Raw genomic sequence first — 60,948 nt, 5'->3', positions numbered from 1 at the left:
CTCTATCGTGAGGCCAGTTTCTTTAGCTTGCCTTTCTAGATCTGCATGGGTAGGAATGACAGGAGTAGCTTGTGGTGGCTTTTGCAATCCTCATTCGTCTTATGATGATTTTCCACAATAGCTTTCTCTACTGTGCGATCATAGTCTCATAGCATTTTTTTCTTGCCACCTGTGCTCATTTTAACAAAGAAGGCTTTCGTAGCCGGATCTATCGGAGTTTTTTTGCTCTGGAATTCTCTTCTTGAATATTTACTGATAGACATCCTCTTTTACAATAGCATCCAACTCCTCTTTAGTTAACTCATAAGCACGCTTCTTTGGCTGTGTCGTCTTAACTGAGAAGCTGCTTGTTTGCTGTGACTTGCTCCCACTCTTTTGTTGACCCACCGGTTTAGGTGGTGCACCTGAGGGGCCCATCTTTGGGGCATTCTTGCTAGTGCATGAACGTGGTGATGGGCTCCTACGTGGACGTGGTGATGGTGGTGGTGATGGGCTATCCTTTTCATGAGGTGAGGGGCTTCCATGTGGAGAGTCTGGTGGTGGAGGAGCCCCACCTGCAGCCATTATTGTCTTTGGTTCACCTATAATTTTAATTAACTGTTTCTTCCATAGTATCTCTGGTTCGTGGAGAGCCTATGACAGACTCCTTTCTCCATCACCGCTTGGGATTGTGAGCTCTAAGTCTCCATACCCTTCGCACACTTCATCCACGATGACAACCGAGTACCCTTCTGGAATCTCTTCATCATGGTATCTATAATCTGGCAGAGGAGGTGAGCCCATACCATAAGCCACCCTAGTGGACAGGTTCATCGTTGGTATATGAAGCTCACAGCATGTTCAATGTTGGATCTCATCCATGGGGTATCGCTGATCAGCAGGGAGCTCCGTGGAAGCACAGCTACTTCCGATTACTCTTGTTGTATGATCCGGGTGCTGGGGGCTAAGCATGTCAGTAGGTTGAGGAGGCAGTAACCCTTGCGTCCACATAACATCTATTGCAGCTGCCACTTGATGTGTGACCTCTTCGGGAATAGATGATTTGGTTTCAGCTAGCTTATTTTGCAAGCTACGGTACTTTGCATCTCCCGCGGCCTTGCTTCTACGTCGGCTTCTGTATGAATCTGCATCCGCAGCAAAGGCATACTTTCATGGCACACTTCCATATCCTCTTGTACATCCTGGGTGCTCTGGGTTCTAAAGGACATGAGTTAGCTCGTCCTATTCCCTGTCGAGGGGGATTTCATCTCCCACCATCTTCTCAATGACTTCAACCAGTTTTTGTGTTACATCTTTTGACTTGTTGTTCTTGTAGAACAGGCTGCCATCGTCTGTGAGGGACCGTTGGTGGGCATAGTACCAGCGCTTTAAGCATTTGGCTAGCTGTGCATCACCGGGGTGATACCTTTTTGCTCGAGTTCTGCTTCTCTCCTGGCTCACTCCTCAACACGTGCTTTGTAACCACCCGGGCCGAGTGAGTGGTGATATTCTTTTTTTCAGCACTCGCCTTGTTTATGGACGAACGTGCAAGTGCGTCTTTTGATTGCCTGTAACATATGAGCTCATCCCAGTGGTCCCTGTACTTTGGGAAGTTGTCAAAGTTGGGCACCTTTCCATGCTTTTTGAAGGCATCATATATGTTCTTCTTATGTGTCCAAAATTGCTTCCCCATCTTCTTTATAGCCCAATGTTTAACCTTTTCCTCATGTTCTTCAGGGATGCTAAACTTCACAGTGTCCCATACCTGTCCTTTTCAGTTTTTGGAAGTGCGTGTGGATCATTAGTACAACTGGGCCTCCATGTCCTTAAGCTGATGGGCACATTATCCCTAACAACATAGTCACAGTAGTTCACAAACTTAGTTGCGGCTTCGGCCGGTTCGAGTGGTGACCCATCTGGTTCCACATCTTCGATAATGTACCTTCCCTCAAAGTTCTTCAAGCCAGTTGGACCTCTACCGCCCTTTGATCGCGTCTTCGAACCAGAGGCGGATTGCTAACAAACAAAAAAACAAAACAAAATTATTACTACACACGCATGTTGAGTTCACGAATAGGATCGGTAGATTTATTTACGTCGTTATGATCACCGGTGTCTTCGTTGACATTGTCCAAAGGGAGAATGTCACCGGCCCCAAGGTTGAGGTTTACATCAGTGTCGTGGCTATCCTCTTCCGTGCCTTGTCTAATCATCTGATGAATAATATCCTCTTCATCACGACCATCCATTTTTCTACTTTTCATATGCATAAATAATACTATTACACTAAATTACACAAATAGATTGCATAAATAATTAAAAACACATAACAAAGTACATAACACCGGTGTCTTCGTTTGCAATAGATGTCATTACAGTTTTAGTACATAAATAGTCATGTTAGGCCTTCATCATGCTAATGAGGAGAAAAACTATTACAAATAACTGAATAATAATTAGTACATCCTTCCAATACATGGATACAATCTCTTTAGAACGTTTTTGATCATTTTCTGGAATGATCATGTGTTGTGAAGGCCCCTGGTCTTCACCTATCATGGTAGACTCAAATGCTAGGATAGCTTCTTTCTCAGTTTTGAACTTCTTGTATGATGTCTTTTTAAAACCAATCACTTGATCATGGCACTTAGACCATTCAGCATACACCCCTGGCTTGAGGCCAAAACTACATACCAAGCCATGACCTAATTACATAAAAGTCTTTAAATCAGGATAAATTTTTATAATGTTCTCTAACAAAACTAGTAACTTTACCATTGACAATAATTTAACATGCATGATGTAGTTTTCTAATGAATCAAGATGATAATAACAACAAAAAATGAACATAGCTAATTAAAGAGCCAAAACTGCATCATGCATAACTATAACATGTACTATAAAATGGATTTCAGATATGACATTTTCAGTTATAGCCCAAAACTGATTTCAGATATAACTAATAATCACTAATTAAGGTCAAGAAAACAACCACAAAAAGCTGAGCACATCCTAGGCAACAGCAGATTAACATAGCTAATTAAGCCTTGCAATAGCAGTTATCATAGCTAATTAACAAGCAAAGCCTTCTGTCCAACCTTGCCTACCGGTGTGGACGGGGGGACAGGGCACCGGCGGCGGTGACAGTGTGGACAGCGCGACGGCAAGGCCGGGATGGGGAGGCTGCGGACGGGGCACCGATAGGGGCGACGGCGACGGCGTGACGGCGGGACCGAGACGGGGAGGCCGGGGACGGGGGGCCGGCGTCGGCGATGGCATGACGGCGACAGCGCGACGGCGGGTTTGGGACGGGGAGGCCAGGGACGGGGCGCCGGCGACGGTGACGGCGTGACGGTGACGGCAGGACCGAGACGGGGAGGCCGGGGACGGGGCGCCGATGGCAGGGTGGTGATTGCGTGACGGCGACGGCGCGACGGCTGGACCAGGACGGGGAGGACGGGGACGGGGTGCCAGTGGCGCGGCGGGGATGGTGTGACAGTGACGGCGGGACCGTGACCGGGTGGCCAGGGACGGGGCGACGGCGGCCCGACGGTGTGGACGGGAACGGGGCGGCGGAGGCGACGAGCGGTGAGCGGTGGGGGTGAAGGGACGAAATGAGCGAAATGTGCGCGCGAAAACTCAAGTCCCCGAAATGTAACTGGTGGGAGGGGCCTTTAGTCTTGGTTATTGGCTAAAACTGGGACTGAAACACTTTTAGTCCCAGTTGATGCTGCAAACCAGGACTAAAGATGACCTTTAGTCCCGATTTGTACTACCAATCGGGACTAAAGGCCAAACACCACCGCGCGCGGAGAGATTCAGTCCCCGCGACCAGGGGCTGGATATTTAGTCCCTGTTGGAAATACAAACCGGGACTAAAGATGTTATGTCCCGGTTGTGGTTACCAGTCGTGACTAAACTAGCGCATGGGCCACGCCCGTTAGTAGCTGTGGGGAGGAGAAGAAAAACAAAATAATCCCTCCCTTCTGACCAGATTTCAACCCTCAGTTTGAATTCGATTATTGACCAATTTAGAAGCTGATTTAGACAAAGTCGTAATTGATAAAGTTGTAGTGAATTTCAATATCTACAGGTTTCATAACTACACCTTCCCCTGGTTCTGTTCAATATCACTTATAATTCAACTTTATGGACTGATAAATATGTTAGACTCAATAATGCATTGCGCTGTTGGCTTTTACCGTCGCTATAGATTCTCGTCTCCCATGAGTGCATGTGCATGTGCACTTTTAGTCTCGGTTGTTCTATACAATCGGGACTAAAGGTGCATGTGTCGGTACCTCTTTGGCTATAAATAGCACCTCAAACTCTAAGCCCATCGCACTGAGAGTCCATAGAACGAACTTCTGAGAGGCACATTGATGGGAAGCTGCTGCACCACCTCCTGTGGATCGTGCCGTAAGAGGTGGTATAGCAGCTTCCCGGCAACACGCGTCTCTACTCGGGGTCCCCCTAGCTGTGAGAGGTGCTTTGCTTTATTTTTGTCTTCTAAGCCCCAAAAATACGTGTTATTGTAAAAATAATTATTTTATTTTCATGTTAAGCATTCTATTTTTTGTCATGCTTTAGGTTATTGTAAGAATATTTATGTTATTTTCATGTTAAGGCCCAGAAATTCGTCATGAAAGTTCTGAGAGGCACGTTGACGGGAAGCTGCTGGACAACCTCCTGCAGATCGTGCCATAGGAGGTTGTTTAGCAGCTTCCCGGCAACGCGCGTCTATACTTGGAGCCCCCCAGCCGTGAGAGGTGATTTGCTTTATTTTTGTCTTCTAAGCCCTAGAAATTCGTCATGAAAATTCTGAGAGGCACTTTGACGGGAAGTTGCTGGACCACCTCCTGTGGATCGTGCCGTAGGAGGTGGTTCAGCAGCTTCCCGGCAATACGCGTCTCAACTCGGAGCCCCCCAGCTGTAAGAGGTGATTTGCTTTATTTTTTCTTCTAAGCCCTAGAAATTTGTGTTATTCTAATTTTTTTATTTTCATGTTAAGCATGGCTATGTTAATTATATCAAGATGTTCATTTCTATTTTTTCATGCTTTAGGTTATTTTTGGAATATTTATGTATTTTTCATGTTAAGCATGGTTCTATGTTAATTATATCAGAATGTATAGTTCTAATTTTTTGGTCTAATAGATGTTTTCTATCTCTCCACATGTCATCCCATCAATCTCCTCTCTCTCTCTCTCTCTCTATGATCTCATAAATTGAAGAACATGTATATGATCTATTTCAAATAAGCCACAAAGTATATATAGAGAAAGTAAAATGCGAGAAGATTAATAAGTGTTTAACCTTGTAGAACTCCTGGATGCCTGAAATCTTGAGAAAATTAAAAAATTGGGCAGCACCTCCTTAGATTAAAAAATTGGATAGCTCCAAGAACAGGTAGCTCTGTTCATGGCTCAGGCTGGAGGAGGACACTACAAAAAATCTGTTGATCCATGACGATTGAATTTCGTCATAGATCACTGAAAACCGTCATAAAACAGTATCTATGACGATCTCAAATAACGTCATGTATTGAGCGTCACAGATCACACCTCGTGACGTTCCTTAAATTTTCGTCATAAATTGCTTGATCCATGACGTTTTAAAACCGTCATGGAATGTCCCCGGGCCCCCGAAGCCCAACCCAAGCCCGTTTTCTATGACGAAAATTAACGTCACGAACAGTATAAGTTTCGTCACAGATTTAATTGCCATGTCACACAATGGTGACATGAAGAATGACGTGGCTGTTGACTTGACGATGACGTGGATAGCAATGATGACATGGCTGCTGACATGGCAATGATGTGGACAGTGACGTGGCAATCGTACGTGATGTGGCTAGTGACATCAGCAGTACAGCCCACAAGTGGATGGGCCCAATTCAGAGTGGGACACCAAATTGGGCCTAATTTCAATCCTTCTATTAGAATAGTCATTACAACCCAGAATATATATACCAAAATTGTAAGACCATTTACCACAGCATCAAATCAAATACAATATCGTATGATTTACATTGAGAAGCACCTCAAAATTTACATGCAAGTTACATTCATCTTGCATCAAAAGCAACACTAGAAACAAAAACATCAAATATTCCAGCATTTGCCTTCAAATTTCCAATCTCTTCTCACTGTTTGTTCCTTCTACCATTTCATCCTAACATGAAAAGCGCACATTGTCAAATATTAATTAGAGGACAATATTTGTATTTGTGATGGTTACTACTGAAACTAGCAGAAATTCACATTGACAAATATTAATCAGAGGGATATTTGTGATGGAAATTACTGATACTAGCACGAACTGGTTCAATTATAACAATGGAATTAATGTTGTAGACTTAATTAAAATACTACGCTCGACAATTGACACTAGTGATAAAAAGTAATCAATTAGGACATGCAAACCAAATGTTCTAGCACCAAATGAGACCAGCTACACAGGGTACTGCTACATCTATAAATAATCAGAGCTGTGTTCAATCAAGCATGCATGACAGGATGAGCATCACAATTAAATTGACTGCAAACCAGTAGCAGTGTAGTCTTTTCTTTGTGTTAAAAGCTAAGTATGGCACTAGGAATTATGTGGCACTGAATTGAGCAATGAGCAATCAGACTACTCAAATTGATAGAGGCGTTTCAAAGACATTGCAATCAAATTGTTGAACTACTGCTCACCTAAAAGTAGAGTCTGGGCTTTTTCCTGGGCTTCTGCACCACGCCAAAACAATTACCTGTATCCAAGAGAAGAGAAGAAGTTGCAGGCACTGACAGCTAGTTGAAAGCGAACTGAGCTGCTAAAAAATCAAGCAAAGTAACTTCGATTAGAGTTAAAGATTCCATATTAACCTGGCCACGGATCCCAGCAATATGGAGCTTTAGCCTATATATCCCTGCTGGTACCTGTAGACCACATTGCTTGCACTTGATCAGCATATCAAATTGCAGAGAGCACTAGCAGTAGCAGATCAAATAAATAGATGATACATATGGATTTACAATATCTCATGACTACACATTAAAAGATATCACATAGGTAAAGAGGCCCAAAAAGGATAAGACATTGGGCAAATCTTAGTGACAAGCAAACTGCAATATGACTCTTTACTTTAATTGGAGAATGTAAGCATGCTTGCCTAATAAATCATTTCTCCTCTCTTAGAAATCAGATGTCGATAGTAAATTGATCCAAGTTCAACAATCATGTGGACTGCATTTCATTTGCATACTAAACTTAGAAGATATGTGCAAACTGTAAACACTACATGTATGCAATTTCACGTGTAATACAAGCTCGAGCATATCATGTTAATACTGTTTGCATGATTGCTGACATACTATTGTACTTGAAAGCATAGAGCTGCATAAAAACAAGGAGCTCCCCAATTCATAGATGTAGCAATGCAAAGTTATATATTAAGGAGCAATTTCCTTATCATATATTAAGGATTTATACAACAAATTGCACATGAGTTCTTTGCATTGTACATCATAGCCAATTAGCTATATTGCAATCAGTTAACTAATCTGTACAAGGAGCAAATAGCCATAGCCATATACCATTCAGAGCTTAAAAGATGGAACTTGCAGCTCAATTTACATACTCATTTTAATGTAAGTTGAATTGTCCTAGTTACCATATCTGGGTGGACCATCATAGGCACAGAGCCGCAAACAAAAAGGAACGGTTAGAGGCTTCAAGGGACAGGGTCAACTCAAATTAGAATACCCACAGGGTAGTATCTTCTATCAATATGCATTGTGCATCATTTTGTTATAACAAAATTCAAATCATACATAATTCTGCTTTGCTCAAAGGCTTATTTAATTTCATATTTGACAGATAAAGTTTGGCATTAGAAACCTGTAAACCTATCTAAATTATTTGCAGAAACATGCACAAGATTCTTTGGGGGCAAAACATTCTAACCTCAAATGCTTTCACAAAAGCAAGATGGCATTCATCCAACACAAAACGTGCTGCAGGCTCCCACCTCCTCGACGGCCGCAACCTGCTTCCCCATGGGTGAGTCGCGCGCACCGTGGCCCCCCTGCCGCACGTCGAGCAGGCCGGCCGACATGCAGGCCCCGTGCGTGTCAAGAGCGGCACGCCCACAGACCGGGCCACCGCGCCGGCTACGCCGCGCGTCGAGGGCCACGCCGCGCCGGAGGAGGAAGGAGCTCACGCGGGGGGAGAGAGCCACCGGAGAGGGAGATCTCCCTATCCGCAGAGCTCGACCTCCACGCCCATACGGCCGGCCCGCGCAGAGCTCGCGCAGCGCTCGCCACGAGCAGATCTGAGGTGGGGAGGGGGAAAGGAAGGGAGAGAGGAGGGTCTGAGAGGGAGTGGAGGCGCCGCCGCTAGGGTTAGCGAACACATGAGAATTAGGGGCATTGGGGGATCTGAGGGGGTGGGGAGAGAGGCCGCGGTCGAGCGGCGGCTCCAGCACGGGAGGACGCCGGCTCACGCGCGGGAGCGGGCGCAGGCGCTCGCCATGAGCAGATCTGAGGTCGGGAGGGGGAAAGGAAGGGAGAGAGGAGGGTCTGAGAGGGAGTGGAGGTGCCGCCGCTAGGGTTAGCGAACACAGGAGAATTAGGGGCATTGGGGGATCTGAGGGGGTGGGGAGAGAGGCCGCGGTCGAGCGGCGGCTCCGGAGCGGGAGGACGCCGGCTCATGCGCGGGCGCGGACGCAGGCGCCGGCGCCGGCACGAGGAGGCCAGGGAGGAGGAGGCCACCAGAGGATCTGAGGGGGTGGGGAGGGACGAGAGAGAGAGAGGGGGGGTGTGGACTGCAGCAGCGCAGGAGAAAGGAGGCGGGCAGGCAGGGGTGCAGGGAATGGAGGAGCTAGGGTTTGTGTTGAGCGCAATTTTATATCCATGGAATCTGATTAGAGCCATCGGATCGGCGATGAACGGACTGAAATAGTTGGGCCATTTGGACTGAGATGGGCCTTCTTTCATGCATTCTCTGTTTAACTTTTTTTTCTTTTTTATTTTATTGTACCATTGTAAAGTAACATATAAAAATAATTATTTTATATATACCAATACATTTTTAATATGTAATAGACTACATATAAGATATCTTGTAAAAGTTTCAAAATTTTTTGAACTGGTTTACTATTTTAAGTACTTTAAATGAATATCTTTGTGGTTATTGAAAATGATCACAATTTGAATTACATGCATCTCAAATAGTATTTAAAAACTCCCAAAAAAATAATTCAAGGAAGTTTGATCCATTGTAGCTCATATACTAAAAAAAGATAAAAGTTTCTAATGTTTGCTAGGGATAATTCAAACTTCTACTTGCAATCGTAATATAAAATATTGATAATAATACATAAAACTTATTCGAAAATTCTGGAAATCTCCATAGAATCTTTTGATGAATGTATAATCCTGAAATAAAATTTTCATTGGAATTTAAGATATTTGAACTATACATTGTTCATAAAGGATACATCTCTCACATAGTTTCTTGTAATTCAAGTCAACACATTGAGATTTGAATACCTCATAACATGTTCGAACATGTATGCACCTCAAATTTGGACACCACCTTATGTTGACAATAACATTGAAACATATCAAGTTATATTAGCAATTGTTATGCTAAAACATGATTTTCAATTCTCTATGCGGTTGGAATAAAACATGTCATACAAAAACAATCAAGATATAGCAATTAACATATAAATAAAAGCCAAAAAACAACAGATCCTGATTTTATAAAAATTCAGAAAAATAAACCATCAAATTCGGAGTTCATATGAGGAATAAATAAACCATCAAAATAAACCAAAAAGAAAAAGATGAATCACACATCTGTTCTTCATTATAGGGCCACGTCACAAGAATAATATAAAAGTATTATTGCCCAACATAATCACAAACCTAGGTGCGGTGCATTGGTAAGGTACCCAGGTCTTATCGCCATGGCCCGGGTTCGAACCCTCGTTACTCTACGAACCTCTTTTTTATACAAATTATTAAAACATGAGATTTTAGTGTATAAATAAAGTGATACTAGCCATCATCTCAACAGAAGGTGTAGAGCAGTTGGTAGGGCTTGAGCTTCTTATCTTGAAGACCAGGGTTCTATGCGCTATAAGCGCATGTTACTTTTTATTTTTCCAAATTAAAGCACGAAGATTAGTATATAAAGGATAATACCAAAACTATTTGCTGATGAAGGTGTAGAATAGTGGTATGGTGCGGCAGCATGGTTTTTGGTGACCAAGGTTCGAATGCTCCATTCCTTCTTTTTTAACCCAAAATTTTTTATCGTTATTTTTTTGGTGAACAGCCTTTTTGGTTTTCTTATCACCAATTCTGCGGGAGTATTTTTTTTCTTCCATCACACGCAAATAAAGGCAACTTATTTTTTCTTATTTCCTACCTTGCACAACACCCACATTTCTTAAGAAGAAGTAATGCATCTTATTTTCTTTAAAGTAAGCCACATATTTGTTTTGTCAAATTTGTGGTTGAGCATAGTATCAAATCCACACACAAAACAAAGGCAACTTATTTTTTCTCACTAACACAAAATGATGAATGTCAAAACATATAGTTAAAATAACTATGACGATTTCTATGACATTAATGTTAAAACGTCATGTTTTGTATGCTCAATTATGACGAATTCAATAAAACATCATATTTTGTGGGCTCAATTATGACGAATTCAATAAAACGTCAAAAAGTTTTGGGCCTAAGGTCCATACATTCAAATTCGTCATAGATTGTGTGCAATTGTGACGCTCAACTAAAATGTCATAAAATTTTCGTCATAGATCACCACATTTCTTGTAGTGGGAAGAAGGGTAATAAATACCCTCTGCTAATGGTCCTGGTTTGTATAAAAAACCGGAACTAAAAGGGATTCAGTCCCAGTTAGTAAAACCAACCGGGTCTACATTGCCCTGCCAGGCCCACGCACACTGCGAGAATTAGTCCCGGTTTGTAACATCAAACGGGACTAAAGTCCTCAATGACGGCCCCACGCGGCTGTAATAGTCCTAGTTGTTGAAGAAATTGGGACTAATTCTTGAAACTAGGCCCCACACTGACGTATTAGTCGTGGTTATAATACCCAACCGGGACTAAAGCTCCCCTGACCGTTGAAACCTAAATTTTGAGACACTCATTTTCAAGAATGAGACAAACACAAGAACACAATCGATTCACAGAATTCACACAATCGATGTAACACAAGATTTAGCACAAAGTTCACAGAAGAACACAAGATTTATCATAAATATATACATATAACACAAGATTTAGCACAAAGTTCATACATATATCCATCCTATAAAGGAACAATTGAATAAGGCTAATGCCACATCGCCAATCTTCCCCCGCTGAGGAGCCGCAGCTTCGTGCACCCGAAAAAACATATCCACGATTTTCACTCTATGAAGATCTATGGCTCACGTCGCTTCTTACTGGGCTTCAACGCCATCCGACGGCTCAGATCATGCAGCTTCAACGCGTTGAAGCCTCACCAGCGCGCTCCACTCCGCCAGGCTTTGATTCCCACAGGCAGCAGTTTTTGCCGAGAACAAAAAAACCCAGTGTGCCTCTCCCTCCCCAACCCTAGCGCGCCTCGCGCCGGCCGCCGCCGCCGCCGCCACCACTCCCTCCCGATGTCCGAGTCCGCGGAGCCACGGAAGGGGTATGCCTGCTCACGTCCCGGTTCCCCGCCGCAGCGTCGGGGGCGGCGCTCTGGCCGACCAGGGACCCTCGCGGTGGTGGCTCTGGAGATCATCGCGTCCCCGTCTCCATCCCCATCCCCCGCAAGCCGGAGAGGGCGTTTCCGTCCTCACGCAAGACGGCCCGAGCGGCGGCCGCGCAGGAGCAGCACCCTCAGCTGATTCCTTCTCCCGCCTCCCACCCTTCCCTCGTTAGCAGTGCGGTTCTAGCTCGCTCCCTCTCCCTCCGACACTCGCTGGCCATAGATCGATGCTGCCGCCAAGGTTCTCTGAGACATTCTTCGTTCTGTCTGTAGCCTAATGATGTTGGTGAATGCATGTTTCAGGAACATAAGCACCAAGGGGAAGGTACCTCTGCATCGGCTGCAAAGAAATCACGCAAGCTTGGTATGATTTTTACACTTGGGGCCTGTTGGATTCCAACAAGACAGATCAAATTCACTAAAAATATTCTAGATTAGTCCTGGGTCTAATCCATTTAAATTTTTACTTCTGGATGAGTCATGGATCGAGCTTTTATCAAACCTTCAGTATGGTCATCCATTCACTATAACAGATTCATTTTTACTGTCAAAAACATGGTTCAATAACCTACTTTCTGTCTTTTATGTCATTAATCCCTGTCAAGCAGGTTTTTTAGATGTATAAAGGGGATCATATAATCTTTCACAATGCTGACTGAATCACACTTCTCAAAACAAAATTGCAGATGGAACTAAATTTGCTCGTAACTTCAGATTTTTGTTGTTATCAATACATCATTACCTATGAGATGTGGTTGATATTTAGGCTTTAAATCAACCTTCCTATCTAATGTTTGGTCCAGTTCAATACAAAATAGTTACATCTTCTTCCTCCATTTCTTACTGAACATTGTGCAGTTTTATATTATATGACAGATGCATGCTCTAACCTAACAGATGCATGCTCTAAACTAATTCTTCTTGCCCCTCTGCTACTCCTTATCATTTTATTTTTTCAGGCTATGAACAAGAGCTATCTGATGTGCTGCTGATTTGAAAGAAGCCTAAGGTTGAGGGTACACTTTTGCGTGGATCAGGTTTTGGAGAAGAAAAAGCTTCAGGTGATGTTTTTTCCTGGTTTCTGCTTGATCGAGATAGAAGATGCTAGCAGTAAGCAGTGTGCTATTGGATAAAAACAGAGCCAAGCAAAGAGCCAGGTTGCTTCTTGCTGTGTGCGTTTCTTGAGAGAGAATATAGCAGAAATGAGCTTCTCCATCACAACATGAAGAGCTGAGAAGGAAATTTGCTTCCTGCTATACAAGGTAGCTAGCTCCTATTTTTTTTGGATTTTTTACAGCTACAACATGGAGAGTTCCTAGGTTGCCAGCAATGCCTATGAATTGCCACGACACTGAATTTTGGCTATTTTTTTTATTCTAAATAAAAATAAAATTTTATATTGTTTTTTCTCCTTGTAACCTTGTATGTCTTGATAGGTTTCCTAAACTGCAAGGTTGTGACACTCAAATTGAGGGTTTGTTGCTAGAAAATAAATTGTGTCTTAGCCATTAGTTGCTCTGAAACTATTTAGCTTGCCTGCACCATATTGAGGGTAGGGCAGGTGCATTCACTTTTGAGAGTGACCATCTGTGAGCTATATTTTAGTTGTATCTCTGCTTGTGATTGAAATAATGACCTGAAGTGGATTTTAGGGTAGGGCAGGTGCATAGAGTTTCCAAACCTATGCTTATGAGTTCTTACTCTGATTCGTTGAATGGATCTGCAATAATAATGAAGGTAGTGAAGAATATATTGTGAACCACATTTCTCTTGATATATTGTATCATGTTTTTGGCCAGGATGTTTTTTTGTACAATTGACCATTGAAGTATTTTTTTATGCATGTTTCTTTTTGCATTACTACCGTGGCTTGCCTTGGAATTACGCCAACAATTGTAGGATTTGTTTGCTCTGGCCGCATAGTGCTTTTTGATATTTTGAAATATTGTCATTCTGAGTTTCTTTCCTTGAAATTTGTTGATCAGGATATTCTCTTGTTAGTTTAACTCATTTCATTTGATACCCTCTGATTCTTGACTTTATGAAATTAAACAGGACATTCTCTTGGCTTTTAACTTATGAAATAGGATTTTGAGTGCAATAGTTTCGCAGGTTAACCAGGTAAAAAAGATAAGCTTGCTGCCAAAAAAACACAATGCACACTTGTAGAAGAAAGATCTCTTGATTTTCTTTTAAGAATTTTTTTTTGCTGTGATCATTTGCCTGGCCATCTAGAGTCTCATCTGATGACAGTTGTGTATAAAATTCGAGCATTTTCTATACATTGGAAAAATTATAATATGAGAAGGTCTCTGTAGAATCACAATTCGCAGGTGGCCTTGACAAACTGTGCAGGTAGTTGAGGCATCATTATCTTGAATCTTCGAGAGTTTTGTATGTTCCTTATGAAAAAAAATGAGTTCAGTACTTCTTTGCTATTGGTGGTCTATTAGTGTGCCAATATCATCACTATGGGTTTTGAAGTTGTCTGTATGATCAGTGAAGGTATGTGGTTTTTCATTGATATACCTGATTCGGTGAAGGTAAGTAATACTTCCAACTTTGTGCACTACTCACTGTTTCTGAAGTTGGGGCCACCTAGCCCATCATATGTGGCTCTTTATCTTGACTCTCATGCTTAGCATTTAATTGCCTATGTCTCTCATAATCAGTAATTGGACACTAGGCACCACTGTTGTTCGGCTAGCTCTTTTTTTTCTTCTGAAATATATCACCATTGGTGTTCTACATGCATGTGAATACATGGTTTATTCCTTCAGGTTTGGAATATGCAAACAGCAGCAGAAATGAATCTTACTGGATCAAGTGGGAAAGTCTATGCACTCGTTGTTGCCACTGAGTTAATCTTTGCTGCAACACAGGTAAGCTTTCATCTTTTTTATTATACTATTATGTTCTCATGTTTCTTATATTATACTATTATGTTCTCATGTTTCTTATATTAACCAAGTATATTCACAGCCCATTGTTATTCTCTATTGGCCAAACATACATGTTATGGAGTTTTTTTTGTCTGACTTTAATTCAGAGGGGTAAGATAGCGAGGCTCTAAAATCTCACTATTTGAATAACCCTCTTTAGGGTTTGTACACAGAGGACGAGTAACTGCATAAAATGGAAGGGGAACTTAAAGCAAGGCTGCATAGAATGCTTACTAAAAGGTAGGGTGGCTGCTCAATGATATTCACCATCCTTTTCAGCTTCTTTTTTCATGCAGTGCTTGTCTCTTTATGGCTAGCATTGAATCGATGTTTCAAGAATCATTGTTTCATCAAAGAAAACAAAAGATATTGCCTTGGTTTTCGATTCACAGGGGTTATGTATTCAAATTTCAACCAAGCAGTTAGAGTCTGGTGATGCAGGTCAGCATGTACGTCACCATGTATGATTCAGATCAAATGGAACCAAGCAGTTCAGAAAGAGATTGAGATTAAAAGTCCAGGAAGGCATGTTCATCTACTGATAGGTGGCATGATTATTTGTAAATTTCTAGCTACTCAAGCTAGCCTGCTAAAGAAGGCACAGAACAAAACGTAGAAATGCCAATGATCAAGCCCATGTCAATGGTTCAATGTATTGGTTGCTTCTTCTTGAATATTTGTCCAATTATAAACATTTTAGTTGAGTTTTAGAAGTTCAGAAACATAAAATTGCATTGATCTTGTTGCTTAAATGTACCATTTTGTTTTATTTAGTGTATATTACTGTTACACATAAATATTACATGTGTTGTTTTTTTATCCGTAGCGTTAGCACGGGCCAACTTACTAATTAACACATAATACTTCTAATTTCTACTCCTCCTAGCACCTCCCAATCGATCTCATTATCATCATCGTCGGAGGAGATGATGATGACAGGTGGCGCCAGCGCCGGTGCCCCATGGCCGGCGATGTAGTCGACAATGGCGACCACGGCGGTGACATCACGTTTGGTCGGGGTCGAGGTGACGGATGGGGCAGCGATGGCAGACGGACCGGCAACGGATGGGATGGCGACGGACGGGCCGGCGACGGCGGCGACGATGGTTTTTTTTTTTTGAAAGCAAGTCGGGTGGGGGGGGGGGGGGCGGGTGCCCCACCTTCCATTTCATTCATGCAAACTATGGAGCATCTAAGTTAGGTGCTCGCATCATAGTTCGTGGTACATAGAAGGAGATATTCCAGCCACCGTGAGAGAGCACGGTGGGCCTCTTTTTTATATCTCAGAGCCCAAACATCTAAATCTTCACGTGTTTTGGTTAGGATGATCCTAGCGTCGGAGCTTTCGCCTCGCAATACATCATTGTTGCGGGCTTCCCACATTCTCCAAAGAATAGCACAAAGAACATCCGGCCATAAGTTTTTGTCGAGATGTGCAGGGACCGAAGAACTCCAAGTGCTCTCTGCTGCATCCAAGCTTGGAGCGACATGCAAGGAGTCCCAAATCCTTTTGCTGACCGGACACTCAAGGAAGACATGTCTCCGGTCTTCAGAGGGCGCACCACACCTGCTGCAAACCGATTCAGAAACTACACACTTACGGAGCAGATTAGCCTTAGTGCTCAGTCTATTTCTGCAAAACAGCCAGGCAAAGATCTTGACTTTATTTGGAACCCTTGTCCCCCAAATCACCGGCGCATTCTCATCAGTCTGGGATGGTGGTCGCAGCATCTCGTAGACATCCTTGGTCCTGAAGGCTCCGCTGGTGGTCGTAATCCTCCGATCATCCATGTCACCTGTCAGCTGAACCTGGTAGAGTAGTGGTAGAAGCCTCGACAGTTCTTCCGCTGCAATAGAGGTCAGACGGGGACACAAATGCATTTCAAAATTATGCTGAAAAACATACTGCACCGAAACGTTGGGCCTAGTAGAGTGAGAGAAGAGACCGAGGTAGTCAAGGTAGAGGGGGCGGTACCTAGCTAGGTATCACGCCAGAAGGAAGTATTCGCGCCATTGCCAACAGAGACGGTAGTGCAAGAACGGTAGATGTCAAGGTGGTCGTTTATGATGTTCCAGATGTAGGAATCATTTTTAGTCGGCATGCCATTCTCGGGGGATGACTCATGACAAATCCATGATTTCCAACTAGGAGGATCCCTGCTCAAGAAACGATCAGCAAAGCGAAGCGGGAGGCAAACATTTTGTGTTTGTAGGTCTTTTAGGCCTAACCCTCCTGCCTTTTTCTGCTTGCAAACATCAGACCATGCCACCAAGCATTTAGAGCCGTGACACAGATCATCACCGGTCCAGAAGAAAGCACAACGCTTGGACTCTATCTTGTTGAGAACCGTTTTAGGGATTTTCATGGCTGCCATATAATGGAGAGGAAGGGAACTTAGAATCGAGGAGATTAACACGAGGCGCCCAGCTCTAGAGAGGAGAGTGGCCTTCCAGCCGGCAAGGTATTTGTCACAAGAAGCGATCAAAGGTGCGAAGTTGAGAACAGAAAGTTTAGAAGGGGTTAGGGGGAGGCCAAGGTAAGTTTGAGGAAAAGAGGAAACTGGAGCACCGAAGATGTTCGCATATCGGGCCGCATCAATTTCATGAATGCCAATAGGCAGGAATGTTGTCTTGTGAAAGTTAATATGCAGACCAGTAGCTTCAGCAAAGATATCAAGTGCATGCTTGACTTGCCGCACACATTGCTCGCTAGCACGAATGAAGATGAGAGTGTCGTTTGCATACTGAAGGATGGGGCACGTAGCATCCGGCAGAATGGGGTGTGTGACATCGTCAGGGAATGGAGCATTGTACAAAATTCCACGCAAAACATCGGTCACAATGAGAAAGAGGTAGGGGGACAAAGGATCGCCTTGGCGGAGGCCATTACGACAATTGATCCAACGACCGGGAATGCCATTCAAAAGGATAGCGGTTTTGCCGGTGGAAAGAAGGGCACTTACCCACTCCCTCCAGCGTTTAGGGAAACCCCGGCACTCAAGGATAGTATCGAGGCTATTCCAATTGACAGTGTCAAAGGCTTTGTGGAAGTCAATCTTAAGGATGATGGTGGGCAAATTGCGGCGGTAGCAGCAGTGTAGGAGGTCCATGGCATAGGCAAAGTTGTCTGCAATGTTCCTATGTTTCACGAAGCCACTTTGATCACAGCCCACAAGAAGAGGGATAAGTGGCTGGAGACGCCAGGTGAGGATTTTCGAGATGCATTTTACTGGGAAGTTTTGTAAGCAGATAGGACGAAAGTCTGCTGGAGAAGTTGCTGTGTCTTTCTTGGGGAGGAGACAAAAGTAGGAATGGTTAATCCTTTCAAGACCATCGCCACATCTGTAGAAGTGGTTAAGGAGATGGGTAATGGCTTCAAAGGTCGTCGACATAGTGGAGCGGTAGAAGCCGGACCCAAAGCCATCAGGCCCAGGGCTAGCGTTAACGTCCATGCTTTTGATGGCAAGCAGGAGCTCCTCCTTGGAGAAAGGTTTGTCAATGTCACAAAGAGCAGGGACCGGGCCCTGGTAGATGTCACCGATAGAAAAGTGCCAAAATGTAGGGCGACTGACTCCCAGAAGGTTGTTGTGGAAATCAAAGAGGACATCCGCTTTCTGGTCATGAGCAGAGAACGAGACACCATTGCACACCAAGGCCTGGATTTTGTTGCAACGCATCCTGTGGGAAGCACAGGCATGGAAGTACCTGCAGTTTTCGTCGCCCTCAAGGGCGTGCCGTTGTTTACTATGCTGCTTCCAAAAAACGGATTTTTCCTTCATCGTCCGCACCAGAACATTGGTGATAATGCCCCGGAGAGAAAGTTCATGGGGGAGAAGATCACGGCACTCCTCAACGTGGTCCAGCAGTTTCAGGACAATTTTGCAATCCTTTTCATGCTGCGCCCAGGTCCCTGACTTCCTGCTCCACCGACGCAGGCACTTCCTGGTACGTTTAAGGCGGATGACAAGGGATTCATATGCATTAGAGGGTGGGTGAGGTAGATTCCAAGAGATGGCCACAAGAGAACCGAACTCTGGCCGAAGCCTCCACGAGTTTTCGAAACAAAAGACAGTGGATTTAGGTATGCTGGAAGAGAAAGAGACGATGAGCGGGATGTGATCCGAAGTGGCGCGCGTGAGGGAGGAAAGGTTAGAATTTGGGAGAATGGCATCCCAGCCAAGGTTTATAAAAGCCCGATCCAGGCGTTCAAGGGTTGGGTTCGATCTCTTATTGGACCACGTGAAGCGAAGGTCCAGCAAAGGTAGTTCAATGAGCGAGAGATCGTTTATAGCGCTGTTGAACGCGTCAGCTTCGTGTGCATGGAAGTTATCATTATTTTTCTCGTGGGGGTAGCGGATCATGTTGAAGTCCCCACTAAGCAACCAAGGAACATCATGAGGAGGAGCAATGTCGTGGAGGAGCTGGAGGAATTCCCGTCGCATGTTCGCGTGAGCGGGAGCGTAAATGTTGGTCACACAGAACGAGAGATCAGTAGCAGTCGAAGTAAAGTGAGTAGTCAAGGAGTAGGCGGTGGAAGAAGAGGATGAACAGCTGAAGTGTCTGGACGACCAGGCCGTGATCATGCCACCAGAAGACCCTTCGGAAGGGACATGCACGTTCTGGTCGAGAGACCGAGGAAGGAAGGAGAGGAGCTTGCGTTGATCAGGGTTCGCGAGTTTGGATTCTTGAAGCAGGGCAAAGTGAGGGGAGGCATCGAGGAGCTCGGACAGAACAAGCTTGCACTTCTCAGCGTCACCCAGACCTCTCACGTTCCAGGAGCAAAGCTTGGAAGTGGTACTCATGCAAGAGGCAAAAGGCACCAGTAAAAGAGGCAACGCAAGTATGGGAAAACAAGCACTAAAGCAATAGGATTACAACCACACTGATAGTCTCTGTTGTCCATGACAACACGATCAAGCTCGCAAGCACGGACATAATTACAAGAATTCAAACGAGGAGAGGCAAGTGCACAAGCTCCAGTGACTAGAGGGCTTCGCTGTGCAACATAGGCATGAGCAAAAGTAGCGTCGCGACCGAGACGCATGGATTTACAAAGGAGAGGCAAAGAGGGGATGTCACGACGATCCGACAGACAACTTCCAAGGTGCTGCGCCAGGACATCAAAAGCAAAAGACGCGCAGCAGCCGGCAAGGTGTGGTTCGATCATCCGCAAGTGGACGGCCCCGTTGTCGCACCACGGAGGAGGATGATCTCCTCGTCAGAGGCACCACAGGCAGCAGCCACCTCTTTAAGAGCTCCCTCATCATCTGATAGCGAAGACGGATTAGTAAGAAGTTTAGTTTTTTGGAGGGCAGAAATGAGTCTTTTAGAGGCACCTTCGAAGTCGACCAGCTCAGCCTGGACGCGAGAAGCGCGCTCGACAGGAAGTTCAAAGGTAGCCCGCTCCTTTGCACAGAGATGGGAGCTGCGGTGGCCGTTGAAGGCATTGTCCATGGACTTCTTGTGCCGAACACGGCGTTTGCGGACCACGCTCTCGTGTTCCTCATCAGACTGAGCTCCCACCGTGAAAGAAGGTGTCTCCAAGACCGCAGGGGCACCCTGAGTCGACGGCCCAGAGTTGATGTCGAGGGTAGCCGTCAGGTCGCTAATCCCACCTTCGGCCGCGACGTCAGCTCTCGAAGGAGAGCCCTGCACCTCCGCGGGCGGCCCACCCATGCCATACCTGGGGAGCACCAGCATAGTGTTGGGTTGCATGCTGGCATGGGGATAGTAGGGGGTGGCATGGTGAGTAGCTGCAGGGCACATGGGAGGAGTGGCGTCGGCGAGCTCGCATTCCAGGTAGACCGACTCGGTCCCAGGAGCATGGTTGTCGGCATTGTCGGGAGCAGACGGAGTGGGGTTGGGGTTAGGGTTCTGATGGTACGGGGGAGGTGAGCGGACTGGAAACTGGGATGAGACATTTGCATTACCCCGGGCGCCAAAGGTGGGAGGTGGAGTGAAGCGGAAGTTGGCGAACTCGCGGCCGGCGCGTTCCGACCAGAAGCGGATGGGGTGGAGCTTGGTGATGGTCGCCGGACCACCGTGGTTGCGGATGAGGAGCTTCGCCGGGATGTCGTCCTTCCTATCAATCTGCATCACCGAGTGCATGGAGGTATAGTCCCCACCAGACGTGCACAACGGGTCTATGCAGCAGACGTTGCCGACCTTGTTCAGGATCGGCACTACCCGGTGCGGCTTCCAATGCTCGAACGGGAAGTCCTCAGCCGCCACCTCCGCATACAGGCAGTAGTCCGCGATGAAGCGGTTCTCCGCCTCCTCGTGCCGCACGAGTTTGATGACATTGTCATCGTAGTGGATCGGCGACATGCCCACCACATGCTCCCGCTCCGCCACAGAGTCGAACACCATGACGCCCACCCCGCGCGAGGCCGCCGTGAAGCGGAACGCGGGAGCACCGCACCGGCACTCCATGGCTTCCCGGATGAACGGGAACAGGTTGTGGAGGTCGCGCTCGAGGTCGATGTAGGCAAAGACCTTGCTGTCCTCGTAGTCGCCATCATCCGTGTGCACCTCCACCAGGTCGAGGAGCGGGTGCCAAGACGATGAACCCTCGCCACCCATGGACGCCGGGGATGGAGGTGGTGGCGCAGGAGGAGAGCGCGCTCGAACACCCCCGCGAGGGTGCATGGAGCGAGCGCGGCTCGCGGCATCTCCGATCATAGTGGCGCGCTGGGGAGAGTGCTCGTGGGAAGGAGGTTGGGTGCGGTAGCTACCAAGGGATGCAGAAGAGCTGGAGTTGGAGGAAGGCATGGCACTGATCAGCTTCTTGCACTCGTGGCTTTGGTGGCCGAAACAGTAGCACAACTTGCACTTCACAGGGTCGCGGCAAGAGGAGACCAGATGATCCTTGGCCAGGCATCTATAACACAAGGCGCTCTTCTTGGAGGGGGACGAGAGTTTCGATGGAGGTGGTGGAGACGTGCGAACGCGAGCCCATGCATGGGAGGCATACGTGGAGGAAAATGGGCTGATAGCCGCCTATCTGCCAGTAGAGCGAGAGGCTAGGTGTTGCGACGTCGGCGCGTCCACAGAATCGCGGCTGATGAGCTGTCATCACGGGCATTCTCGACCTCAGAGGCTTGGCCGGCCGACGAGGCATTGCACCCAGTAGTGCCTCCAGTCAAATCGAAGTGCAGAGCCCCAGTTCTCACGATAGGAGGGGGAGAGTTAAGAGGAGGACATGACCTCTCGTTCGCCACGGGAGGATGAAATGCATATCCCGTAGGTGTGGCGTGAACGTTCTGACCAGGATGGACCTGGTCAAAGAGACCGTGTGAACCCACAGGGGAGTTCTCATGGCGCAAATGTTGACCATTGACCGGATGGTTTGGCGCGCCCGGAGTTTGAATTTGTGCAGCCTCGCCAGAGAACCGATCGGAGCTTTGGTGGGCGAGATTGGCAGCCTCATGATCGGCGTGGAAGAAGAAGATGATTCCATGGAGAGCAAAGACACCAATACGGAGGAGGTGGTTACGGACGGCGTCGGAGGAGACCGAGGTGGAGAAGAGGGAGCGGCGGCATTGTTGCACCTTAAACCGTTCAGGTGGAGCATAGAAATGGAAGTTCAGCGCCTCTGCAACAAAGGTCATGCTGCAGGGAACGCCATTGGTTTGGGTGATCCAAATTTCAAAGGTGCCAGACCAGAGGGAACTAATAGGCCAAACTACAACGCAGTAAAAGTTTTCCAAGACATAATTCTGAAAGCGCGTACCAGGTGTGTCTGAGTGTCGCCGAGATGTAGGGCTCGCCGGCGCGGCGACGGTGGTTGGAGATGGCATCACGGATGATATTGAAGCTCTGAGTGAAGCCGTACTTCTCGAGCCTCCACCAGCACCAATGCTCGATGTGGCGAGGATCCCTGAGCTTCAATGTTGCGACCTTCTCCTTTAGCGTGCGTGCTTTGTAGAATGTCGCTATGGCATCGGCTGGGTGGGGGCGGTGCTCCATTGAGGCGGTGGCAGGAGAGGAAGAGGAAGGGTGGCGTGACGGTGGCAACGAGGCCGGCAGGACTTAAATGGTTGGAAGGGGGTATTGGCAAAAAGCCTTCACGCCATTGTTTATTCTGGAAATATATTTAGTCCCGGTTGGTGTTACCAATGGGGACTAAATCTCTACCCTCAAAACTCAAAATAGAGCAGAAAATCCAACTAAAAATAGAATAGATAATTTACTCTAGGAGAAGAAAATTTTTAATTCATTAAAATTTGATACATATATTACATCAAAACTTTTAGGAAAAGATTAAAAGCGTGCGGCGATGGCTGGCTCGCTACTGCAGCCTCTGCCTTTTGGCTGCTGGTGGTGCGTCGACGACGCCTGCTCCGCCGTGATCATCACCATCGCTGCCGTCGCCATCGTCATCGTCATCACTGTTGTCCTCCTCATCTTCCTCCTCCTCCTCCTCCTCCTCTTCCTCAGCCTCCTCCTCCTCGATCTCCTCCTCCTCCTCTGGCAGCAGCCACGGCTGGTTAACCTCTTCGCCTTCCTTGATGTCAAAGTCATCGTAGTCGCTGGTGTACTTGCCCGAGCTCCAGCCACCCATGGCGCTCGCTGTTGCTGTCGCTGATGACACTGGCCTGCACATTAATCCAGCCACACGCTTGGTTGTGCTTAAATAGGCCAGTTGAAAACCCAATTGATTAGCATTCCCATGATCAAATTAATTCATCATTAGTGGAACGTGGATCAAATGAACGGGGGCCGGGGAGGCTGAACGTCGGAGTTTGATCGGCGGCAGAGCTAGCGCGTAGGAGATCAAATTCTGGGAAGGGAGGGTATAGACACCAACCGGGACTAAAGTCCCCAACAGGCCCCTCGTGCTCGCCTGCCCAAGGGTTTAGTCCCTGGTTGATTCCACGAACCTGGACCAAAATCCTCCATGCCATTGTTTATTCTAGAAAAATATTTAGTCCTGGTTGGTGTTACCAAAGTCCTGGTTGGTGACACCAACTGGTACAGACCCTCGCTGGGGGGCCACCGGCGTTCCCAACTGAGACTGATGAGACGCCAGCGCCCCCGCATGGCGCCCCAAGGGGTTTTGTGCTTTGGAGCCGGGGCTGATTCTCCTATCAGTCCCGGCTCCATTGCCCACCAGGACGGATAGCCCTTTCTCTAGTAGTGACATGCTAAATCTAAATTTGCAACCAATAAATTTCCTTAATGGTGATTACTATCCATATGAGCATAGGGCAAGCATTATTGTAAATAAAACCTTGCAGGAATTTAAAACATGAGTACAATATAAACATCCACAACACAAGGCAACCAGATACTCCCTCCGATCGGAAATTGTCTGACATCCCAGACAGTGTCCTACACTTATCTCTCGCGAGTGAATTATTTTACTCGACTTCTACCGGTGCTAAGCATGACTAAGCAGTTCGTCATGATTACAACATTCAACATGGTAAACAAGAACATTATAAATAAGGAAAATTCTATGCATGTGGATTTTCAATACAACTCCTACACTTAATAAACAGTACATAAAGAACAGTACACAAGGGATAAGCATTATGTGAATAAAGTGCTAAATAGGAATAAATGCACATCATTGTAGGTACCGAGAAGGTACCTACCTGAAGATGAAGAACTGAAAACCAAACCAGGAAACCAAGAATTTGTTAGTCAATAAAAGATCCTTAGCCTTCGGGCTTCATCACTAAAATATAACCAAACATCTATATCAGCTCCCAACATCGATAATCAGTGGACCTATTATGTCATGCATGCATGAGATGGTACGCATTACGAAAATCACAAACAAAAATGACAAAACAATGTATGGTGCTCTCATATTCATCTTTCTTAGCACAAAACATAAGTCACTTGCACTCCTTCATCACAATAAGAGCTACCAGATCCAAATGAACCCTAAAACATGTCAAAACAGTAGGCTAAACAATTGGTTAAAGTTCTGGAATTAAATTTAAAACATTCATCTACTTAGTTACCCATTTATAAGTGATTTTTAGCTTGTTATTTAGGTTCTGCAAGTTTCTTTGACTCAAATGGTATGAAAATTTACAGAGACATTATGAAACACAAAACATAATACCAGAATTTTTGGGGATTTAATTTCGTAACAAGTGATTTACAGAAATTAAAACAATGCTCAAAATATGCTTGTTATTTTAGTTCTGGGAGCTCCTTTGATTAAAATGACTTGAACATTTGTAGAGACACTTATAAACACATCATAAAGCTATCATAATTTTTTCTAGCATTAAATTCACAGTACCAATTCACAGGAAATAAAATGAGGCACAAAATAGGCTTGTTATTTTCACTAGAAAATCAAACTAGCCTATTTGGAGCTCAAATTTTTACTGGAATATTGTTAGACCATATTTAGCCTACTGAAATTTATAGAATTTATTGAGCATCATAACATAGTATTTTGAATTTTCTCCATTTACTAGGCCTATTTATCCCTATTTTTAGCCATTTATTAGGTGTTCTACAAAACAGTGGCAAATAAAGTCCCAAAAATTCATATAGCACACTTTTACAGAGAGAATGACAGGGTGAAATTGGTGGAACATTATAAGCATGATAATTGGCACTTTCCATTTAACTATTTATGTTACCTAGCACATGAGAATAAATATTTTATCTATAAAACAGAAAGTACCGGTCATGAAACTTTTTACATGCACTATACTGACCAAAATGATGTTAACATGAATTTTTAACAATTTTCTACGCAATATTTATTTTACATTCATTTTTCCACATTAAAAATCACACATATCATAGAGAAGGCATTAAAACCCAAATATCACAGAAAATGCTGGGGTGGATTTTAACACACAGCAACATATACATGATGGTGTTTCTCCTTTTTAGTGGCAGAGATTTGAGAGACGAACACAGAGAGAATTCACAAATATTGGTTGGACTCTACTCTATTGTTGAAGTAGCAATGTAATTACTAATCCAAAGTAAGCTGATGGCAGAACTAATTAAGGGTCCCAAAGTGCTTCTCTTATTGAAATGTTTTGTTGACCTGGATGAGGCAAGGTAAATTAAATACATATTCGTTCAACTAGTCTTATCGTGAGAGAGCATCGCAGGCACTGCACAACCTCCAGCAAGAACCTCGAGGTACCTTGGTGTTGGCGGCATTTCAACTTCTACTAATCCTTCCAAGATTTGGACTATTGCTCCCATTGTTGGCCTCGAGCTCTCGCTGTCTTGAACACACCAGCAAGCAACCTTGCACAGCCTTTCGAGCTCATCCAAGTTCAAATCATCGACCAGTTCAGAATCCACCAGGGCCTGTACCCCTCCTTGTAGAAGCGTCCTCGCTACCAAGACAGGGAAGAACAGGCCTGTGCTTGTTTCTGTTTGCTTCACATTCCTGTTCCCTGATATGATCTCAAAGAGCACCATACCGTAGCTGAAAACATCTGCCTTTGCTGTGATGGCCTCACCGCTTATCCACTCTGGTGCAAGATATCCTACTGTGCCTCTCATGGAAGTCAGAACTCTGCTGAAATCCCGGCCTAGGAGCTTCGCCATCCCGAAATCTGCCACCTTTGGAACGAACGACATGTCCAACAATATGTTCTCTGGTTTGATATCACAGTGTATGATGCAATCTCGGCACTCCTCATGCAGATAGGCCAGACCCTTTGCAATTCCTAGGGAGATTTGATATCTAGTTCTCCAGCTCAAGAGCAGGGAGCTTCCGCCGAACAGATGCTTGTCAAGCGAGCCATTGGGCATGAACTCGTAGACGAGCAATCTCTTTGCACCTTCAGAACAGAATCCAAATAGCCGGATCAGATTTATGTGGTGGATATTCCCAATGGTGCCCACTTCTGTCCTGAATTGCTTCTCCCCCTGACGAAGGCCCTCTAGTTTCTTAACTGCAACTATTGTTGTGTCTGGTAGAATTCCTTTGAACACAGAACCAAATGAACCTGCACCCAATTTCTCAGAAAAGTTTTTGGTTAGAGTCTGCAGATCACTGAATTTGAAAGCTATCAACGACCCTTCACTTTGATTTATGCCAGTGGGCTTTCTCCTGTGTAGGAAGTATACAATGGCTACCACACAGCTAAAAACAAGCCCACTGATGATGGTCCCAATGATCCACCATTTCTTGGTTCTTGAACCAGGAAACTCAGAGGCAGCCAATCTAATAAAGATACTATCTCCCAATGGACCAATACCATCTTGCAAGTTCATGAAACCTTTGTACCAAACCAAGCAAGTACCATTATGAGAGTAAGCAGTGCAGGAACAGTTGTTCAGGCAGGCTAACTCACAGTCATGAAACCTTGCTACGTCTATTCTGTGCGCCATATCCGGCAACTTCACACCGCTGATCTCATAGAACCTATCTTGCTCCTTCGCCGATCCATTGTTTTGACATCGCAAAGGGACATTTCTTCTGCAACCAGTGGTTTGGTCACCTAGCTCCCAACTGTTTGGATTACTCACACTGAAGCCCTTGATGCAGCTGCATGATGACATTGCATTCTCAGTGCACCTGCTGAATGCTCCGCACATGCCATACACACTGCACTTGGCTTTTGGTTCTGTGAAATAAGGTATCCATGCTTGTGCCGACTCCACCCATACTCGAGACTGGAACAGGCCTGATGCATCAATAACACCCCTAGAAAATATCCGTGGGCTAGTCTTGATGTCGTACGTGAAGTACATTTCTTCTTCATTGTCGACAAACTGGAAACTGTATCCACTGGGTGCATTGGTGGTCGACAACTCTGGCATGCCAGGGAATGCATTGCCAGTCCAGTTGCCACTGGTCCAGTATGCTATTGAGCTATTCCATTGGAGCAGGGTTTGGGGCGAACCATTTGGATCCAACTGGCAGGAAAACATTCCTGGAGCTGGATCGCCATGGTCTTTCCAGGAGATCATCCGATTGGTCTTGCCGGTTCTCTTGTTGCGGCCGAGTTTACTTCCCGGGAGAAATGTGTCTATGAAATCATCAAAGCTTTGCCACAGCACCTGAGAGGTGTTGGACGCATTTCTGACGATGAGATTCCCAGAGTCGAGGAGCACTGCAACTGTCGATCTGGCGGAAGTTTTGTTATTGATATTGGTAGACCACACATGAGACTCAGAGCGGTTCGTCAGGAGAACAATATTTCCACTATCGGAGATTGTTAGCTTTGACGAGGCTGGATCTAGGAGTGGTTTCTCTCTGTTAGCCACCCACACTACAGTTTGCACAGGTATTTTATTGTACCAAATCCCTATGTACCACTTGCCATTAGCAACTCCATCTGCACCTGCCGATAGAAGAATTCAGGCCACATGTTAGATGCCAAAAGGGGACAAGCAGGTTCATCTAATGATCCTGATAGCACCAAGGAGAATGGGCCTTACGGGGAACTCGGCCCAAGAAGAATAGCTCTCGTATTGTAGGTCCACAGTGCATTAGGCCCAATTAATTCGCTGTCTATGTGCAGCCTAAGGAGCGGGAAGGATAAGTCGTAGGGAGTAGTTTAAGAGAACTATCTATGAAAGCTATATGAACTTGAGAAGGAAGAAAGAACTGTTCTCTGCCTATCCCTGATTCTTCTTCCTCTCTGCCTCATGCTGCTCTTGATCTAGTAGAAGTTGAGAGGTCAAGCCCTATTTGTGTGTTGAGTGTCAAGTGATATGTGCCTTGACCTCACTTGTGTGTGATGAGAGCATTGTCGAGGTGGTAGTGGGGTTTTGCTGTGTAGCCGGTTTTAGTGTTTGAGCTTACCTTGCTTCGGCTATTGAGTGGGTGTGTGTTGTGTTGAGTTGGTGTGCGTATCACGGTTTGTGTGTTCTTTGTCTTTATCTTTGATTTTAGGTGGTTTTGGGGGTGTTTGGGAGCTTTTCTAAGGTCTTTAGCACCTTGGTTGCTAAGAGATCATAGCGTTTAGTCGCCACCTGTTTTTGTGTGGTTTTAGGTTTTCTGGTCTTCCTACCGGACAAGCCGGTGCGGGGGATCAGACAAGCCGGCATGTAGGAGCACCAGGTCGCCCACCGGACAATCCGGCGTTGGCCACCGGATAGTAGACCTCTTGCCATTTGCTTAAAAAAAACTTTGGGCCAAGTAGGCGGTAGTGGAGGTAAAAGTGTGCATGCGTGTATGTGCGCACGCATATGCGGCCTAGCTACACAGGTATCGTAGTGGTGGTATATATAAATACTGCAAAAGTCGGCCACAAGCTCCAAGCCACGGCCGCACACTTGGCCCAGTAGCTAGAGCCACATCTCGCTACCGTACCCGGGGCCAAGTTCTTGTTGCCGGAGGTGGAGGGGCCAACACCATAATTTGCCCCTCAGAGGGCTGAACGATATATCCCTCGAATCGGACACATGGCATTCACGCTCCCTACTCATTTCCCGGCTAAGCTAGGAGGAGACGGACGCACACTTGGCCCAAAATATATCCCGGGGGAGGGGCGGGAGCCACCGGCGGCGGGGTAGGGCGGGGCGGGGAGGCAGGTGAGGACGACGTGCATGACCTCCTCCACGTCCTTGGTAATGGTGCGCGCCATTGCCCAGAGGCGGAGGGGATGGGAGGGAGGCGAGCACGGCCGCGGAGAGGAAAGGAGGGTTTTCTGGCAGTGGCAGCAGGTGAGCGCCCGAGGTCGGGTGGGATCGGAGCTCGCGTGCTGGCCCTGCTGGGCAGCTGGCGGCGGTGGGTTCGGCTCGGCCGCTCGGGGTCGGGGGCACTGCCGCTGGGCGCCGCCGCTTGGGCTGCGCCCGGCGAGCCCCCAAGCATGTTACTCTGTTGTGCCTCTTCCGTTTCTCTCTCATATACCACCATACCTATACATATGAAATTTTTCAAAAACATCCTTATTTTTTAAAATAAGGAGAGATACCTACTCATTGAAGCAACAAATCTGAAGGATGGCGGTCTATCGGTAGCGCACAACCCGTGACAGCGACCTACTCATTTTGGTGATGACACGGCTCTCCCATGTATCCCTCAAAGCCACGGCTCTCCCGGTGAGGGCACGCGAGATACTCGTGCCGTGCGTGGGCGGCCATGGCTTCGGATCGAGCGTGGGCGGGCCCGCCTGGAAGTGACACGGCAACCCTCACCGGACTATCCAGCGTGCTGGGCTATTGTGGCCTTGGCTGCTCCTTTGGCTCGTTCACCATCTTTTCTCATAGACGTTGCGAGTGCTTCCGGAATGCTTTCCTCTTCGTGTCCTAGGGTCAGTAACACCCTAGTTGCTACGTGATCTTGCACGTTGGAGAAGAGAGGGTTTGGGCGTGAAAGTTTTTGGAGTCGACCTATTCACCCCCCTCTAAGTCGCCTTCTCGGTCCTACAGAAGTAGCGAAAATTTTGTTATGTAAATTAAATCACGTGTTGTATGAAATATATATGTATTGTAATTGTTGTGGCTCCTTCGTGAGTTCCACATGTTTGATTTCGGTTCCTCGGACGCTGTTTGCAATTGAGCGTCCGTGGAACGACTCGACGGACTACCAGGTTTTATCCCTTTCATGTTCCTTATGAGCCGGAGGTGACAAAGGGGCACGAACGTGATTAAATTCAGACGGTTCCGCCACACTACCACTCAGCATATGCCCCTGAGGCGCTCGACCTCACATACTCCTCAAGCCCAGATTCAAATTTGAACTCCATGTTTCTAGTGGTTGGCTCCGATCCGCTCCATCCCAACTCTGAGGTGGCACTGCTTGCCAATCGCATCACGGCATCGGAGAAGGGCAAGCAGGAGGTGCTTCCCCAGCTACGTTCAGTCCTGGTCAAGCCGCCAGGCTCCTCCTCCTGCCTCTCCTATAGAGAGGCTGCTGTTGGGGGCCGAAGGCGCCCATGGAACATGTTTCCTTGTGCTTCCACCGTCATCCACTGCACATATCTCAAGATCCAATCCAAACTGCATTAGTACCATTTGTTACAAAACAAGCATGTGAAAGCGCCTATGGATCAATCGATATATTCATGCACAATCAAAGACAACACCGGAGGCACGCTGTTTATTATGGAGGTTCAACCGAAGCCTACATCTCCGGGGCATGACTATGGCCACTTCTTCCCGTTATTGATAGTTATGCTGATATTCGGGTACACCATGGCAACGCTACATTCCCACGCCAAGCCATCTAGTCATCCTACGGTTACATCAACATCCATCTCCTCATATTTATAAGGAGGTTCGGGTTACAAAGTTTGCCAAAGACTCTACCCTATACCTTTAATACAACTCAAAGTACCGTACTCATACAAATATTCGACACATATCTAACAAGCCACCCATGATCAGCCGGCCTAATTGACTCTTAGGCCATTCACATTATAAAGTTTCATTTTACTTACAAAGAGTGTTATATTAGATTTTGTCTTAGATATCTATGTATCTCGTGTTTCATCTAGATGAAACCTCCACAAATATTTTTTTTATCTCTCTTTATAACTACCTTGTCATGTCACCAAACACGCTGATGTATCGTAGCATTTAATAAAAATAAACTCTAATAAATCTCCACTAGAAATGACCTTATGTGCTATAGCCTGGCCCAACCATTTTTTACATGTGCCTCGATGCATGTGCACAAAGTGATATTCTACCGAAGTCCAATCCAAAGGAGTGCCCATACATTGTGCGGCACTGTAGACGGAGAGGGTGGTAGTTGGAATAGTGGACGGGTTCACCATAGACGGAGAGGGTGGTAGTTGGAATAGTGGACGGGTGCCCTGGTGAACTAGTCTAACGTGGAGAAGCAAAGTCACTGAGAGGAACAGTAATATGTGTCCTTGTGAATAATGTTCCCTAACGTGATGCACTGTATCTAGGTGTTGTAAGATCAATCTGGTTCGTCCATCTTAGAGTGGACGGTCCACAACCATCCGAAAGTCTCAGCAACAGTGAGAGCCATGCATTCTTTTCATCTCGAGTAATTGTAATTAGTTGCACTTTTTTCTATAACCTTATTTAAATATATATCAGGTTTCACTTTTTTCTATAACCTTATCATTCGTCTTGTTCAAAAAAATTATAAGCTGTTATTTATTTTTTGTCTGTTTTATATATTGTAGAGAGGTTGAGCATAACTTGTTTCTTATATGTTTATACAAATATTTTAAATAAAATGTATGATTGAAGTTGTAGAAAAAAAGTCAATCACGACTTATATTTAAATGCAAAGGGAGTGCTTAAGTCGGGATTATGCGTTCCTCCGTGTTCATGTGTTTAGACTAATCAAAGATCCTACAGGGTTTATTTCTAACAAAAACCTTAACATTTCCGAATTCAATGTTACATTCACACCTTAAAAAGTTTGTGAATCAGCTAAAGTTTTGAGGCAAAGTTAGTGTAAAAGAAATACAAAATAAGCGTGGAACTGACTATTCTTATCTTGAAGGTGATCCAAAAATTCTAAAAACAGTCAAATGCACTGTCCTAAACTAATGCACTTGCCTTTTTAAAATGGAGATTAGAACAAATTAGCAATTAAGTGGGAGTTGTATATACACACTTCATTAGAAATATCACTAGTTAGCTATTGACAGTATTTTTCATGTTTTTTCAAATTATTGAATATCACTCGGTAGAAGGTACTTGATACACATGGACAAAATGCTATGTCAACAGCCTTGTCGAATTCTAATCGGCAAAAATGTGATAATTGTCCCTGTTATTATGATGTTGCAACTTGCAAAACCACAGAAATGCCACAGCAAAGTCAGCCTAGATGCAGTTATAAATATCATATGGTTGAAAAAAACCACTATAAGGGTTGTTAGGGCGTTTTTACCGTATTGCAGATATTCATCCACCCCACCCCCACCCCCTCTGATCTCTCAAACTCTTATCTATTGTATTATTATCCCAACTATTAGTTCCTGCATCCCAGCCCCTCTAGCCAAGCAACCACCAACATATCTGATGATGGCCGTCTATCGACGAAACTCAGGCTGCTGGCGTTGCGTGGGGCTTGGGCTCAAGGGGTGGAGAGGCAGAGAGCAAATGGACGGGTAGCTGGAGGAGGAGGAAGCGTGGTGGTCAGTGAGCGAGGAAAGAAGGTAAAGGAATGAGAGAAGGGTATTACACGCTTTGTGGTGGAATTTATGTGACTTCACAACTTTATAAAGAACATGGATGCAACGATAAAAAAAAATCATATTATGAAGGCCTGAACAAGTTCATATTCGACTAGGATTGATGTTAGAATCCAGTTGGGTGAATTTGATTTGTCTAGCTAGCGATCCATACAACAATGATAAGTATGCCCAGCAGCTGAAACAAAGAATGGGGAAAAAAAATGGCTCACCTGTAGGCTGGAAGAACCCCAGTGCGAAGCTGCCGTTTTGAGAGATCAGCTTTCGGTCACCGGACAGCGGCTGGGTCACGGTGAGCGTATCAGTCGCGTGCAACGGAGACTCGTGGAGCGAAAGAAGCAGCATAAGCAGGGCTAGATGTTGAACACATAATGGAGCTAGCCAGCTCGTCATGCTTGCTGGAAATAAACTGAATCAGCCACCAAAACATCTTCAAATTAATTTCTAAGCCGGAGTTGGATCGACAAGAACAAGAAGATGGATTTGCTATCAACTCACTGCCTCTACCTCTTACAGATGTGCGCCTTCAGTTCAACATCTGCCGGACTATAACATGTATGTATAATATATATACACTAGCCAAGGGCCGTGCCGGCGGAGTTGGCTATGATGTGGTGGCTGCTAAGTGCTAACATGTTTGCTGAAGTGCCCAGCACGCATAGACTGACTGCGCAGAGTCTTTGCCGGTCCACCCCGCATAGATAAATTCCCCATGCGTTACGGCAGGAAGACGAGTGTTGCCCCCGTCCATAAGCCACGTAGTAGTATTGCATGCACGTAAGCATAGAAAATCATTGAAAGTTATAAATACATGGCTTAATGGATGGTGACGTGGCATGCCACTAAGTGGACCTCTTTGATAATGTAGTTTCATGTACGTCTAGAGAAATCTCATATTGGAGTGCATCTATTTAGAGATAAAAGAGAAGGCCATGTTTGGTTCATAGTTGATTTTGAAATCTAGATAAACTTTTAAGAGATTCTCTAGTATATATAGTTCTAGATTTTTTTCGTTAGATATGTAGTACTGTATCTCTCTTTATCCAGGAGCAATGATATTCTAGGATAATGCATCGGATAATGTGCCAACAACCCATTATCTAGATATCCATTAGGCTGAATCCAGCGGTTCTCCCAAAACCCATCCCCATCCACTATTCCAACAACCACATCCACTATTCTAACTATTTTTCTCTGTCTACAGTACATAAATTAAATGCTCTACAGTGATGGAGGAGAGGAATAGGGGAGGCGCTGGCTTTAGCCTTATCCCTATTTCCAAACGCAGCCTAAAATATCTTTTGCGCGTAGCCGTGCTTCTGGTCAAGAGACGACCTAGAGCAAACCCCGGTTGTCGTGGATGTACTTTTTTTAAATTATTCTCCAAGTCCAACATGAGAATGACTGCGCTGCTGGAAAAGGGGGAAAACAGGACCACGAGACTAGCAAGTGGGGATTGGTGTGTACTTTAAAAAAGTTTTTTTCTGACTAACTTAAGAATTCTAACTTTCGTCAACAACTCAACATGCATGCGCGTTATAATGTATACTGCTAGTTAAAGTCCAACCAGAGAATGACTGCACTGCCAATAAAAGTAGAATATAGGACCATGACCGACGATTGACTTTGTGACACTGCGAGATTATGCCGTGTTTAAAGTGGTTATTCTCCTCCGCATTCTTTTTATGTCTACTTATAAAAAACTACTTTTATAAAATATGTTTTCTACCCAATTATCATGTACTCAAATCCAACGGTGATGCAGCGGGAGACGAGGTGCAGGTCCTCGGCGGTGGGGAGCATGCCCTCGCAGGTCTCGAGTGCGCCTTGATGGAGTCATTTTAGTTGGCGCCAGTGCGGCCTGGTCCCACCCCTCAGGTCAGCTCGGCTGCTGGCTGGGTAGAGCGGGCGGGGTCCAGAATGGCGCGAACCGGGGAGCAGTAGCGGCGAGCATGGACGCCGGCTGGGGCTGAGGACGAGGCCCCCCCTTGATCCTGAACCGGCCACATCGGGATGCGCCCTGGCCAGGGGGCGCTGAATGATGGCCAGGACATACCTCCAGGGCCAGGAGCAGGATTCGTCGTCGGGGTCAGGTCCGGAGTGCCCCGAGCAGCAGGTCTGGCTCCAGGGGCCCCGGGGAAGATGGATCCGGCGACCGGGGGGGTGGCGGCAGCGCCCTTGTGCAGCCACGCGCCGGGGGCGGCAGCCTGCGCGGCGCGCGCGGCGGGCGCGACGGACTGCGCGGTGTGCACCCGCGCGACGAGCGTGGAGGGTGCGACGGCGGCGTGCGCGGCGTGCGCAGCGGTCTGCTCGATGGCAGCAAGCGCGTCGCGCTCACGTCACAGGGCACGCCAGGCCGCAGCGGACACCGCGGGCGCGCTGTTGCAGGAGGACGCGGGCGCGGTGGCGGCGCCCTGGGGCCACGGTCGCGCCGGGCCGAGAGCAGGGGCGGCGTCGGCGACGTCCAGGAGCCACGGCCGCACCGCGCCATGAACAGGGGCGGCGGCGGTGCCCTGGGGCGCCTGCAGCACCGGAGTAGCAGCCCGCGTGGCGGCGTAGGGCGTCCGTGGCGCGCCCAGCGGCCCTGCAGCAGTGGCGGTGAGGGTGGCCGCGGGATCCACAGCGGCCTGCGCGGCGGCCCAAGGAGCCTGCGGCCTTGCAGCGTCAGCGGCGAGGACGGCCGCGGGATCCGCACGGCGGCGCGCCTCAAGCCGCAGATCCGGCGGCGGCGCGGCCCAGGGCTCGAGATCCGGCGGCGGCGCGGCCCGGGGCGCGGGATCTGGCGGCGGCGCGCCACGCGGGCCCTGGCACACGAGCTTTGGCGGCGTCGGCGGAGCAGAGGCTGGCGGCGTCGGCACCAGAGGGCCGCCCGCGGCGGCGACTAGAGCAGCGGCGGTGGTGGGGAGCGGCTGCGTAGCAGTGGCCGGGAGCCACGCGTGCTACGCCCCGACGGTCCCCCCTGGAGCAGAGGCGGCGGCCCCTGGAGCAGAGGCCCCGGCGGCGGAGAAGCAAAGCAGAGCAGAGGAAAGGGTAGCCGGCCCAGTGGAGGCGACGACCAGTAGAGGAGCTAGCACGCTCGGCGCAGGGGCGGCGGCCGGAGCAGAGGAAGAAGAGGGAAGGAGAGGGAAGGAGGAGAGGTGGGGCGGCGCCGGCGGCCGGCCGGCCGGCCATGGAGGCGCCGCCGGCGGCAGCCATGATAGCTAGGCTGATACCATGTAAAGGAGTGGATAGGAGAGAATAGTGGCTTGTATTCCTCCAAACCCTAGAAGGGTGGGATATATAGATCCTATACATGGGCCTCTAGATGAGCCCCTATACATGGGCCCAATATACTCCAACACCCCCCCCCCGCAGTCTGAACTACCGGCGCAGCGGTGTTCAAGACTGGACAACAAGAAAGCTAATACCCCCCTGCAGTCTGAACTACCGACGCAGCGGTGTTCAAGACTGGACAAGAAGAGAGTACAACAGGGTACAAAGGGCAAATACCCCCCCCCCCCCGCAGCCACAACTAGCCACCGGCTACATTGAGGCTGGATCGAAACTCCGAGAAGGTCGAGGAGGGCAGCCCCTTGGTGAAGATGTCAGCAAACTGGGAGGTAGTCGGGACATGGAGTACCCGAACATCGCCGATCGCGACTCTGTCGCGCACGAAGTGTAGGTCGATCTCCACGTGCTTCGTCCGCTGATGCTGGACGGGGTTGGTGGAGAGATACACGGCGCTGACGTTATCGCAGTAGACGAGAGTGCTCTTGGCGAGTGGGCTGTGTAGCTCCGCCAAGAGCTGTCGTAGCCAGGACGCCTCCGCCACGCCGTTAGCGACAGCCCGGTACTCCGCCTCGGCACTGGAGCGGGAGACAACCGGCTGCCGCTTGGACGACCAGGAGACCAGGTTGCCGCCCAGGAAGACGGCGTAGCCGGAAGTGGAGCGACGAGTGTCTGGGCAGCCAGCCCAGTCAGCGTCGGTGTAGACCACCAGCTCAGCAGAGGACGAGCGGTGAAGCACCAGGCCGAGGTCCACAGTGCCACGAACATACCGGACGAGACGCTTCAGCGCAGCAAGATGTGACTCCCAGGGAACATGCATATGGAGACAGACCTGCTGGACAGCGTAGGTGATGTCCGGCCTGGTGAAGGTGAGGTACTGCAACGCGCCGGCCAGACTCCTGTAGGCCGTAGGATCAGCCACTGGATCACCCAGATCAGCAGACAGCTTCGCCTGAGTGTCGACAGGAGTGGAGCAGGGCTTGCAATCAGTCATCCCAGCCCGCTCTAGGATATCAAGAGCGTACTGCCGCTGGTGAAGGAGAAGACCAGACGGGCGAGGCTCAATAGTGACACCCAGGAAGTGGTGGAGCTGACCAAGATCCTTCATAGCGAACTCCTGCTGCAGAGAGGAGATGATACACCGAAGCAACTGCTGACTGGAGGCTGTGAGCACAATGTCATCGACGTAGAGCAGCAGATATGTAGTCTCATCCCCACGGCGGTAGACGAAGAGAGACGTGTCAGACTTGGCCTCGGTGAATCCCAATGTCAATAAGAATGTGGCGAACCGAGAGTACCAAGCCCGAGGAGCCTGCTTCAGTCCATAGAGAGACTTGTTGAGCCTGCAGACTGTATCTGGGCGACTCGAGTCCACAAATCCCGCTGGCTGAGAGCAGTAGACAGTCTCTGAGAGAGTGCCGTGAAGAAACGCATTCTTCACGTCCAGCTAGTGCACAGGCCAGGAGCGCGAGAGCGCAAGCGAGAGGACCGTGTGCACTGTGGCGGGCTTCACCACTGGGCTGAAGGTCTCATCGTAGTCCACACCAGGCCGCTGAGTGAACCCCCAGAGAACCCAGCGAGCCTTGTAGCGCTCCAGTGTGCCATCAGCCCGACGCTTATGCGTCCAGATCCACTTGCCAGTCACCACATTGCCACCAGACGGACGCGGCACGAGGTCCCACGTCTGGTTGGCAAGAAGAGCTGCGTACTCCTCCTCCATCGCACGACGCCAGTGAGGATCCGCCAAGGCGTCGCGGACAGAGGAGGGTACCGGAGAGATCTGCGGCTCTCCCTCGGTGGCGGCGAGAGTCTCGGCTTGAGATGCCATCCGCCGAGTCACCATGGGATGGATATGCCGAGGATCCCGATGGATGACTGGCGGGTGGTACACCTCTGGCTCGGCTCAAGAGGGAGCCGGAGGAGGCGGCGTCGGCGACGGCTCCGGTGTAGGCGTCGCAGGAGCCTCTGGAGCAGGAGGCGGCACCGGTGTCGGCGCCGAACGACGCCGGTACACCTGCATCGGCTCAGCGTACCGCTGCGGCGCCGGTGTCGGCGCCGAACGATGCCGGTACACCTGCACCGACTGAGCATACCGCGCAGGTGCAGGGGAAGGCATTGGGGCCGTGCGTGGCGCAGCAGGAGACACCGGGGCTGCGCGTGGTGCAGCAGGAGACACCGGGTTCACACGTGGCATGACCGGAGCTCCGGGGGCCGCACGTGGCACGACAGCGGGCACGGGGGCCGTGCTCGGCGCAGCAGGGATCACCGGAGACAGCGCCGATGTACTAGGAAAACCTGTAGGGAAAGGACAGACAGGAAAAGGTGGCTGAACCACCGGGTCAGTCGGAAATAGGGACTCCAACTCGGGGTCAGGAGAAGGAGTGGTGGAGGTGGAGTAGGGGAAATCCGACTCGTGAAAGACGACGTGTTGGGAGATCAGGACGCGGCGAGAGGTGAGGTCAAAGCATCGGTACCCCTTGTGGTCATGGGAGTAACCGAGGAACACACACCGAGTCGAGCGGGGCGCCAACTTGTGAGGAGCGGTGGCGGAAGTGTTAGGGTAACACGCACACCCGAAGACCCGAAGGTGGTCGTAGCGAGGAGGGGTACCGAAGAGAGCATGGTGTGGAGTGGGGGCAGGGGAAGCAGTGGACGGGAGACGGTTGAGCAGGTAGGTGGCGGTGTGGAGACTCTCAGCCCAGAAGCGCGGGGGAGAGAGGCCTGTATCAGAAGGGTGCGCACGACGTCGTTTGTCGTGCGAATCATCCGCTCAGCCTTGCCGTTCTGAGGAGAGGTATACGGACAAGACATACGCAGCTGAACACCCCGAGAGAGGAAGAAAGAACGGGAGGTGGAGTTGTCGAACTCCTGCCCGTTGTCGCACTGGACTTCCTTAACAGTGAGGCCGAACTGAGTGGACACCCACACCCCTCTTGTCCTTCTTCCATCATGGTCGGTGACGGGTCTTGCCTTCCTGTCACCGCCGTGGGTTCTGCTCCTGGCTCCTTTCGTCTTCCCACTGTCCTTGTTGCTCCTCAGATGGTTCATAACCTTCTTTCCATTCGTCAGTTCTTGTTCCATCGAATTTGATTCTTTTGGCCTCACTGTAAAGGATTCGGCCTCCCGGCGTACGACTGCTCGCCAACTAAAATGACTCCATCAAGGCACTCGAGACCTGCGAGGGCATGCTCCCCACCGCCGAGGACCTGCACCTCGTCTCCCGCTGCATCACCGTTGGATTTGATACATGATAATTGGGTAGAAAACATATTTTATAAAAGTAGTTTTTTATAAGTAGACATAAAAAGAATGCGGAGGAGAATAACCACTTTAAACACGGCATAATCTCGCAGTGTCACAAAGTCAATCGTCGGTCATGGTCCTATATTCTACTTTTATTGGCAGTGCAGTCATTCTCTGGTTGGACTTTAACTAGCAGTATACATTATAACGCGCATGCATGTTGAGTTGTTGACGAAAGTTAGAATTCTTAAGTTAGTCAGAAAAAAACTTTTTTAAAGTACACACCAATCCCCACTTGTTAGTCTCGTGGTCCTGTTTTCCCCCTTTTCCAGCAGCGCAGTCATTCTCATGTTGGACTTGGAGAATAATTTAAAAAAAGTACATCCACGACCACCGGGGTTTGCTCTAGGTCGTCTCTTGACCAAAAGTACACACCAGAAGCACGGCTGCGTTTGGAAACTAGGGATAAGGCTAAAGCCAGCGCCTCCCCTATTCCTCTCCTCCATCACTGTAGAGCATTTAATTTATGTACTGTAGACAGAGAAAAATAGTTAGAATAGTGGATGTGGTTGTTGGAATAGTGGATGGGGATGGGTTTTGGGAGAACCGCTGGATTCAGCCTAATGGATATCTAGATAATGGGTTGTTGGCACATTATCCGATGCATTATCCTAGAATATCATTGCTCCTGGATAAAGAGAGATACAGTACTACATATCCAACGAAAAAAATCTAGAACTATATATACTAGAGAATCTCTTAAAAGTTTATCTAGATTTCAAAATCAACTATGAACCAAACATGGCCTTCTCTTTTATCTCTAAATAGATGCACTCCAATATGAGATTTCTCTAGACGTACATGAAACTACATTATCAAAGAGGTCCACTTAGTGGCATGCCACGTCACCATCCATTAAGCCATGTATTTATAACTTTCAATGATTTTCTATGCTTACGTGCATGCAATACTACTACGTGGCTTATGGACGGGGGCAACACTCGTCTTCCTGACGTAATAGCTGCTCATGAATTTGATCGTTGGCCATGACTTCCTTCTATAATTAAGTGGCGAATGTATCGTTATGATGTTTTGTAATCCATGTCTCAGACTTCAAAGGGTATATGCTTCGCACAATTTGCATGTGCTCCTCCATGTATGGAGCCAACAAGGCTGATTGTTGCAGAACTGTGAGATGTGCTTTGCTCAACGTGGCATGATCTGTGGCATTTACTGATTTTCTTCCAAGTGTGCCCTTTCCAATCAGCCGCCCCTCATAACGTGATACTGGAATCCCAATTGGGCAGAGTTCTTCCACATAGTCAACACAAAATTCAATGACCTCTTCTGTGACTAACCCTTCGCAATGCTTCCTTCTGGACGAGCCCGATTACAAACGTATTTCTTTAGGACTGCAAAGTATCGTTCAAAAGGGAATATATTATGAAGGAAAATAGGACCGAGAATACCAATCTCTTTGACCAGGTGAACTAGAAGATGCGTCATAATATTGAAGAATGATGGAGGAAATATCATTTCAAGACTGACTAAACTTTGGACAACATCCTCTTGTAGCCTGCTTAAACTCAATGGATCAATTGCCTTCTGAGAAATTGTGTTGAGAAATGCGCATAGCTTTATGATTATTGCTCGAACATTAGCTGGTAGAATACCTCTAAGTGCAACTGGAATCAATTGCGTCATCAACACGTGACAGTCATGGGACTTTACGTGTGCGAATTTCTTCTCTTTCAAGTTCAGTAGCCTCTTTATATTCGAAGAGTAGCCTGATGGGACCTTGATACTATTCAAACAGTCGAACATACTTTGCTTCTCTTCCTTCCTAAGAGTGTAGAACACAGGACCTAGATAATGACGTCCTTTATCCCTTTTTTCTAGATGTAGGGCGGCCCGTTGTTTCATACGTTGAAGATCTTGCCATGCTTCCAATGTATCCTTTGGCTTACCGTAGACACCAAGGAAGCCTAGAAGGTTCACACAAAGATTTTTTGTTAGGTGCATCATATCAATTGTGTGGCGGACGTCTAAGACTTCCCAATAAGGTAACTCCCAAAAAATACTCTTCTTCTTCCACATAGGTGCACATCCGTCATCACTCTGCACTGATATGCTGTTGGGTCCTTTTCCGAATACTACTTTTATATCTTTGACCGTTTCAAACACCATTTTCCCACAACAGTGCCTAGGCTTGGTACGATGATCTACCTTTCCATCGTAGTGAGCATGCCTCCTCCTTAATGGGTGCTGATCGGAAGAAATTGACGATGACCCATATACACGATCTTTCTACAGTGCTTGAGGTACATGCTGTCAGTTTCTTCTAAACAATGGGTGCATGCCCTATAACCTTTATTGGATTGTCCGGATAGGTTACTTAGTGCTGGCCAATCGTTGGTGGTTACAAAAAGTAATGCACGCAGGTTAAAATGATCCTCTGCGTGCGCATCCCACATACGAACACCCTCATCTTTCCACAACAATAGAAGATCCTTAATCAGTGGTTTTAGATACATATCTATATCATTACCGGGTTGCTTCGGGCCGGGGATAAGCACCGGCATCATAATGAATTTCCGCTTCATACATAACCAGGGAGGAAGGTTGTATATATAGAGTGTCACAGGCCAGGTACTATGGCCACTGCTCTGCTCACCGAAAGGATTCATGCCATCCGTACTTAAGCCGAACCTTATATTCCTCGCATCATTTGCAAATGTTGGGAATGTTCTGTCCACTTTTCTCCACTGCGACCCATCAGCGGGGTGTCTCAACATATTTTCTTGCTTACGTTCTTCTTTGTGCCATCGCATCAATTTAGCATTCGTTTTGTTCATGAACAAATGTTTCAGACGTGGTATTAGAGGAAAATACCACATCACCTTGGCAGGCACCCTCTTCTTGACACGCATCCCCTCAACGTCACCTGGATCATCTCAAGGGATCTTATACCGGCATGCGTTGCATATAGGGCATGAATCCAAATTTTCATACTCACCTCGATATAGGATGCAGTCATTAGGACAAGCATGTATCTTCTGTGCCTCTAATCCTAAAGAACAAACAACTTTTTTTGCCTCATATGTTGTCTCCGGCAAGGTGTTACCCTCAGGGAGTAAGTTTTTTATAAGTTTCAGCAACTCCTCGAATCCCTTGTCAGACAAACCATTTGATGCCTTCCATTGCAATAATTCCAATGTGGTACCCAACTTCTTTTGGTCTTATTTGCAATCAGGGTACAACAATGTTCTGTAGTCCTCCAACATATGCTTCAGATCTCTCGATTCCTTTTCTGTTTCGCAACCTTCCTCAGCTTCGCACAGCATCTGACCAAGATCATCTTCTACAACGTATCTTTCAGTATCTTCTTCAGGCTCACCCATTGCAGTGTCAATGAAAAAGGAATTATAATTGGCTGCAAAGTCAGGAATCCTGTCCTCTTCTTCTACATTATTATCCAGCACAATTCCTCTTTCGCCATGCTTGGTCCAAACATAGTAGTTCGGCATGAAACCACTATTGAACAAGTGACTATGGATGGTTTTTGATGATGAGTAATCCTTCTCATTCTTACAAAATTTGCATGGACAACGAACAAAACCGCCATACTTGTGTTTCTCGGCCGCTTCTATGAATTCATGCACGCCATCCATGAACTCCTTTGAACGCCGGTCGGCCATGTACATCCATTGCCGACTCATCTGGGTCCACAATACATTTATATACATCTTTGTACTGTATAAATAGTTTATTCATACTACCAATTTATAACAATATATTTATATAATTGATAATGCATATAACTATAATAAATAGATACTATTCACTTATCAAATAAATTGAAAAAACATATAAATACAATAATTTGATAGTATTCAAATATCAAATAAATTGATAACGTATATAACTACAATAAGATGCTATAAATAAAAATAATTATCACATATATAAACTAAATCAAGTAATAACTGTTTCTAAAAATTAATTGCTAAGTTATAAAGAAAAATAACTAACCTTTTTTTTCAAAAAAAGCAAAAATTCGCCTCCCCTCACCCCACTCAGCTGCCATGAACAGTGAGTTCACGGCAGCTTGAGAGGGGGAGGGGCTGGGGTATTTATAGGCTCGGGCCAAAGGCACCGGTTGATTTCAATGACCCGGTGCTAAAATTAATTCAATAGCACCGGGTCAAGGCACCAACCGGTGTCTTAGGCCCAAGCTCCTAGCAGCTGCCACGTTTCATTACCATAGGAACCGGTTATTCCTATAAACCGGTGCCTTTTGCATAGTCTTCATTTGGTACTAGGTGGTGGTTTAGACCGGTTCCTATGGTGATGCATTGGAACCGGTTGGAACCACCACCCGGTGCCAATTGCCCTCCACAAGGTCGGTCGATGGCCTGGAAGAGGTGGCCGCTGCCTGTGGTGCCTCTGACGAGGAGATCATCCTCCTCCGTGGTGCGACAGCGGGGCCGTCCACTTGCGGATGATCGAACCACACCTTGCCGGCTGCTGTGCGTCTTTTGCTTCTGATGTCCTGGTGCAGCACCTTGGAAGTTGTCTGCAGGATCGTCGCGACATCCCCTCTTTGCCTCTCATTTGTAAATCCATGCGTCTCGGTCGCGACGCTACTTTTGCTCATGCCTATGTTGCACAGCGAAGCCCTCTAGTCACTGGAGCTTGTGCACTTGCCTCTCCTCGTTTGAATTCTTGTAATTATGTCCGTGCTTGCGAGCTTGATCGTGTTGTCATGGACAACAGAGACTATCAGTGTGGTTGTAATCCTATTGCTTTAGTGCTTGTTTTCCCATACTTGCGTTGCCTCTTTTACTGGTGCCTTTTGCCTCTTGCATGAGTACCACTTCCAAGCTTTGCTCCTGGAACGTGAGAGGTTTGGGTGACGCTGAGAAGTGCAAGCATGTTCTGTCCGAGCTCCTCGATGCCTCTCCTCACTTTGCCCTGCTTCAAGAATCCAAACTCGCGAACCCTAATCAACGCAAGCTCCTCTCCTTCCTTCCTAGGTCTCTCGACCAGCACGTGCATGTCCCTTCTGAAGGGTCTTCTGGTGGCATGATCACGGCCTGGTCGTCCAGACACTTCAGCTGTTCATCCTCTTCTTCCACCGCCTACTCCTAGACTACTCACTTTACTTCGACTGCTACTGATCTCTCGTTCTGTGTGACCAACATTTACGCTCCCGCTCACGCGAACATGCGACGGGAATTCCTCCAGCTCCTCCACGACATTGCTCCTCCTCAGGATGTTCCTTGGTTGCTTAGTGGGGACTTCAACATGATCTGCTACCCCCACGAGAAAAACAATGATAACTTCCATGCACACGAAGCTGACGCGTTCAACAGCGCTATAAACGATCTCTCGCTCATTGAACTACCTTTGCTAGACCTTCGCTTCACGTGGTCCAATAAGAGATCGAACCCAACCCTTGAACGCCTGGATCGGGCTTTTATAAACCTTGGCTGGGATGCCATTCTCCCAAATTCTAACCTTTCCTCCCTCACGCGTGCCACTTCGGATCACATCCCGCTCATCGTCTCTTTCTCTTCCAGCATACCTAAATCCACTGTCTTTCGTTTCGAAAACTCGTGGAGGCTTCGGCCGGAGTTCGGTTCTCTTGTGTCGATACTATCCTTGAGTGCTGGGGCTTCTCTAAACGCTGGAGGGAGTGGGTAAGTGCCCTTCTTTCCACCGGCAAAACCGCTATCCTTTTGAACGGCATTCCTGGTCGTTGGATCAATTATCGTAATGGCCTCCGCCAAGGCGATCCTTTGTCCCCCTACCTCTTTCTCATTGTGGCCGATGTTTTGCGTGGAATTTTGTACAATGCTTCGTTCCCTGACGATGTCACACACCCCGTTCTGCCGGATGCTACGTGCCCCATCCTTCAATATGTGGACGACACTCTCATCTTCATTTGTGCTAGCGAGCAAAGTGTGCGGCAAGTCAAGCATGCACTTGATATCTTTGCTGAAGCTACTGGTCTGCATATTAACTTTCACAAGACAACGTTCCTGCCTATTGGCATTCATGAAATTGATGCGGCCCGATATGCGAACATCTAAGGTGCTCCAGTTTCCTCTTTTCCTCAAACTTACCTTGGCCTCCCCCTGACCCCTTCTAAATTTTCTGTTCTCAACTTCGCACCTTTGATCGCTTCTTGTGACAAATACCTAGCCGGCTGGAAGGCCACTCTCCTCTCTACAGATAGGTGCCTCGTGTTAGTCTCCTCGATTCTAAGTTCCCTTCCTCTCCATTATATGGCAGCCATGAAAATCCCTAAAACGGTTCTCAACAAGATAGAGTCCAAGCGTCGTGCTTTCTTCTGGACCGGTGACGATCTGTGTCACGGCTCTAAATGCTTGGTGGCATGGTCTGATGTTTGTAAGCAGAAAAAGGCAGGAGGGTTATGTGACAGAACCGCCAAATTAAAACTCAAATTAAGCGTAATGGCCATCATTTGAACGCATCAGGCGCATTAGCTTAATTAAGTGTAACCTGACAGCCTGTTTCCAACCCACAGGCCGATCGAAACACACCAGAAGTCTCGCGCGACAGCGAGCACAGACGGTACCAGCATAATATAATTTCACAAAAATAGATAATAACATATATATTTACACAATCACTTTAAATTTAGAATTTACATAAATTAAATGACAGCAGCGGATGAGAATATGACCTGAGAGGAAGAAATTTGATTGAGAACCAATAAAACGAAATGATAACTATGAACACGTGAGGACGTCACATCGAGCCCACTGATGCGAATCCTGGTTAGCTTCTATACCTGAAACAGGGTAAACAACAAACCCTGAGTATACTAATACTCAGCAAGACTTACCCGACCAGTGGGTATAACTTAGCCCACAAATCTAGACATGCAAGGCATTTGGCTGGTGGTTATTTTGCATAAAAAGCTTCTAAAAGTGGATCCTTAATTTCAATATTTTAGCTCCAAGTTTCCATATGTTTAAACCATCAACTAGTATTTGCACCTTCTAAGCAACCATAGCTAACATTGAAATATTAAAACAAGATAATTAATTCCTAACCATCATTTAAATTCCATATAGCATCACTACGATGTGGTGCTGTGATCAAGGTGCTCATATCCGAGATGCGACGTACGGCGGATCGATCCGTTTTAACCTTGCAAGGTGGACCTAACCAACACGGCACGTATTTGCCCCGTCGGACAATACAAACCAACCATTCCCCTCCCCGTCTCGAACTACAGGACCGCCCCACCATCATATGGTCAGCCGAGCTCAACGTGAGACCACCAAAAGTAAACATATGCAACCCCATTTCTCCGCGACTACTCGACTACCCCAGGAGGTGAGTTGGAGTCCTGTACTTTCGAAACAGGGCAGTACTCGGCTTACCGGTTTCGACTACCTCCTACTCCCGGCATGCGGTTAGTACAATTCAAACTCGATCACAGGGCCAGGCAACGAACGGTCCTTAACCGACACAGGCGGGGCTAACCTTTCCCCACCCGGTCTCCATTTCCTTTTCCTTATCCAACCTATTCCAATATTCCATATACTCAAAATAATGAGATATCCTATATCTCGCGAGTGACCAGAAATCACTCGACTTCTACCGAGATCTTATTAAGCATAGCATTTCTATCGTCATATACATACTAGTATAACTACAGGGAACCTAAGGATCATGTAACTAGAGTTCCAAATAATCCTAAACCTAATGCACAAATAATAGAAACATATATAGATGTCATAAATTGAAGTCATAGGATGTGCACCGGGGCTTGCCTGGGATGAACACTGAGTCAGTGTTAGTTAGATGATACTCGCTTGGCGAGCACCTGCCTTCGGTCATGCACATCGGGATCCATCCATCCATCTTCTAGATGGGTCCACCATTCACCATCTTCTGGCTCGGCTTCAATGTCACATCCCTCACGAGGTTCATCTATCGTACCTAAATGAAATGTAGCAATGCATATGTATGAATGCACAGTTCTGAGTTGCTCAACAATATAGATGTTATTACTTTTCCTTCACGATAAAGTTGTAGTCTAACAAGTAGCAAACAATCATATCACATGGGCAATCATTTATAAAGTAGTTAACTACATTTCTATCTACCCATGGCATCATGATCAATCAGCACCAAAAAAGTTCACTAACTGCACAAACAAGCAGTAGTTGATTCCTATAACATGCGGTCTTGGCTTGCTAATAATTAAATAACTCAAAGCACAAAAAGAAATAAATTTAGAAAAAATTACCCTAAACATAAAATAAACAGATTAATCTACCCTGTAAAACTCATGCCAAGACATGTAGCCAATTAATCACAACAATTCAATCATTCAGACAACACCTAGAACAAGCTTGAATTATAAAGGTCAAACTAAATCAAAACAGAAGCTCAAAATTTAACATGAGGTTGACACAGAAATGATCTAGCGACTGTGAATTTTTCATGATTTTATCTGTACTGAATTAATTATGAGAAAATAAACAAAACAAATAGTAGATTAGCAAGATTCATTTTTAGCTCCTGTTCTTGTCATGAACTGAGGCTCAAACTTCCTAGAAAAGCTAAGCTACTCAAAAAGAACATGCAGAAATATTTTCATGATTTATTACGAATAGAAACTATTTACCATAATTAAAGTCTACTAAACAAGGATTAAATCAAATAAATAGCTACACCAAAGAACTAATCATGAAATTTTTATAGCAATACTAGTGTTATAAGAACAAACTACCATAAAAGTTTCACTGCAATACCTAGCTTCAAACAGTAGTTAAGAAAAAGATAAAATCAACCAATATTTATGCACTAGTAACACAAATCCAATTCTACAGCAAAAACTTGCAACTAACACCTACCATATTATGGTTCTACTGCATATATCTCTTCAAGAGGATTCCAAAACAACAAGATTTTCTATTTTATGAATTTTCTACGAATTGATATTGAATTTCAAAGTTTACAGCTAGAAATTACAAAGGAGTCCTTAAAGCACTATTCATCTGAGTCATGGACTTCGCAGAAAACACCCTGGGATTCTTTCTATTGCTGTCTGGAGTCCCTGGTCGCGAAAAACAGGGGAGGGGTGAAAGGGAAACGGTGATTCCGGCCATGGGAGGGCTAGCCGGCGGCGAGGAAGGGGTGGAGGAGCGAGAGGAGATCGGCGCGGACCTGTAGGTGGCCTTGGAGCGTGAGGAGGTGGTCCGTGGTGGCGGTTCCATGGCGGGCGGCGGCCGGCAGTGGTACTGTGCCGCTGCGGCGCCGTTCCGGCGTGGCTGGGCAAGCGGGGTTGGGCCGTGGAGAATCAGTAGGAGGTGGAGAAGCTATTTCGGAGGCCGGCTTGGGTGGAGGAAGGCCGGAGGTGGGAGCACGGCGTGCAAGGCCGGCGGCAGCCATGGCGGGCGACGAGGCGCGCTCTGGGCAGCAGGGGAAAAGGGCTAGGGCTCGGCTCTCGCGTGAGCAGGGGAGAAGCTTCGTGCGACGCATCGTTGTGGCGTGCGCGAGCGGCGCCGTGGCCAAATTGGCCACGGTGAGCACGCACGGGAGAGAGGGAGCAAGCTACATGTGGGCTTGATATTTTTGACCAAGTTTGAATCTTCAAATCATGTTTAGCACTCCTAATTGAGGGATGTTACAGGTTAGGCCTAAAAGACCTACAAACACAAAATGTTTGCCTCCTGCTTCGCTTTGCTGATCGTTTCTTGAGCAGGGATCCTCCTAGTTGGAAATCATGGATTTGTCATGAGTCATCCCCCGAGAATGGCATGCCGACTAAAAATGATTCCTACATCTGGAACATCATAAATGACCACCTTGACATCTACCATTCTTGCACTACCGTCTCTGTTGGCAATGGCGTGAATACTTCCTTCTGGCGTGATACCTGGCTAGGTACCGCCCCCTCTACCTTGACTACCCCGGTCTCTTCTCTCACTCTACTAGGCCCAACATTTCGGTGCAGTATGTTTTTCAGCATAATTTTGAAATGCATTTGCATCCCCGTCTTACCTCTATTGCAGCGGAAGAACTGTCGAGGCTTCTACCACTACTCTACCAGGTTCAGCTGATAGGTGACATGGATGATCGGAGGATTACGACCACCAGCGGAGCCTTCAGGACCAAGGATGTCTACGAGATGCTGCGACCACCATCCCAGACTGATGATAATGCGCCGGTGATTTGGGGGACAAGGGTTCCAAATAAAGTCAAGATCTTTGCCTGGCTGTTTTGCAGAAATAGACTGAGCACTAAGGCTAATCTGCTCCGTAAGTGTGTAGTTTCTGAATCGGTTTGCAGCAGGTGTGGTGCGCCCTCTGAAGACCGGAGACATGTCTTCCTTGAGTGTCCGGTCAGCAAAAGGATTTGGGATTCCTTGCATGTCGCTCCAAGCTTGGATGCAGCAGAGAGCATTTGGAGTTCTTCGGTCCCTGCACATCTCGACAAAAATTTATGGCCGGATGTTCTTTGTGCTATTCTTTGGAGAATGTGGGAAGCCCGCAACAATGATGTATTCCGAGGCGAAAGCTCCGATGCTAGGATCATCCTAACCAAAACACGTGAAGATTTAGATGTTTGGGCTCTGAGATATAAAAAAGAGGCCCGTCGTGCTCTCTCACGGTGGCAGGAATATCTCCTTCTATGTACCACGAACTATGATGCGAGCACCTAACTTAGATGCTCCATCGTTTGCATGAATGAAATGGAAGGTGGGGCGCTCGTCCCCCCCCCCCCCCCCCCCCCCCCCCCGACTTGCTTTCAAAAAAAACCACTTCGCCGCCATCGCCGGCCCGTCCGTCGCCATCCCGTCCGTTGCCGGTCCGTCCACCATCGCCGCCCCATCCGTCACCTCGACCCCGACCAAACGTGACGTCACCGCCGTGGTCACCATTGTCAACTACATTGCCGGCCATGGGGCACCGACGCTGGCGCCACCTGTCATCATCATCTCCTCCGACGATGATGATAATGAGATCGATTGGGAGGCGCTGGCTGAGGAGTAGAAATTAGAAGTATTATGTGTTAACTATATGTATGAACTTTGTGCTAAATCTTGTGTTATATGTATATATTTATGATAAATCTTGTGTTCTTCTATGAACTTTGTGCTAAATCTTGTGTTAAATCGATTGTGTGAATTCTGTGAATCGATTGTGTCCTTGTGTTTGTCTCGTTCTTGAAAATGAGTGTCTCAAAATTTAGGTTTCAACGGTCAGGGGAGCTTTAGTCCTGGTTGGGTATTACAACCACGACTAATACGTCAGTGTGGGGCCTAGTTTCAAGAATTAGTCCCAATTACTTCAACAACTAGGACTATTACGGCCGCGTGGGGCCGTCATTGAGGACTTTAGTCCGGTTTGATGTTACAAATCGGGACTTATTCTCGCATTGCGCATGGGCCTGGAAGGGCAATGTAGACCCGGTTGGTTTTACTAACTGGGACTGAATCCCTCTTAGTCCCGTTTTTTTATACAAACCAAGACCATTAGCAGAGGGTATTTATTACCCTTCTTCCTCCTCCAGCCTGAGCCATGAACAGAGCTACCTGTTCTTGGAGCTATCCAATTTTTTAATCTAAGGAGGTGCTGCCCAATTTTTTAATTTTCTCAAGATTTCAGGCATCCAGGAGTTCTACAAGGTTAAACACTTATTAATCTTCTCGCATTTTACTTTCTCTATATATACTTTGTGGCTTATTTGAAATAGATCATATACATGTTCTTCAATTTATGAGATCATAGAGAGAGAGAGGAGATTGATGGGATGACATGTGGAGAGATAGAAAACATCTATTAGACCAAAAAATTAGAACTATACATTCTGATATAATTAACATAGAACCATGCTTAACATGAAAAATACATAAATATTCCAAAAATAACCTAAAGCATGAAAAAAATAGAAATGAACATCTTGATATAATTAACATAGCCATGCTTAACATGAAAATAAAAAAATTAGAATAACAAAAATTTCTAGGGCTTAGAAGAAAAAATAAAGCAAATAACCTCTTACAGCTGGGGGGCTCCGAGTTGAGACGTGTATTACCGGGAAGATGCTGAACCACCTCATACGGCACGATCCACAGGAGGTGGTCCAGCAACTTCACGTCAAAGTGCCTCTCAGAATTTTCATGACGAATTTCTAGGGCTTAGAAGACAAAAATAAAGCAAATCACCTCTCACGGCTGGGGGGGGGGGCTCAGAGTATAGACGCGCGTTGCCGGGAAGCTGCTAAACAACCTCCTATGGCACGATCTGCAGGAGGTTGTCCAGCAGCTTCCCGTCAACGTGCCTCTCATAACTTTCATGACGAATTTCTGGGGCTTAACATGAAAATAACATAAATATTCTTACAATAACCTAAAGCATGACAAAAAATAGAATGCTTAACATGAAAATAAAATAATTATTTTTACAATAACACGTATTTTTGGGGCCTAGAAGACAAAAATAAAGCAAAGCACCTCTCACAGCTAGGGGGACACCGAGTAGAGACGCGCGTTGCCGGGAATCTGCTATACCACCTCTTACGGCACGATCCACAGGAGGTGGTGCAGCAGCTTCCCGTCAACGTTCCTCTCAGAAGTTCGTTCTATGGACTCTCAGTGCGATGGGCTTAGAGTTTGAGGTGCTATTTATAGCCAAAGAGGTACCGACACATGCACCTTTAGTCCCGATTGTATAGAACAACCGAGACTAAAAGTGCACATGCACATGCACTCATGGGAGACGAGAATCTATAGCGACGGTAAAAGCCAACAGCGCAATGCATTATTGAGTCTAACATATTTATCAGTCCATAAAGTTGAATTATAAGTGATATTGAACAGAACCAGGGGAAGGTGTAGTTATGAAACCTGTAGATATTGAAATTCACTACAACTTTATTAATTACGACTTTGTCTAAATCAGCTTCTAAATTGGTCAATAATCGAATTCAAACTGAGGGTTGAAATCTGGTTAGAAGGGAGGGATTATTTTGTTTTTCTTCTTCTCCTCCCCACAGCTACTGACGGGGCGTGGCCCATGCGCTAGTTTAGTCACAACTGGTAACCACAACCTGGACATAACATCTTTAGTCCCAGTTTGTATTTCCAACCGGGACTAAATATCTAGCCCCTGGTCGCGGGGACTGAATCTCTCCGCGCGCGGTGGTGTTTGGCCTTTAGTCCCGATTGGTAGTACAAACCGGGACTAAAGGTCATCTTTAGTCCTGGTTTGTAGCATCAACTGGGACTAAAAGTGTTTCAGTCCCAGTTTTAGCCAATAACCGGGACTAAAGGCCCCTCCCACCAGTTACATTTGGGGGACTTGAGTTTTCGCGCGCACATTTCGCTCATTTCGTCCCTTCACCCCCACTGCTCACCGCTCGTCGCCTCCGCCGCCCCGTTCCCGTCCACGCCGTCGGGCCGCCGTCGCCCCGTCCCCGGCCGCCCGGTCACGGTCCCGTCATCACGCCGTCACCGTCACGCCATCCCCGCCGCGCCACTGGCGCCCCGTCCCTGGCCTCCCCGTCCTGGTCCAGCCGTCGCGCCGTCGCCGTCACGCAATCACCACCCTGCCATCGGTGCCCCGTCCCCGGCCTCCCCGTCTCGGTCCTACCGTCACGCCGTCACCGTCACGCCGTCCCCGTCGCCGGCGCCCCGTCCCTGGCCTCCCCGTCCCGGACCCGCCGTCGCGCTGTCGCCGTCATGCCATCGCCGGCGCCGGCCCCCCGTCCCCGGCCTCCCTGTCTCGGTCCCGCCGTCACGCCATCGCCGTCGCCCCTGTCGGTGCCCCGTCCCCAGCCTCCCCATCCCGGCCTTGCCGTCGCGCTGTCCACACTGTCACCGCCGCCGGTGCCCTGTCCCCCCGTCCACACCGGTAGGCAAGGTTGGACAGAAGGCTTTGCTTGTTAATTAGCTATGATAACTGCTATTGCAAGGCTTAATTAGCTATGTTAATCTGCTGTTGCCTATGATGTGCTTAGCTTTTTGTGGTTGTTTTCTTGACCTTAATTAGTGATTATTAGTTATATCTGAAATCAGTTTTTGGGCTATAACTGAAAATGTCATATCTGAAATCCATTTTATAGTACATGTTATAATTATGCATGATGCAGTTTTGGCTCTTTAATTAGCTATGTTCATTTTTTGTAGTTATTATCATCTTGATTCATTAGAAAACTACATCATGCATGTTAAATTATTGTCAATGGTAAAGTTACTAGTTTTGTTAGAGAACATTATAAAAAATTATCCTGATTTAAAGACTTTTATGTAATTAGGTCATGGCTTGGTATGTAGTTTTGGCCTCAAGCCAGGGGTGTATGCTGAATGGTCTAAGTGCCATGATCAAGTGATTGGTTTTAAAAAGACATCATACAAGAAGTTCAAAACTGAGAAAGAAGCTATCCTAGCATTTGAGTCTACCATGATAGGTGAACACCAGGGACCTTCACAACACATGATCATTCCAGAAAATGATCAAAAACATTCTAAAGAGATTGTATCCATGTATTGGAAGGATGTACTAATTATTATTCAGTTATTTGTGATAGTCTTTCTCCTCATTAGCATGATGAAGGCCTAACATGACTATTTATGTACTAAAACTGTAATGACATCTATTGCAAACGAAGACACCAGTGTTATGTACTTTGTTATGTGTTTTTAATTATTTATGCAATCTATTTGTGTAATTTAGTGTAATAGTATTATTTATGCATATGAAAAGTAGAAAAATGGATGGTCGTGATGAAGAGGATATTATTCATCAGATGATTAGACAGGGCATGGAAGAGGATAGCCACGACACCGATATATACCTCAACCTTGGGGCCGGTGACATTCTCCCTTTGGACAATGTCAACGAAGACACCGGTGATCATAACGACGTAAATAAATCTACCGATCCTATTCGTGAACTCAACATGCATGTGTAGTAATAATTTTGTTTTGTTTTTTTGTTTGTTAGCAATCCGCCTCTGGTTCGAAGACGCGATCAAAGGGCGGTAGAGGTCCAACTGGCTTGAAGAACTTTGAGGGAAGGAACATTATCGAAGAAGTGGAACCAGATGGGTCACCACTTGCACCGGCCGAAGCCGCAACTAAGTTTGTGAACTCCTGTGTCTATGTTGTTAGGGATAATGTGCCCATCAGCTTAAGGACATGGAGGCCCAGTTGTACTAATGATCCACACACACTTCCAAAAACTGAAAAGGACAGGTATGGGACACTGTGAAGTTTAGCATCCCTGAAGAACATGAGGAAAAGGTTAAACATTGGGCTATAAAGAAGATGGGGGAGCAATTTTGGACACATAAGAAGAACATATATGATGCCTTCAAAAAGCATGGAAAGGTGCCCAACTTTGACAACTTCCCAAAGTACAGGGACCACTGGGATGAGCTCATACGTTACAGGCAATCGAAAGACACACTTGCACGTTCGTCCATAAACAAGGCGAGTGCTGAAAAAAAAGAATATCACCACCCGCTCTGCCCCGGTGGTTACAAAGCACGTGTTGAGGAGTGAGCCAGGAGAGAAGCAGAACTCGAGCAAAAAGGTATCACCCCGGTGATGCACGGCTGGCCAAATGCTTAAAGCGCTGGTACTATGCCCACCAACGGTCCCTCACAGACGATGGCAGCCTGGTCTACAAGAACAACAAGTCAAAAGATGTAACACAAAAACTGGTTGAAGTCATTGAGAAGACGGTGGGAGATGAAATCCTCCTCGACAGGGAACAGGACGAGCTAACTCATGTCCTTGAGAACCCAGAGCACCCAGGACGTACAAGAGGATATGGTAGTGTGCCATGAAAGTATGCCTTTGCTGCGGATGCAGATTCATACAGAAGCCGACGTAGAAGCAAGACCGCGGGAGATGCAAAGTACCGTAGCTTGCAAAATAAGCTAGCTGAAACCAAAGCATCTATTCCCGAAGAGGTCACACATCAAGTGGCAGCTGCAATAGACGTTATGTGGATGCAAGGGTTACTGCCTCCTCAACCTACCGACATGCTTAGCCCCCAGCACCCGGATCGTACAACAAGAGTAATCGGAAGTAGCTGTGCTTCCACGGAGCTCCCTGCTGATCAGCGATACCCCGTGGATGAGATCCAACATTGAACATGCTGTGAGCTTCATATACCAATGATGAACCTAACCACTAGGGTGGCTTATGGTATGGGCTCACCTCCTCTACCAGATCAGAGATACCATGATGAAGAGATTCCAGAAGGGTACTCGGTTGTCATCGTGGATGAAGTGTGCGAAGGGTATGGAGACTTAGAGCTCACAATCCCAGGCGGTGATGGAGAAAGGAGTCTGTCACAGGCTCTTCACGAACTAGAGATACTATGGAAGAAACAGTTAATTAAAATTATAGGTGAACCAAAGACAATAATGGCTGTAGGTGGGGCTCCTCCACCACCAGACTCTCCACATGGAAGTCCCTCACCTCATGAAAAGGATAGCCCATCACCACCACCATCACCACGTCCACATAGGAGCCAATCACCACATCCACGTAGGAGCCCATCACCACGTTCACGCACTAGCAAGAATGCCCCAAAGATGGGCCCCTCAGGTGCACCACCTAAACAGGTGGGTCAACAAAAGAGTGGGAGCAAGTCACAACAAACAAGCACAGTTAAGACGACACAGCCTAAGAAGCGTGCTTATGAGTTAACTAAAGAGGAGTTGGATGCTATTGTAAAAGAGGATGTCTATTAGTAAATATTCAAGAAGAGAATTCCAGAGCAAAAAAACTCCGATAGATCCGTCTACGAAAGCCTTCTTTGTTAAAATGAGCACAGGTGGCAAGAAAAAAATGCTATGAGACTATGATCGCACAGTAGAGAAAGCTATTGTGGAAAATCGTTGTAAGACGAATGACGATCGCAAAAGCCACCACAAGCTACTCCTGTCATTCCTACCCAAGCAGATCTAGAAAGGCAAGCTAAAGAAACTGGCCTCACGATAGAGCAGCTGTTGGGGAATGAAGCAGTTGCGTCGGCGGAAGTAGTTTGGATATTTTAGCGTGGAGAGCCACTAGTCAAGCCACATCTAGTCAAAAATCTGCCAACACAAATGCATACATTCCATAAATGGTACATGAAGATGTCAGCAAAAGATCCAGAGTACATGATACATGTGTGTGTGAGAGATCACTACTTCAATGGACAGGATATCTTCTATATGGATTTCAAAGATATTTATGAGATATACCATCGAGGTGCCCTCGACATTTCTCTCGTCAGCTGCTGGGTTCTGTAAGTGTGCTTTCATGTATCTTCTATATATTTATCGTTTTTGCGTCATCCTCATAGCTAATAACTTAGCACCGATTGCAGGATGGAGATCCAAAGGTGCCGTAAAGACGGGATTTTAAATATGGGCTTCATGGACCCTAAAGCGATTAATGATAAGACCATAGAACAAAGTCATGAGTCGGTAAGGCAGGCAGTTCTAAATTTTTTTTTGGGAACCAACATTTTTCGGAATTCATACTTCTACCTTACAACTTCAGGTTAGTGTCTATTATCTCGTACCTCTTAATTGCGCTTTCCATTTATAATTATTTTGGCTAATATGCTCTCTATGTTTAATTGTTCAGGTTCCACTTAATACTGCTTATCATAGACATCAATAGTGGAATTATTAATGTGCTTGACTCCTTGAGGAAGCTGTCGTTGTTTGCTCACCGGCAGCCCGTCAGGGGATTGCTCACCGAACGGTTTGCAGGCAGAGTGGTCTGCTGACAGACACGATGGCTCACACGGGAACGAGGGGAGACGCGATGTAGACAGGTTCGGGCTGCGTACTCGCATAACACCCTACGTCCTGTGTGCGGTTGTTTGTATTATGAGTCGGCGAGATTACAAAGGCGTCTGTGCGTATAGCAATAGCTTGAGAGTTGGGAATCGTTTTGAGAGGGGTCCCTGTCCCCCTTTATATTGTAGGGAGACTTGGATTACAAGTCAGTTTGGATAGCCATATGGTTTCTATATCCAGTCGGTTAGAGTCTGACTGGTTACAAGGAACTAAATCTAGCAGATATCCTCTATCTTGATTCGCTCCTATCTTCAATAGTTTCCTTAGGCGATATCCCGACTTGGGCCTTCAATCAGTCGAGCCTTCTCCCAGGCTTTTGGCCCAATCAGTAAAGCTTCTTGATGATGACCCATAGAGGTTATACCTCTCACAAGCCCCCGAGCTTGAAGTTGAATTAAGAAGTAATCAGCTTGAAGATTAGAACCTTGATTTGAAATGTCTTGACTGACATAGGCGTGCATCGAGTAGGTGCACCCTATGGGTGTATCCCCCGAGCTAAGTTGACTTGAACATCAATCAGCTTGAAGATCTAACAGAATCTTTGAAGAATAACTGAATCCAATGCTTTCTGTATAAGCATATAACAAACAATGGAATATACTCTGAGTGCAGACCTTGTTCAAAAGATAAACTGCATCAGAGATCCGAGTCGTCTTGAATCTCCTTTTGAATCAGAAAATTTTTCATGCCATGCCACCCCACAGCCCCCGAGACTCCAGATGTATGTGCAACATGTATCTAGAGACTCATAGAACCATGGTATGACTGGTCAATATTGATTGTAGTACCAACTTAATCTGTGCGAGTGGTTTGATATTCACTTGGCCAATCTTGAAGAAATAGTATTGAAATGTCTTGATAGCAACTGGCCGACTGGTTCACACAACCCACAGAAACACACCTCTAGCCGAGTGGTCGGGAAACAGCCAGACCTAATCTGCTGGGCGCAGTCTGTCTATATGAAGGCGTACCGCTTCAGTGTAGGGTTACACTTCACTTGCGCAAACAGTCTCCACACTGTCTCCGCATCTTCAAGATTGCTGCCCCTCGCATTCCGCCGCCGGAAATTAGGGTTCACACTCTGCGCCGCCGCCCATCTAGTTCCGCCGTCGTCCCTGGATGCGCTTGAAGACAATCTATCTCCGCCGCTAGGAAGAGAAAGAACTTCGCCGTCAAGAGGAAGTCATGGCACCAAAGAAGAAGGTCGCATCACCACAAGGCAAGCTCCACGGTGCGGATCCAGATCAGGCCTTGAATCCACCCTGCCTTGCCTTGTCATGGCGGAAGACGAAGATCGCTGAATCTGACCTTCAAGCCATGGTGAAGAGAGGGCTACTACCGGAGAAGGAAATTGCACACTGGAAAGCCTGCCTCGACGAGCCCTTCCCCGGCGATGCGCCATTTGAGGTTCCAGTCTTCACCTGGCAGTTCGAGCGCAGCCTCGCGCTGCCAATATGCTCTTTTTTTTGCGGACTCCTGCACTACTACCAGCTAGATTTCTGGCATCTGCCGCCAAATTCTATTACCGCTGTAGCTTTTTCCATTCATCTCTGCGAAGCTTTCCTGGGAATAGCCCCCCATTTCGATCTCTTTAGATATCTCTACCACTGTAAGATCTATCTGTATGAGGGCAAAAGGTCATATGTAGGCGGCGCTGGCTTCCAAATGCGCCAAGGTAGATCTGAGGATTACTTCAAACTGCCATTCTATAGCAGTCTAAAAGGATGGCAGAACGAATGGTTCCTCATTGAAAATCATGGTGCATCCATTACCAAATCAACCGGCCATTTAGCAGAAACCAAGGATTCGTGGTCTGCTCTTTCCAGCCGTAGAGACAACAATCAAATTCAAGAACTGCTAGGGAAAATCAAGGTGTTGAAAGAAAGAGGTCTGACAGCAATGGCTGTGGCCATCGACTTTGTACACCATAACATCCAACCTCTGAAGGACAGGGTGCACCCGGCCTTCTATTATCATGGTCTGGATGACCCAACTCGGGAGACTACTGAAGATATACCCCCTGACGAAGACATCAGCCGCATTAGGTGAGGCTATTTTGCCGTTGACAGCAATTAATCGTGCGATTAAACGTGCAATTAAATCTGTAATTAATGGCCATAACCGCATCACCTAAATGACTCTGATGGTGTCCAGGTTCAACGATCCTGAGCACCTGAGTCACTATATAAGGAGTGCCATTCCCCTCATCCATCCTGCACCAGAGCACTGAGGCAACTCGGCTCCTCTCTTCTCCCTCTCCAGTTGCAACAACTGAGTTCCCCAACGCTAATTTCTGCGCGCACAGAATTAGCGTGAGCAGGCCTCCGAAACCTTGCTCGCCTTGAGATCCTGCACGGGATAGGCGGGCAATCAGGTTTTTGGGTAACGCTGCTTTAGCGTGACTGCTCAAAAATACTAAGGCTTTGCCCGATTGTACGACTACTTCCTGGTGGACGAGCCGAACGACTACGTCGACTACATTCTGGTGGCCGAACGACTACGTCGACTACATCTTGGTGACCGTTCATGGGACTGCACTGCGAACTTCTTCCTGCACCGATTTAGTTCGACTACTTCGACTGAGGCCAACCGAGTAGATGTCTACTCCAGTTGGTAACAGCGCAGCCAATGCCTCCGGCAACGGCCCCGCTTTAGGGTACTCCCTGAAACTTTGGTTATTTATATTGTTTATGCTTATATGTGTGATAAGTATAAACATGTTCACATGTTTTATTTTACTCCTTAAAGTCATAGAAATATTGCTAGTTTATACATTTAATTTTGGAATTAAAATATACCGAAAATTGCCTAGATTTATAACATTCCAAAAACCTGATTATGTTAATAGGCTTTCGGTATCTAGCTTTGCTGCATCAATCAAACCATCACCTTTTGATGGTTCAAATTACAAACGTTGGCAAGAGCGGCTTATACTGTGGTTAACACTATCGAGAGTGATCCATGTGAAAGAGGGTAAGCCTGAACAATTCTCTCCAGAGGAAGGGAGTGCGTTCGATGAGGCTGATATCCTCTTTCGAGGCTTGATCATTAGTGTTCTCGGTGATAACCTGGTGGATTCTTATATCCGGCTGCCAACTGGCAAAGCTTTGTGGGATGCTCTTGAGGCTCAATATGGAGTATCTGACGCCGGGAGTGAGTTGTATATCATGGAGCAGTTCCTTGAGTACAGGATGGTCGAAGACCGTTCTGTAGTGGAACAGGCTCATGAAATACATACTCTGGCAAAAGATCTCAAAAATTGTAGTAAAGAGTCCCCATGTGTGTTACCCAATAAGTTTGTGGCTGGAGGTATAATCTCTAAGCTGCCACCTTCTTGGAGGGACTTTGCTACTTCTCTAAAACATAAGAGACAGGAGTTCACAATAGATGGACTCATAGGGACTCTTGATGTTGAGGAGAAGGCGAGAGCAAAGGACATACGTGGGAAAGGAGTTGTTGGTGCTTCAAGTGCCAATCTTGTTCAGAAGAACAACTCCCATAAGAACAAGAAAAAGCCACCGCAGAACCAACCAAAGACTAAGAAGACAACCACTTTTAAGAAGAAGAAGAAGACGGGAGCTTGCTATGTGTGTGCTAGTACGGATCACTTTGCTGCAAAGTGTCCGAACCGCAAAGGCAACGACTCCGCCAACATGGTTATTAGCGAGCCTGGAGGAACTTCGGGGTACGGTAATTTATTACCTACTGTTCTTTCAGTCTTTGGTTCACCCGAGTGGTGGGTTGACACTGGTGCTAATATTCATGTTTGTGCTGATGCTTCTTTGTTCTCTTCTTACCAGACCGGCGGGACTTCCTCCTTG

At 46.8% G+C, this 60,948-nt stretch overlaps 3 protein-coding genes and 1 long non-coding RNA gene across 21 annotated transcripts; 2 read left to right on the top strand and 2 right to left on the bottom strand.

Annotated features, from left to right (window-relative positions):
• Window positions 1-5,944: 5,944 nt before the first annotated feature.
• LOC120702305 lies at window positions 5,945-6,770 on the bottom strand. The gene is made up of 2 exons (XR_005686331.1): window positions 6,678-6,770; window positions 5,945-6,153 (listed from the first exon to the last, which is right to left on the bottom strand). It is a non-coding gene; the product is annotated as an uncharacterized LOC120702305 (long non-coding RNA).
• A 4,798-nt stretch (window positions 6,771-11,568) lies between these two features.
• LOC120702303 (zinc finger CCCH domain-containing protein 17-like) lies at window positions 11,569-15,426 on the top strand. Of its 14 annotated transcripts, XR_005686324.1 has the most exons (8): window positions 11,593-12,103; window positions 12,699-12,800; window positions 12,879-13,001; window positions 13,392-13,476; window positions 14,058-14,282; window positions 14,520-14,621; window positions 14,842-14,921; window positions 15,074-15,426. XR_005686324.1 is itself a non-coding variant. In XM_039986025.1 (5 exons), the coding sequence occupies exons 2-5, from the start codon at window positions 14,211-14,213 to the stop codon at window positions 15,115-15,117; spliced, it is 285 nt and encodes a 94-aa protein (XP_039841959.1). In that variant the 5' UTR covers window positions 13,008-13,476; window positions 14,058-14,210; the 3' UTR covers window positions 15,118-15,426. The 14 variants fall into 14 exon arrangements, 1 of the variants encoding a protein (XP_039841959.1); XR_005686329.1 differs by lacking the exon at window positions 13,392-13,476 and having other exon boundaries at window positions 11,577-12,103; window positions 14,789-14,921; XR_005686323.1 differs by lacking the exon at window positions 13,392-13,476 and having other exon boundaries at window positions 11,601-12,103.
• Window positions 15,427-25,583: 10,157 nt separating this feature from the next.
• On the bottom strand, window positions 25,584-33,446 carry LOC120702302 (G-type lectin S-receptor-like serine/threonine-protein kinase At2g19130). 5 transcript variants are annotated; one of them, XM_039986024.1, is made up of 3 exons: window positions 33,224-33,446; window positions 32,971-33,156; window positions 25,584-27,970 (listed from the first exon to the last, which is right to left on the bottom strand). In XM_039986024.1, exons 2-3 carry the CDS (start codon window positions 33,149-33,151, stop codon window positions 25,746-25,748), a joined length of 2,406 nt encoding a protein of 801 aa, XP_039841958.1. In that variant the 5' UTR covers window positions 33,152-33,156; window positions 33,224-33,446; the 3' UTR covers window positions 25,584-25,745. The 5 variants fall into 5 exon arrangements, with proteins under 5 accessions (XP_039841958.1, XP_039841955.1, XP_039841957.1 ...); XM_039986021.1 differs by having other exon boundaries at window positions 32,971-33,167; window positions 33,257-33,446; XM_039986023.1 differs by having other exon boundaries at window positions 33,257-33,446.
• Window positions 33,447-34,771: 1,325 nt separating this feature from the next.
• LOC120704699 (mRNA decay activator protein ZFP36L3-like) lies at window positions 34,772-35,251 on the top strand. The gene has a single exon (XM_039989184.1). The coding sequence runs from the start codon at window positions 34,772-34,774 to the stop codon at window positions 35,249-35,251; it is 480 nt and encodes a 159-aa protein (XP_039845118.1).
• The last annotated feature ends 25,697 nt before the right edge of the window (window positions 35,252-60,948 follow it).

Source organism: Panicum virgatum, chromosome 4K (assembly GCF_016808335.1).
Source record: "Panicum virgatum strain AP13 chromosome 4K, P.virgatum_v5, whole genome shotgun sequence".
NCBI lineage: Eukaryota > Viridiplantae > Streptophyta > Magnoliopsida > Poales > Poaceae > Panicum > Panicum virgatum.
The sequence above is the reverse complement of the archived record's forward strand: the minus strand, read 5'-3'. Positions and strand labels throughout refer to the sequence as shown.

Coding starts and splice junctions, on each gene's coding strand:
- LOC120702303 (XM_039986025.1), top strand. CDS start 14,211: ATGGGTTTTGAAGTTGTCTGTATGATCAGTGAAGGTATGTGGTTTTTC. Junction 14,283..14,519: donor ATATACCTGATTCGGTGAAG/GTAAGTAATACT, acceptor TTATTCCTTCAG/GTTTGGAATATGCAAACAGC. Junction 14,922..15,073: donor CATAGAATGCTTACTAAAAG/GTAGGGTGGCTG, acceptor TTCGATTCACAG/GGGTTATGTATTCAAATTTC.
- LOC120702302 (XM_039986024.1), bottom strand. CDS start 33,151: ATGACGAGCTGGCTAGCTCCATTATGTGTTCAACATCTAGCCCTGCTT. Junction 27,971..32,970: donor GGGGTTCTTCCAGCCTACAG/GTGAGCCATTTT, acceptor TTCTATCGGCAG/GTGCAGATGGAGTTGCTAAT.
- LOC120704699 (XM_039989184.1), top strand. CDS start 34,772: ATGCGCCCTGGCCAGGGGGCGCTGAATGATGGCCAGGACATACCTCCA.